Source organism: Lutra lutra, chromosome 4 (assembly GCF_902655055.1).
Source record: "Lutra lutra chromosome 4, mLutLut1.2, whole genome shotgun sequence".
In the NCBI taxonomy this organism is placed as follows: Eukaryota; Metazoa; Chordata; class Mammalia; order Carnivora; family Mustelidae; genus Lutra; species Lutra lutra.
The window spans coordinates 57,316,277-57,388,365 of NC_062281.1; the positions used below are offsets into that span (position 1 = coordinate 57,316,277).

General features: G+C 33.9%; 1 long non-coding RNA gene across 1 annotated transcript; it reads right to left on the minus strand.

Annotated features, from left to right (window-relative positions):
* Window positions 1–14,966: 14,966 nt before the first annotated feature.
* Window positions 14,967–42,982, minus strand: LOC125098426 (uncharacterized). Its single transcript, XR_007126824.1, has 2 exons — window positions 42,908–42,982; window positions 14,967–15,060 (listed from the first exon to the last, which is right to left on the minus strand). It is a non-coding gene; the product is annotated as an uncharacterized LOC125098426 (long non-coding RNA).
* Window positions 42,983–72,089: the final 29,107 nt, after the last annotated feature.

Below are 72,089 nucleotides of genomic sequence, written 5' to 3' on the forward strand. Positions count from 1 at the left end.
ATTTAATCATTACTACAAATTACATATCAGTGAAAAATTCACTAAACATTCAGAACACTGCTAAGTAGAGTAGCCACTATATTTATTTTAAGGGTTTTGAAAGTATCTACAAATAAAGTAATACTATTTAGATAGAAAATCACTTAATTCTGATCTTAAAAACTCACGAAATCTCAATACATTTGAACCACAATTTCAAATTTTCAAGTTGTTAATAACTTCATGCCTTAGGCATCAGTTTCCATTACTATGGTATTATTATGAAACTATAACTAGTCAATACCTAATTTTAAGATTTTTTGAGATACTGCTTCTAATAAATAACCTTATCATAGTTCATCACAAACTTATCTAATCCAAACAAAGACATTTTCCTTCTTCCACAATTTTCCCATATGAACAGCAATTCTGACTCAATGTAAATGTAAAGGCACATATTGCTTTCTATGGAAAGAATTACAGAAGTTTTTTAGTCTTAAAATGATAATTAAGGCAATACATTGGAACAGCTAATGAACTGCTCTGTTTGTAAAATACCATCTTCCCTATGGGTAAAAATAGACTGCTCAAAATGACTTTTTGCCACTTCTCTGTCAAAAAGGACATTTACATTGGGGTGCCTGGGTAGTTCTGTTGGTTAGGCAGCTGCCTTTGCTTCAGGTCTTGATCCCAGGGTCCTCAGATGGAGCCCTGCATCAGGCTTCCTGCTCAGTGGGGAGTCTGCTTCTCCCTCCCTCTGCCTCTTTCTTGGCTTTGCATACACACACACTCTCTCTCTCTCAAATAAATAAATAAATTTTTTTAAAAAAAGGAATTTACATAGGCAAATATTTCTGATAGTAGTTGCATTTTTTTAATTTAAAAAGTATTGAAATGAAAAGATATTCTTTAAGTTTACCATTCTCAGAGAGTACTATGCTCACTGTTTTGTAACAATTTTATTCAGTAGAATGCATTCTTTTTTTTTTTTTCCCAATAAGCAAATGCTTTTTTTCCTAAAGAACTTCCAGGAATACCTAAAAAATATAATTCTAATTCTGCTATCAGAGATTAATTTTCATTATTTCAAAATAACAATTACAGTTCCAATAATGTTTCTGTTTTAATACATGTTTTCTTTGTAATGCATTAGTGCAATTGGCTAGCAACTTTTTCCTGGACTTGGAATTTGTAATTTTAAAAAAGGCAAATATGGCAATTAAGAGCCCAGAAGAAATCCCTTATCAAATTAGAATCAGAGGGCAAATTTGGATCTTAGCTAATTAACTGTGCTCTTAAAAATTTTTTCTGAGAAATGAACTCAATTTAAACTAAAATTAATTAAATTAAAATATATTTGAAAATCGGATAGAACAAAACTCATTAATTTCAGTTTAGCCAGTTCAATCCAGCCAACCTTTGTATTCCGAGCTGATGCACTTCTCACTCCAAGCAGTTATGCAGTTAACATTCCAGACTATGAGGATTATGCTCTAAAAAGTGTCAGATACCATTAACTTGGCCTAATAAAATTATATGTAGTGCTGTTATAACTCAAACGTAAATAAAAGTGAAAAAACAAAGCAGTCCTTTTCTTACTAAAGCAGTGGCATTAAATTGACACAGGGGAAAATGCTTTACTTTCTCAAAATGAGAATTGTTTCCCATACAAGTCTTCACTAAACTGGTTTCTAGCAATTTTATTGCAGTGTATACAACAAAGGACAAAAAAATGTTTTTTTTTTTTTTCATTTATGTTACATACTTCCTCTCTGCACACACACACTTTTTTGTCTGGCACTTTCCTTCCCAGATACACTTTAGTCTTGCCACCATCAAAAAAAGAGGAAAAAGAAAAACAAACAAACAAACCCAACAACCTATTTTATTCCTTTTTTTCTTCCCCAAAATCTTTATTATAAGAAAGATTTTAAAAGTTCAAAAGGAAGAAAATATTTATAAATTCAAAAGTCAAAATGCATATATTATTTAGATTTATTCATCTATTTTAGAGAGAGAGAGATCACAGTGGGGAGGAGCAGAGGGAGAGGGAGAGAAAAACTCAAGCAGACTCCATGCTCAGCACTAAGACTAATGTGGGGCTCAATCTCATGACCCTGAGATCAGATACTGAGATCACAACCTGAGCTGAAACCAAGAATCAGAGGCTTAATTGGTTGTACCACCCAGGTGCCCCAAAAGCAAAATATTTTTTTAAAGATTTTGTTTATTGGGGCGCCTGGGTGGCTCAGTGGGTTAAAGCCTCTGCTTTCGGCTCAGGTCATGATCCCAGGGTCCTGGAATCGAGCCCTGCATCGGGCTCTCTGCTCAGCGGGGAGCCTGCTTCCTCCTCTCTCTCTGCCTGCCTCTCTGCCTACTTGTGATCTCTGTCTGTCAAATAAATAAAATCTTTAAAAAAAAAGATTTTGTTTATTTATTCAAGAGAAAGTGTGTGTATATGTGCAAGTAGGGGGAGGGGCAGATGAAGAGGGAGAGGAAGAATCTCAAGCCGACTGGCTAAGCATGGAGCCCAACCAGGGGCTCGATCTCATGGCCCTGAGATCATGACCTGAGTCAAAACAATCAGATACTTAACTTACTGAGCCACCCAGTTACCCTCCAAAGTCAAAATTTTTTTAATGAGAAATTTAGAGAGAGCTAAAAGGCAAGGCTAGCCTAATTTGTAAGAACTTTAAACAATTATATACAGGTAACTTTCACATAAACCAATGGCTTCAGGTGAGCTTTAATGAGAGAAAGGTTACTTTACCTATACCTCATAATAATCACTACTGGTTGGGGAAAAAAGGGCGCTATTTTCCTGGACAACATTATGTGTGTTATCCTGGTGAACTCAATAATTATTACCAGTGCCTTAGTTTGTACATAAATTATATAATTACTTAAGTATTGGATTCCTTTCATGTGATAAAGGTACCAATATTTAAAGAATTCTGTTAAGTTGCATGAAAGTCATATATTGTGAGTTTGAAGAAAATTGGAGTAGTCAGAAGATGTCCAGAAATATAGAAATAAAATAAGAATAGGCTAGGGTAGACTTGACTAGGCTAGAATAAATATCTCTTGGAGAGCAAAGGAAATTGCACTTATTTACAGTTTTTTAAAAAGTCTTTCATGGGCTAAGTGTCAGTTTGGGTAACGCTGCTGGATAAAACCAGCAGGCTTCGGTAATCTCGTATATTGGTCTACAAAGCAAAGGAAGAGAAATCTAGCTCTATGAATGTTCAATTTTATCTCACTTTTTCCATTCCTCTTTTTGTATGTGTTTCACAGTGTATACAATAGTTCAATGGTATTCAGTAGGTTTTAAACAAACAACTAAACATATTGGAGGTATGATCAGAAACTCTATACTGATGGGCAAAGCAAACAAATTGGTTTTGACAATGCTCATCTAAAATATGCTGAACTTTTTTAGGCACTGGATATATTATGAGTACTAAGACAGCATTATCTCCCCATCGTTCACAATTTAAGGAGCCCTGAACAGTACCTAGAACATTTTGACTATGCTATGTTATCATTACTAGCATTATGTAAAAATGAAAATAGTGACAAACAGTGTTTTTTTTTTTTCATTGTTTGTGTTTGGTATTACACCTAATGTTCTGAGTTAAGAAGTCACCTAAATAAGATTTCCTATGCAACAAAAGTCAATCTTTGTTCCCATGATCTAGCAAAAGGTTAAAATGGGAACATTTAAAAGGGTAATCATTGTTTAGAATATTAAATTAAGTGCTTACAAAGTCATTAGGACAATAACTAAATTTGTGCAAAAGATCATTAATATGTAACATTGTATCAGCACATGCAACAATGTATGTGTTCTGTGTTAAGGCTTTAGCATACTGGATTTTTTTTTAATTCATGATATGGAAAGCATTACATCTTTAATATTAAAACATTCCAGATTCCTGACCATCTTGAATTTAAAATCACCTTATATAAGACATATGGTGCATTTACTAACATATCTTTCAGGATAATTGTTCTTCAATCTTTGAAATAGATGTTGAGGCTACAGTGTTCATGTATGTTGAATTTCTGGCACTCTTCACAGAGAAACTACAAATTTGCTATCTTTGATGTATGACAGCTTTTCATGTAAAGTTTCTATTTTTACTTATAAAGAAATATAAATTATAATATCAACACTTTAGCTACAAACATGGTTTTCACTGCCAATTTATCAGACTAAATTTCTTTTAACATCAGCAGAAAACTCACCCATAGAAAGGAAACCATAAGTGCATAATAACTCATTCTCTATTGCCAATTTCATACCAAATACTGAAAACAAAGCAAACAAAATCACATGAAACCAAAGTTAAGAACACATAATTTAGTATCTACCACCACAGGATGGGGTCATATAATTTCAAAAGTAAGCCCAAGTATAATTTTCATAGTCTGTGTAAGAATTCTTTCTGTAAGAGTGGCAAAACTCTGAGATAAGGACTTCTGTATGGAGACCGGGGTAAAATAAGTTAAATTCCTTGAAATGATATGTTTCTGATCCACTGATCATAGGAGCTCAAGTCTCTGTTTTAAAGGCTAAAGAAAGGGGCACCTAGGTGGCTCAGGTAGTTAAACATCTGCCTTCAGCTCAGGTCATAATCTCAGGGTACTGGGCTCCAGCCCAGAGTTGGGTTCCCTGCTTAGTGAGGAATTTGCTTCTTCCTCTCCCTCTGCCCCTCTCCCTGCTCATGCGCTCTCTCTTTCTCTCTCTCAAATAAGTAAAATCTTAAAAAGAAAAGGCTGAAGAAAAATATCTTCGATTATTTTCTTTAATGGAAAATTGAATAAAAGTATTAAGAATAATTTATACCATTTTAAACCTGTTTTACCTTTTTTACAATGGTCTAAAGAGATAAAAAGATCATCAGTACTTTGTCCCCCAAAATAAAAATGCATACAAAATTGTTTGAATGATAGCAATGAAATATACCATTTTTTGCTCAAAATTCAATGATTATAATTAGTTACAGTAGAAAAACTATTAAACAATTAAAATTATGTGGTGCTACTGTAAATAAGGCATTTCAAAAACAAAGATATTTAGTCTGAAAGAAAAAAAAGAAGAATGGTTGTTATTTTCCATAATTTATTTGTGTTTTTCTACACTAAAGCCTATCATTATGAAATAGTTCATATACTAAAAGCATAATGAGGATACTGAGTCTGAAATCTATGTCTACACTGAGAGAAAAATCCAGAGACAAATCAATAAGCATAAATTTCCAGGTTTCTAAGACACACTGTTAATTAAAACTTTTTTCCAGGAAAAACAAATAAACAAAAATGTGCTGTAATTGTACATATATTTACAATAGTAAGCTTCAAAAATGTTAAAATCTAAAAAAAAAAGTCATCTTTGAATTGTGGAAATATGGTATATCTTTATATGTTTACTTGGATCTCTGCTCTCATATATATATATATGCTGGCGATTTGCATAAATAAGTAAGACTATCCTTATCCATAAATAAAACAACACTTCTTTTCTGGTATGTACAGTATATTTCATGATTTATTATTATTCTATTCAAGTTGAACCAAGAGATACAGGCTCTGATTCTGGGATGCCACTGTCTGAGTGACCTTACATGGTAGGTCATTTTCCTCTACTGAGTTGCAGTCTCCAGTCTGTACTGAATGAGCTGTAAAATTCCAGCCTTATCTTCAAATCAGACAAAGAGCAGAGGCAACAGAATTTAGGACTAGATTTGCTCCTCTGGGGAAGGACTCAATGTAATTTTTTTGAGGGAGTCATGGCAGGCAAAGCACTATATTGGGCAATAAAGGAACTTATGGTCAAGGTAAGCAGTGGCAGATGAGAGTTTGTGGCTGTGGCTGTCAGAGTATAGAGAAGGAACACAGCACAGAAGAGAGTAAAAGGGATGGAGGTGTATGCTCTACATCAAGCAAGCATTCAGGCACCATAAGGGATGGGAACTGACACATACTAGCTTTTGCAAACAAGAACAGTAAATGTTATTATTATATCCCATATGATTAAAAGTTAAATAGAGATAAATACAGAATTAAAAAGTTTTAAAAAATTAAATCAAGTCCCCAGAAATGATAACTGGAGTGTCTGAGATTAAAAATATACTAAATTCCTATATTAAATTACTATTCTAGATAAATGCATTAAATACCTGTATTAAATAATTTACCTCAGCTTCTATCTTAAGGGATTAGAAAAAGAGGAGCAAATGTAACTATAATTAATCAGAAGTGAGGCAATAATAAAATCAGAAAAGATATCAGTGAAATATCAGCAAAACAAAAAAATCAGTAAAACCAAAATATAGTTCTTTGTGATCAATGAAATTGATAGTTCCTAGCTAGACCAATAAGAACAAAAAGAGAGAAGACAGAAATTACCGATATTATAAATGGCAAAGTGACATTTATAGATTCTTCAGATAATAAAAGGAAAATAAAGAAATTTAAAAAAATTATGTTGATAAATTTAAAAACTTAAAAGGGAAAATTAATTGAAAATTCATTGAAAGGTATAAACTCTCAAAGTTCATTTAAGAAGAAATAAATACTTACTTGTGGAGCATAAGGAATAACACTAGGACATTGGGAAATGGAGAGGAGAAGTGAGTTGGGGGAAATCGGAGGGGGAGACAAACCCTGAGAGACTGTGGAGTCTGAGAAACTAGCTGAGGGTTTTGGAGAGGAGGCGGGGGGCGGGGGGGGTTGGGTGAGCCTGGTGGTGGGTATTATGGAGGGCATGTATTGCATGGAGCACTGGGTGTGGTGCATAAACAATGAATTTTGGAACACTGAAAAGAAATAAATTAAATAAAATGAAAAAAAAGAAGAAGAAATAGATATTCAGTATAGCCTTTTATCTATTAAACTAAATTAAATCTTAACAGCTTTGTCAAACAAACCAACAAAACAACTGTAGATCCAGGTGAATTCCCTAATGAAACATACTTAAAAATCAAGGATGAAATAACACTACTTCTACAAAAAACACAATAGGTGCAGGAAAGTGATTTGACTAAGCTAACATCTATTCCTTTAGAAATGTCACAAATTAGGAATGGAAATCAACTTCCTCAAACTGAGTAAGGTTATCTAAAAAATGTACAGCTGACTTCATATTTAATTGTAAAAGACTGAATGTTTTCCCCATAAGATCAAGAACTAGGCAAGGATTTCATTATCATCACCATTTCTTTTTTCTTTTACATTTAAATTCAATTAGCCAATGTATAGTAGGACACTAGTTTTTGATACAATGTTCAATGACTCATTAGTTGCATATAACACCTGCTCATCACATCACCTGCCTTCCTTAATGCCCACCACCCAGTTACCCCATCCCCCACTCACCTCCCCTTTCAACACCCTCAGTTTGTTTCCCCAGAGTCAAGCGCATCATGGTTTGTTTCCCTCTCTGATTTCTTCCCCTTCAGTTTTCCTTCCCTTCCCCTCTTGTCCTCTGCACTATTCTTTATGTTCCACATATGAGTGAATTGTCTATCACCATTTCCGTTTAACATTGTACTAGAAGTCCTTGAGAGTACAGTAAGCAGAGAAAAAAATGTATTCACATTTCGAAAGGAAGAAGCAAAATTGTCTTTATTCAAAGAAACATGATCATCTGTGTAGAGCATAATATGGAAATCTACAAAAAAAATCTGCTAGAACATATATGCATACTTTTATATATTAATAACAATCCAAAATATTTTAAAATATTATTTACAATGCCACAAAATATTAAATATTTAGATACTTAGAGATAAATCTGAAAAAGATTTAGCACAATGTAATGAAAATTACTGAAAACTTCTTTAGTTGATAATGACAAGTTATTTCTAAAATTCATAGAGGATTGAAAAGAAGTAAGATAGGTAAAACAAACTTTTTGAAAGGTGAATGAAGTTACAATCCTAGTTACATTTGATGTCAAAACTTCAGAATACAAGACTTTGTGACAATAAAGACAAACCAGTAGACCAATGGAAGCACACACACAGACACGCATGCGCACACACACACACACACACACACACACATACACAATTAACTGATTTTCTGACAGGATTGCAAAGCCAATTCAGTGAAGGAAGGATCTTTTCCATAACATGGTGCTAGAACACATGGTTGTCAATTAGAAAACAAAAAACTTCCACATTAAAAATTGACTAACATATCAATAGATATAGAAGTAAAGCCTAAAATTGTAAGACTTCTAGATGAAAACATAGTCTCAACATTTCTATGATCTTGGTTTTGGCAAATATTTCTTAGATAAAATACCAAGAGCATAATGCATAAAATTGTTTAAAAATACACTGGACTTCATCAAAATTATGGATTTCTGCCCTTCAAAAGACTCTGTTATGAGAATCCAAAAGACTCTGTTATGAGAATGAAAAGATAAAACACAGACAAGGAGGAAATATTTGTATATTATTTATCATATAAAGGACTTATATCTAGAGCATATAAATTCTTAATATTTAGTAATAAATAAACCCAATAAAAACTAGGTATCATATTTCAATAGATCCTTAGCCATAGAAAAGATATAGGTGATTAGCGAAGATACACAAAAATTATCAACATCAACAGTAATAGGGAATTGCAAATGAAAACCACAATTATATATCCTTACACCTGTGAAATTGAGAAGATAGCCCATGCCAGTGTTATACAGATATGAAAAAAAGGGAACACTCATACACTGATGATGTGAATGTAAAAATAGTGCAACCACTCTGTGAAAGACTTCAGCAGGTTTTATTTTTAAGTTTAACATACATCTGTCATATGACCCAGCTTTTTTGTGACTAAGTATTTGCCCAAGATAAATGAAAGTATCATCCACACAAGGACTTGTGCACAAATGTTCAGAGTACCTTTATTTATAATAGCCCCAAATTATAGTAAATAAAAGAAGCCATTTGAAAAAGTATATACTATATGATTTTATTTGTATAAATTTCCAGGGAATTCACATTAATCTATAGTAACACAAAGCAGATCAGTGGTTGTCTGAGCACAGGGAAAGGCATGGGAAAGATCAGCACATAGGAATTACAAGGGAAGTCTTGGAGGACATGATGGTTTCACAAGAGTATACATAGGTTACAACTTCCCAAATGGAACAATTAAAACATATGTTCTTCATTCTATGTAACTTATACTTTAATAAAACTGTTTCTTAAAGAGAGATATTTGAGGAAGTTAAGCCAATAGAGAAAAGTGAGAGAGAAAAACTGAGTATGAGTCCAGAAAGCAAAGATTTCAAAGATGAAGTTTTTAATTTTTGAGCACTACATAAAAAACAAAGCAAAAGGAATCTGTAAAACTTGTAACACTATAGTGGATGCTGTCAATTTTTAAATGTTAAGAAAACTAAATAAATCCATCAAGTTCAAATCCTATACAAGTTATAATAAGATATTCAAGTCATTATAAGATAAAAGAGAATAAGAACTAAAATGACATCTATAGATAACAAAAGCACACCAGAAGAAGATTCCTTAAAAACAGACTTAAAAACTATGAAAAATTTTTCCCCCAGAAAAGCTAACTGCATAAGGGAGTATTATAAGAATGAAATAATAACAGAGTCGCCTGGATGGTTCAGTCTAGTAAATGTCTGACTCCTGAATCTGGCACAGGCCATGATATCAAAATTGTGAGATCAAGCCCAGCCCTGCATTGAGACACACTGGGTGTGGAGCCTGCTTGAGATTCTCCCTCTCTCTCCCTATCCACCCTCTCCCTCTCTAAAAACCAAAAACAAAACAATACAAAAAAATACAAAAATACAAACAATACAGAAGAAGAAGAAGAAGAAGAGGGAGAAGAAGAAGAAGAAGAAGAAGAAGAAGAAGAAGAAGAAGAAGAAGAAGAAGAAGAAGAAGAAGAAGAAGAAGAAGAAGGAGAAGAAGAAGAAGGAGAAGAAGAAGAATGAAAGAAATAATAATATAAATCTATAAATCTGAGTTTTAATTCAGTTTCTGTTCTCAGGGTCATGAAATCAAGCCCTGCATCAGACTCCGCACTGGCCATGCAGTCCACTTAGGATTCTCTCTGCCCCTCCCACCCTGCTCACACTAACTCTGTCGATACATAGAAAAAAAATTATAAGAAATAAAGAAAAAACATGAACTATTTGAGGAAAATTAGCAAATATGGATGATGGATGAAGAGGATATAATTACAGATAACAAAATTACCTAAACCAGAAAATCAAAGCAAGAGAACAGAGCAAGAGAACAAAATAATACAATTATATTTTATTAAAAGTTTTCTAAAATAAAAACATGAACACATACTGAAATAACTTATAACTAAGAAAAAATGTTACAGAAAGACCAATACCAAAATCTTGTAAAATTGCTACACTTTAGAGAAAAACAAAATATATTTTTGAATTAATTTTAAAAATCAAATGTTTTATAAGCAAAAAATAGATTAAGATCAGTCATTTGTCAACATCTTTTGTCAGAAGAAAATGGAATAACATTTAAGACATATGAAGAATTTGGGGTGCCTGGGTGGCTCAGTGGGTTAAGCTGCTGCCTTCGGCTCAGGTCATGATCTCGGGGTCCTGGGATCGAGTCCCGCATCGGGCTCTCTGCTCAGCAAGAAGCCTGCTTCCCTCTCTCTCTCTCTCTCTGCCTGCCTCTCCGTCTACTTGTGATCTCTCTCTCTGTCAAATAAATAAATAAAATCTTTAAAAAAAAAAGACATAAGAAGAATTAAAATGTGAACTAAAGATTTTATTTCTAGTTAAACAGACTCAAATATGAATAAAATAACCTTATCAACAAAAACAAATGTAAGGGATATTCTCACTGTATGCTTTTCCTGATGATTCATCTATTAGAGAGTAAATGTCAGACATTTAAAATTACTAAACTGAAACACTAATTGTGAAGAGCAAGTATATAATCACTTGTATAATTAAAAAAGAATTAGGACTAAAGATGAAATTATTGTATATAATAGCTATGTTTTATGACAACATAGATACAGTACACCAATAAAAAGTAGGAGAAAAATTGGAGAGCATGTGAAAATAATATATATTCAGTAACCTTATTGGTGTTAGCATAATATTATTGGTCTTAGACCAATGCTGTGGAAAATAAGTAACTAGTAATAGGATATCCTGATTCTATTCTCTTTACCTGTAAGAACCAAGATCACAGTGTGAAAGGATAGAAATACCGATAAAATACAGATGTTATGTTCAGTTTTTAATCTTGAATTGGAATATCTCTATGAATTAATGATCTCTCTTTCTCTCCCTCCCTCTCCTTCTCTTTCTCTCTCTCTTTCATACACACACACACACACACACACATTCACACATATACATACTCACACACACATTTAAATATAATTTTATATATAAATATATATGATTCTGGTAGTAATCTCTTCCTTGTTCTTTGGTATAAAAAGATATTATATTCCCATTTTGACATTTTCTGGCTGAACCTAGACTTAGTCATTTCTCCAAAGGACAATTCCTCTGTTTTTTTATGTATTAACAATGATATTTTAAGAGAATATTCAAGGTACTGTGAGCATGGTCATTGCTACTCAACTGCCTACGGTCTCTACATCTTTTTAGTGGATGGAACACATACACATGCACACACACAAACACAAACACACATATGTGTGTATATACACACACACACACACATTTTAGGAAGGTATATATGTAATGTGTATATATGTTATAAAAATATAGAATACATAAATATATATGGAAAGGATACATATACACACATATGTAGAAATCTGACTTATAAGAAAGCCACCTTCACAATTCAGCAGGGAAAATGGTTGTCTTTTCAATAAATGTTGATGGGTCAATTGAATATCCATATGGAAAAAATAGACCCTGACTTTACACAAACCATACCAAAAAATTAATTCCAGATAGATCACAGAAATAAATACAACATCTAAATCAATAAAACTTAAAGAAGAAAACATAGAATGTTATAATGAACTTAGAATTAGTATTAAACAGTATATTATCATAGCACTAACAATGAAATAAATATTGATTAAAATATACTTCATGAAAATTTAGATTGTGCTTTTGTTAAATATACATTAAAAGGGGAACATTGAACCACAGAGTTAGTAAAGATATTTGAAATACATATATTCAACAAGGGACCCATTCCAACTATGCAAAAATGTCTTACAAATCAAAAATAAAAAGGCAAAAAAATAATAAAATGATGGGTAAAAGCCTTGAAAAATCACTTTCTAAAGAACATATCCAAATTCTGATAATCACATGAAAAGACTCTTTAAAACACTATCAGTGAAATAGAAGCACAACCATAAAGTGATATTATGGCAACCCTGAGATAATGGCAACCAAACTTGAAACTACTGAGGATACGGAGCAACTGAAACTCTCAGAAATTTTTGATAAAGAGTATATGTTGGTAGTCCACTTTGAAAAATGGTATGGAGAGTACCTACTATAGCTAAAAATGTATTTACCCTATGACCTAGTTATTTCATTCTTAGAAATAACCAGAAGAGAAATGAGTGCATGTGTATATTCCATGGAAGTTTTACTCTTAATGTCAAGAAACTGGAAATAATTCAAATGTACATCAGGTGTACAATGACTAAATAAATTGTGGATATAATAATGATGGATAATGGATAATATAATAATGGATACTCAGGAACAATGGCAGCAGGGGGGTGGTAACTATAGCTACATGCAAAAAAATCAATGAATCTTATAGACATAATAGTTAGGAAAAGAGGTGAGACATGAAAGAATGCATATATATATATGAAGTTCCAGAACACGAAGACAGAGTACTAGAACTCAGAATTGTGTTCCTGGAGGATGGGAGGTAATAGTGGACATCTGGGATGTTGGAATTATTCTATTCCTTGATTTAGGTGGTGGTTACAAAAGTGTATACATATGTAAAATTTAGTGGGCTTCAGTCTTTGTATTCATTCACCTTATTTCATGTAATAGATATATATCCTAGAAACATTTTTGCATGCATTTATAAGAAAAACTATATATACTAGACATTCAAAGCAACCTTAAATATTTATCAACAGGAAAAATGAATTGTTGCTTATTTTTTAAATGGGCTATAAATACAAAAGTACATAAATGAGAATTATGTGTCATTAGAAACATAAATTGTGAACCCCCAAAATGAAAGTTTGAAAGTGGCAGAATACGTCTATCACACACTTGTGATATCACTTACTTTATAAAAGTTACAACCAATATTGAATTACATACTTGTTTAATAAAATTATAAAGCAATAAATAGTGAAAGGATCAGACTTATGTTTTAGAAAACTATTTTGTAGAAATTCAGAGGATGGATTGGATAAGAAACATTAGTAAAAGAGAACTGGGAAAAGGTATTGATTAAGAGGCTATTATACTAGAAAAATTTGATGAGAAGGAGATTAATAAGAACATATTCAATGGGAATGGAAAAAGAGAAAAGCCTCATAAAATATTTCAGCAGTAGATCAATAGTATCTGTTAATCCATTTGAAATGGGAGGCAAGAAAAGAGGTAATGTATATTTATGAAATATATGCGCTTTATATGCTCAGACACTATACCAGGTGTTTTACATATGCTATGCCATTTAATCCTGATAATAGCCTTGTGTGATACACATATTTTTTTCTATTGTACAAATGAAAAAAAAATGAGACTCTTGCAGGTTATTTAATTTGCCTAAGGTCAAATGGCAAGGAAATGGAGATGCCCTATTCGAAGCCAGGTGTGTTTGATTCAAAGGTCATGCTCTTTTCATTTCGGAATGAATCCTAATACATCACATAGCATTTGAACATTGTTGCTTTGGTGAATGGTGATGCCATGAGCTGAAATAGGAAATTCAAAAAAGTAGCATGATCCAAAATATATAGGAGAGGAAGTGGATGGTTTGACATCTTTTAACTTTTCAAACTTAATGTCTTGAAAGAAGCTAAAAATAAAGGTCTAGAGTGGTGCTGTCCAATATAGTAGGCTCTGGTCATTCGTAGTTATTTAAATTTATATTAGTCCCTATTAAGTGAAATTTAAAACTCAGTTCCCCCTTCACAGTAGACACATGTCAAATACTTCAAAAGTCTCATGTGGATAATGGCTGCCATATTGGAAAAGTATACTAGATAATGCTGGTCTAGAGCCTGGATTCAAAAGTCACCAGTATGTTAAGCTAGTATATACCATTATGAACTAAAGTAATTATAATAATACCTCCCATTTAATAATTAAAGTTCCTAGTACTATGTCAATAAATGTATAGATATGATCTTATTTGACCCTCATTAAACACTATGAAGCCAACACAATTATTATATTTATTTAACATTTGAGTCTCAAGGGGTCGGAAAACAATTTGCTTGGAGTTACACAGCAGTAAATGACAGCCCCAGAATCTAAGCACAAAGTGTCTGGTACTAAGATTTAACCACTTTAAGATGGTGAGTACAGGGGCACCTGAGTGGCTCAGTGGGTTAAAGCCTCAGCTCAGGTCATGATCTCAGGGTCCTAGGATGGAGCCCCACATCAGGCTCTCTGCTCAGCAGGGAAACTGCTTCCCTTCTTCTCTCTCTGCCTGCCTCTCTGCCTACTTGTGATCTCTGTCTGTCAAATAAATAAATAAAATCTTAAAAAAAAAAAAGATGGTGAGTACAATAAAGAAATGTGAAGAATATGAAAGAAACATAAGGTCACACAAATTTTCAGAAATGAATATAGGAAGAAGAGACTATATGATGAATTTAAACAAATCACCAAAAGACAATATTACAGATGAAGCTAAAGGAAAATGAGGGGTAGTCCTCAGAGTCAAATGTTGTACAGATATTAAGTATTCAAGTAGGTTCTGAATAGAGAAGGAGCTGTTAAATTTAGCATTGAGGAGATCTCTGCTGACCTTTGAGAGGGTCTTGCAGTAGAGGCCTGCTGAAGCCAATGGGAAGAGGTTACATCTTTAACAAGTTTGCCTATGAACGAGAAAGAAGTTGTACCTAAAGTAAATAAGAGGTTAGAAGACAGGCTTTTTTTTTTTTTAATGTGTGGAAATAACTGAAAATGTTAATAATTGAGAGGATAAAAAGTGAAAATGAGAAAATTACTCAAGAAGTGGTAACTAATGGTACAGGTTTTGGAGGAGTAAAAGCTACAAGAGAACACCTATTTCCCTGTGTGAAAGGAGGAAAATGATAGGTGAAAATATGAATACTTGGAGGACAAGAAGGTTTTGCTTTCTATAAATGTTATTTTCACAAGTCTCTTCATTGGAAGTTTACCAACTGTCTATCGATTATATGATCTTGTTAAGAAATCTTCCCTACTGTCTCCCAAAGTTACATTCACACCCCTCCTGGTTGCTTCTATGGCACTCAGTTCCCTCCAGTAGTAGTGTGATTAGGATCCCAATTACTCTCATGATGCCCAGCACTAAATGTTATTTTAATGAAAAAATAAATGAGTTTTCATGGGCATAAACTGAATTTTATTATTCTTGTCACTGCCATGAGGTACAGCAGATAATGAAATCCATCATCTCCCAAACATCCCAAGAAGTACAACAGAATGAGAAAGGGCATGGTTTGAGTGGAATACTATTCATTTGGCCAAAGAAAAATTCTCCTAAGTTTTTATCTTAGGCTGTGTTAACATCACCCAGGTTCAAACCAAATAATATTTTTTTAAAAAATACAAAAAAAAACCAAAAACAGAAACGAAAGATGCCTAATATTTGGGTGGCTTTTTTTTTATTATACTGACTTCAACTTTTTTTCCCCAGTAAATGTATTTTTTCATTTCTTGCCCTCTTCTCTCCCTTGCAAAGAAGCATGAAAAGCAATAAAACATAATTCTTCCTCTATAGACTCCAAATAAAACAGGATCTAAATGTCTAAAATCTTGACTTCTTTTTCACATTTTAAAGCCACATTTCACTAACACACCAGTGTTTTAAAAATAAATGTACTTGCTTTCTAAAAAACCAAATAATTATGTCTTTATTGTTCTATACATTTCATGTTCAAAAAACCATGTATTATATCTAAGATAAAGTGAGACATGGCTTTTTATTACATTGCCCCCCCCCTGTATGAAATGGCTTACTCAAAATAATCCCTTTTGTTTAATGTTATTATGTTATTTCACATATATTTAGTTCTTAAATTAGAACTTTGCTTGAAATTCATATTTTCATCATCTCATCTCTATCCAATTGTATATTGAACCATTTTATTTCAATAAATATATATTTACTTTTGGTGCGACCACTCTGGAAAACAGTATGGAGGTTCCTCAAAAAGTTGAAAATAGAGCTACCCTATGACCCAGCAATCACACTACTGGGTATTTACCCTAAAGATACAAATATAGTGATCTGAAGGGGCACGTGCACCTGAATGTTTATAGCAACAATGTCCACAATAGCCAAACTATGAAAAGAACCTAGATGTCCATCAACAGATGAATGGATAAAGAAGATGTGGTGTATATATAGACAATAGAATACTATGCAGCCATCAAAAGAAATGAAATCTTGCTTTTTGCAACGACGTGGATGGAACTAGAGGGCATTATGTTGAGTGAAATAAGTCAATCAGAGAAAGACAATTATCATATGATCTCCCTGATATTAGGAATTTGAGAGACAACATGGGGGATTTGGAGGTAGGGAAGGAAAAAATGAAACAAGATGGGATCAGGAGGGAGACCAACCATAAGAGACTCTTAATCTCACAAAACAAACTGAGGGTTGCTGGGGGGAGGCGGGTAGAGAGAGGGTGGTTGGGTTACGGACATTGGGGAGGGTATGTGCTATGGTGAGTGCTGTGAAGTGTGTAAGCCTGACGATTCACAGACCTGTACCCCTGGGGCTAATAATACATCATATGATAATAAAAAATAAATATATATTTATCGTTTTTTGTTCCACTCTAAAAAATATTAGCACTGATATATTGGTATGATATGAAATAAAATAATACCACCTAGCCTACCCACCCACTTGTCATTGTCCTTAATATCCACTGCTATCAATTTTAGGAAGTATGATGTCTGCTTTTTGAAAATTATTTAATATTTTTGAATATAAAGTTGAATTCACTGCAATGAACAGGAGAATGCAAATATCTCTTCAAGATCTGTTTTTCAAATCTTTTGGATAAATACCCAGATATAGGGTTGCTGGATCATGTGGCAGTTTCTTTCTTCCTTTTTTTTTCCAAGGAACCCTCATAATTTTCCATTGTCCATTAGCAATGAACAAGGTTTCCAATTTTTCCTTGTGAACTGTTATTTTCTGGGTTTTGTTGTTGTTGTTGTTAATAGTCATCCCAACCATCTTGCTGTGACTTTGGTTTGCCTTTTCCTAAAGATTAATGATGTTCAGCATATCTTTGTACTCCTGTTTTCATTGCAGCATTATTTATAATAGCTAATAGATGGAAAAACTCTAAATGTTGATTGATGGCTGCATAAGTAAAGAATATGTAACATATATACAATGAAATATTATTCAGGTTTAAAAAAGGGGGAAATCCTGCCATAAGCTACTACATGGATGAAACTTGATGACATTATGCTAAATGAAATAAGCCAGTCACATGATTTTATGTATATGAGATATCTAAAGTATTCAAACTCATAGAAACAGAAAGTAAGATGGTGGTTGTCAGAAGATGGGGGAAAAGGAAAATTGGGAGTTGCTGTTCAATGGATATAGAGTTTCAGTATAGAGTTTCACTAAAATGCAAGATGAAGAGTTCTAGAACTCTGCTGTACAACATCGTGTGTAAGTTAACAATACTGTATTATACACTTACAAATTTAAGAGGCTAGGGTCCATGCTATGTGAATTTTACCACAATTTTTAAAAATCCATCTTTTTCACCTCAAAGATAAATCCCCCTTTGCTTATTTCTAAAACAAATCAATATTCACTCATTTTTGCCAGGACAAAAATAGCCAAGTTTTTCAATGAAATCCTAAATTATTCTTAACATTTTAGAAACAAGTTTCAAAGTTAATTACATGCCCTTTACCATTTTCATATCCAAGTAATATAAACCTCTCCAAATGCTCAAGTCTGTCTTAATTTGCTAATAAATCTATTCATGATTTTCTATTATATTTATGAATGGAGTTATATTTCTAATGTACTAGGAAAATTGTTATTTAAAAGTAGCTGAGGCAAATCCTATTCAGCACCTCAGTCTTTAAGTAAGTTAATACAATATACATACATACATCACCTGCCTTTAACAAAGCAATAAAAAATTACTGGGGACATTTTAACTTTAAAGTATAAATCAATATTCTTCACCACCAGGGTACGTGTAATATTTCTCATCTTCCCCTCTTTTCTTCTTGATTGCCACAAACTCCCCACACCGAAGTCCAGGCATTGATCTGAATCAGGTGGAAGAAATATCACCTTCCAGGATAAAAGGCATTTCTGAATTTGAAGGAAGCTGATCATATTTTGTAGGAGGTGAGTAAGTGAAAAGTCAGTGCAAGGAAGCATGAGCCATCTTTTCCACCTGTCCAGTCAGAATGGTGAGAAGATCCCTGTTTTCATTTGCCAAGGGCAAAACTGTGCCTTCTTGGAACTTCCTCCTTCAACACAACAGTGGATGCAAAGCAACAGTCCTAGCCTGCAAATTCTTGTAGCAGGCTGCTGAGATCTGTTCAGCACAAGGCCTAAGTGCAAATCCTATTTTTGTTCTCTTTTTCTTCCATTTTCTGTGATGCTGGCAGTTCATTCATTTGTTTGTTTTCTCATTGGAGTGGCCAATTCCGGATTCAGGTTTGGTTTAAGAGAAGGATTAGTCTTCTGGCCTTGAAAAAGTGTGTTCTCCTGACCCAAGTTCAACTGAAGTATAAGGTCGAAGGCCAATCTTCTAGACAATTATAAAGGCTTATTTTACTTCTTTTGTATATACATGAAGGGAAGAGTAAAGAGACCAACAGTAGCAATAGGTATTCTAGGGTACTTTGGTAAAGATAAACACATATATTATTCTTTAAAATAACTCCATCATTGTATGAGTGTACAAACTAGGAATCACACCAGATTCAGTTGTGCAACAATTCATATCATATTCACCAAATATGGGCAGGATGTTCTTGACTAAAACCATTTCATAACACACTGGAATTTCCTGTTTTTTAAAGGAAAGCTACAAGTAGGAATTGAATGAGTGTGTGTGTGTTATTGTTACAGGGAATATAAAATGGATGTCAATGTTGAGGGCTAAACAATTGCTCAATTATATTGCCAGGGCACACCATATGGAGCGTCAAGTTAAAAATCACTCTGGAAACTGTTGGTCCTTTAAGAGATATTGTCAAAGACTAATAGTAGTTTCTAGGAAGCCTTATGAGAAATATAAAAGGTATGTGGATAAAGTTCATGGTGTGAATTAGAGATCACTAAATAATAATAAATTAATAATAAATGAAAATAATAAATAACTGCAGTCAGATATTGCTATTCAAAGCAAAAGTAGATGAGTGAGGGAAGTTTGCAATAGATGCAATCCATCTCTATCTCACTTAATCTTTCATGAAGGACATTTACATGGTTTTGTGTTTTGGCTCATGCACATACTAGCACACACACACACACACACACACACAGACACGCATGTTATCATTTCCAAATGAAAGTTTGGGTTTGGACTGAATGACATTGAATCAGATTATCTTGTGGATAAATTATAGCAAGACAGTGTGAACATATGCAATTAATACAGGAAAAACATTTCCCAAATGGACAAAGAGCCAAATAATATATCAGGGATAAAATGTTTAGAAATTACCTATTTGCACCCTTTTATTCCATATGTGAGGCATAAGATTTAGAGAAGTATGTAACCTGTTAAAAAATAATATGGATAGTAGTTGTTCTTTAAGCCTCCATCATTGTGTGATACATTTAAGTGGATCTCCATGTCAACACTAAAAAAACAAAAATACTGATGAGAGTTTTGTTCTAGAAAAGGAATTTGCTGAACTATTTAGTATGTGGTTTTTGGTAATAATTTTTTTTTATTCTTTTACAGTGAAAATGATGCACTAACAAAGGTGCCATGATTTTTTTCCCAAAATATTTCTTAGTTTAATTGAAAATGATTTTTTCCTTTAGAAATATGACATTGTTAGTGTAATTCCCCAGATCTCTCCAAAATAGTCTTGCTATACTAATCACTTTTCCTATATTTTTAAGGTAAGAAAAAGTCACTACTTTTACATAGGAATACTTTAAATATACTTCTGCTATACTTATACTTATGTAGGAATTACCAACAAAAGAAAAATAAAAACCAAAGTAAAATAATTTTTCACTTCATTAGATACCTGTGTTAGAAGAAGATATTGGCATAACTTTTTGGTTTGCATAATCTTCAGATACTCTTTTTTTTTTTAAGAGTTTATTTGTTTGGCACAGAAGCAGGTGGCATAGCAGTCAGAGGGCAAGGGAGAAGCAGCCTCTCCACCAAGCAAAGAGCCCGATACAGGACTTGATCCCAGGATCCTGGATCATGACCTGAGCTGAAGGCAGATGCTTAACTGACTGAACCACCCAGGCAACCCAGATACTCTTTAATCATGGTAAATAATGCATGGTTTCCTAAGTTATGACTATATCTGACTCAGAAATACTCTAGGGGATTTCCAGTAATTTCAAAGATGTAAAAAAAAAAAAAGAAGAAGAAATAAAAAAATTGTTCTATTGATAGCAATTTAGATTTTTTTTTACTTCTACATTAAAGTTGTTCCCAATTAAAAATAAATGTGTATAATTCATCATTACTGCATAAAGATTTTACCTCTTTCTTAAATATTGATAAACCAATGTTGTTGCAAATTCTATAAGACATGCCATTGCAAGCCTGATGACATGCCTTATTCAAAACAATCTCAATTCTTTGTACTTCATGAATGTTGGAAAGTTTGTCACCACCCTCTCATCTTTTCAATGATAATAAAGCCCAAGAAATACCTTTAATCAATAGATTGAGATTTACACATTGAAATTATACAACTTAACAACAGCTATATATTTTCCATCAATATTTCATCTTTTATTAATGAATCTTTGGAGGAGACCCTCACCTCATTTATTTAATATGTTGAAACATGTTCATCTTTACAATTCCACATTTTGAAATTGCAAAGTCATGGTAATCAACTCATAAACTTCCAAAATGAGATCATTTTTATTCTTCCTTTTTGGACTGAAATGTGGAAAAGTTAGCTGCCTAGAGGTTGAAACTACAAGAGTTTCCCCTATAAGCAAGAAAATAGGAATCCAAGTTGAGGGCTTCTGCTGGTGGGGACAGAGAAAATAGTAACATTTTTGGCAGTTTCACAATTGAAAAAGAAAACAAACAAACTTCAAGACTTGAGGGGTTTAAGTTTATAGCTTGATTCCCTATCAAACAGTTGTCCAAATTCTGAAGGTGTATGGGGTAGAAAGTTAAAAATTTGAGCCAAAACCTGACATCCTCAGTGTTAAGAAATAAGCATTAAGTTCAAGTCATGCTATCAGAAGGGCTGTAGTGAAAACGATCAGGTTCTCATCTGAGCTCTGGAGAGCTATGCCTGAAGAATGGGACAAATCTAAAGTAGACAGAGCCATACCAATACTGCGCTCTGGATTTGAATCAGCATAATCCCTGATTTGATCAAGTTGATAGCTACCACAACTATCGTTAGGTAGAGAAAAGAATGGCCCTTCTCTGGAGCAAGTTAACACTATTTGGAGCCTATCCACTTTTTAAACAAACTATGTGTTATATGATGTCATTACAAGTCATTTACCAGTCTAATCATTCAATAGGAATGATAAGAAATGACATCAAATAACCCAAGACCAAGAGAAATAATAAGAGATTAAGATATTGGGATTAGTGAAAAGAATTTTAAAATACCAATTCATTTATTTGCAAAATAGAAGAGACAGAAAAAATTAAAAGATGAAGAATTTCACCAAATAACTGTAATCTATAAAAGTAACCAAAAGGAATTCTAGACTAAAAATTAAATGAAATTGAGACCTCAACATACATATTTAACAGCAATTAAGAGAAAATAGAGGATAGGGTTTTTCGGTTTGAAGATGAGTCAACAAAAATATGTAAATTAAAAACAGACAGAAAAAAATGAAAGTATAGTAGAGAGGATAAAACCTGTAAATGACCCAGTCAATTAGTCTAATATACATGCAGATGATGTCTAGAAAAAGAGGGAAGAGAGGGAGAATAAGTCAGAATCAGTATTTGAAAAGTTTACCAAAGATTTTCCAAAATTTAAAAGATTGTATACCCAAAATAAGCAAGATAAACACAAAGAACATCAAACCCATCCTTTCCCTATCCTGCCTTCCTATGTCTTTCAAGAGGATCCCCTGTAGATCTCCTACCCAGAACTCTCCACCTCAGAATCTGTTTCCAGGGAATCCAATTTAAGACAGCTATTTTTGTAAAGATATCATTAAGAGTAATTTGACTTAAATTAGTAGAAACACATTATTCTTTTGTGATTTTAAAAAAGAAAAATGAATAAAATGTTTTCCTACATATTTATCACATGCAAATTTTGATAGTGTCTCTTTTGTGTATTGATTATGTGTTAGGCTATATATATAGTCTTTCCTGTTTTTCTATACAGAGTATTGTTGACTTGTGTTGCTAATATATTGGTTTAGATTTCCATGTGCTCCATGTGCTCCATTTGTTCAAAACATGAGGAGACCCATATTACCAAGATTCTAAATGAACATTCATAAGCTTTTCTTGATATTTCACATTTAGAAATACTCTCTGGTTTACACTTGCAAATCTGTGCACAATCAACTTATTGAGGCTTTATTTTCTATTAAAAGGGAGGGATTGGAAAATCATTTTTATAATTTCTAAGCTGTGATAGTACGGGCTTTATTTTTAAAAAAATGAACGTCCAAAAAAAAATCCAAAACTTTCTCAGAGATGTGAGACAATTGTCCCAAAAAAATCCCCGCATAAAAAGGAAATGTGTGTCACAGCAGTGTACAAAATAACCACCTGAAGCCCATGACACTTCTTGGCTTGCAAACCAAACCATTATTGAATATTTTTTTTGTAATTAAAGGAGACACTTTGGTTGGGGTTTAAGTTATTTTTACATACACTCTTATTGCACAATGTGTTTTTCCCTTGCAAAACTCATCACAAGTGGAAATATATAATTTTATTTTATGTGTATCTCTTCCGTTTGATGTAAGCTCCATTAGGAAAAAGATTTTTTGTCTGTTTTCTGCTATATCCTTCTATGGTATTAAAAGGTACCTAGCACATAGCAAATGACAATAAATATTGGTTGGTCAAATAAGATGAGTAAATGAATAACTGAATACTTTTTATACAAAATTTTTCTTTGGATATATTATATAAATATGAATATATATTTATGAAAGTTATGGGACAATGTCATACTAAAAACGAAAATAAACACATGAGGAAAGTAACAGATTCAGAAATATTGGAAGTTCTAAAGGAATGTTAAGTATTCCACCTAGTTTCTTAGAAATAGAATACAAAGTCCATAGAAACAGAGTATGAAAAAGAGACCATGACAGGACCATGAAGGTATTATCGAGGGAGCCTAACTATGGTCAATATATATATTTCTTTCCTTTATTTGAATAGGTGTTACTGTTTCTTTGATGATTTCATCAACTTAGCATAGGCACATACGTGTGTGTGTGTACAGATAAACAGGTAAAACTGTATTTATATAGATATCATCAATGACAAGAAAGTATTGTGAATGAACTACTTTTAAGAATCTACCTAGTTCATCTGGATTTATAGAAAAAAATTCAATCTCCACACATTCAAACAAAGTGGAATGCACTGCTGCTTAGTGGTTCATAAATGAACTGGGTTCTTTTTTTTTTTTTTTAAGATTTTATTTATTTATTTGAGACCTAGAGCTTGAGAGAGAGAGCACAAGCAGTGGGAGTGGGAGAGGGAGAAGCAGGCTTCACACCTAGCAGGAAGCCCCAGGCAGGGCTCGATCCTAGGACCCTGGGATCATGACGTGAGCCAAAGGCAGCCGCTTAACAGACTGAGCCACCCAGGCACCCCTGGTTTGTTTGTTTGTTTTTATAATTATCAAGAACTATGTTATCTTTAGGTAAACAGTAGAGTGAGCTGTGTTAAAAACTTCTTAGTGATTTATTAGTATTAAGCCAAAATAATACTACAGAAGACTTACATGAATATTTTCTGTAAAAATAAAGACTACCTTGTCAGTTGTTTCCTTTAGATTTTTCTCTATAAAAGTTACTGTGAGTTTTATTTTTCTAGTTTTCCTTTTGTAGACTCTAGTGCATAGAATACTATACTATATAGAATATAGTGCACATAATAAACATTCTTTATTACTTATCATACAGCTACAAGTCTTACTGTAGCTTTATTAATATTTTCTTAATTCAATCCCCAAATGTAAAGGGAAAAATATGAAATTGTAACTCACAGACAAAACTCCATGGCTAGAGGGACTCCAATGTATTTTGTCAAAGAATTTCCTTGTGTGATAATCACAAAGAAAAAAGAACCTGATACATTAAAATGAAACAGAAACAGAAAACCTTGCGGTAGAACGAATGAACATTTCTACTTCTGGGAAAATTAGACGTGCCAGATAGGGACAGACATCTGAGGTTTGGCATATATTTGGTTTAAAGAACGAATTCTGCCCATCTGAGTCAACAGTGACTGGACACCCACTCGTGCAGAACACTGTTCTAAATCCCGAGAAAATAAAAAGAGGCAAAAGCATGACCCCTGCTCATGAAAGTCTTATTAAATAAGTGGATCATTGGTTGTAACTACTGGTGGAGGAAAACCAAGACTAATGAGGAAACACATTTTATTCAAATTCTATTAAGCCCTAATAGTGTTATAAGAATTGAGTAGAACATAGTTGAATAAATGCTGGCCTTGAAGTTTGAAATCCTGGATTGAACACTCAACCCTGACGCTGATCAGCCATGTGACATCACCTCTGAACCTTTTTGTTCCATTGTAAAATGATGGCTATGCATATCTGATGTATGAAAGTTTCCAGTAGCATTCTTTCAGGGAATGTTAGGAACGATAAGTTCAGTGTTGCATGTTCTGTGTTAATACACTAAAGAAATATTAAAATATATATATATATGTATATATATATATTTTAATATCTTTAATTTTTAATACACTAAAGAGATATTTATATATATAATATTATATATATAAATATCTCTTTAGTGTATTAATATTGAACACTGAACATAGACATATATGTGTATATATATGTATATATATATCTCCAATGTTTAGTATATTCAGCATATTAGTATATATTAGTATATAATTGTATACATATTGTAGTATATAATATAATTAGTATATATTAGTTTATAATTTATTCAGTATATTTAGTGTTGCATGCTTATTACTAGAAATATAACGGATTGAATCAGTATTCAGAAGAGACCATTTAACAAGTAAGTGAATGATTTCACCCTTTGTAATCCTTAGGTTGATCATTCTGTTGTGAGGTAGGATTCATCTCTTGTACTAACATTTGCAGTATGGTTTTCTCATGCTAAGAAGAAATGATTAGGTTACTTTCTAATTAAAGATTTGATGTGTAGAGAGAAAAAACAACAACAACAACAACAAAAACTCAGAAACTCAAGACTTCAGCCACATGTACCAAGCTCAAACATAAACCTGTTTCCAAGAGTTCAATCTCCTCAAACCTTCTAACTCCAGTTTATGACGGTATATTACCGTTAAATTCGGGGTGAATACTACCACGATAGTTTTCTAGGGAATGGGACAGCAACAAAACTTAACTTCACCAAGTTAATATGGAAAGAAGGAGATCTTAATTTGAATTAAGCTTTTACATATGTGATCTATAAATTATATCTCATTTATTATAGTGCTCCACAGATACTAATTTAATTACTACTCACAGTGATATTTTAGGAGTTAAGCTTAATAAAACCTGAACGATTTTTTTTCTTCAAAGTTTCCATTTATACATCTGGACAAAATATTCTAACTATCGAGCCTAAGACCCAGTGAGAGGAGCAAAGAAAGTACGAAGCTCAAGTAAGTGCTTAAATCATTCAACCATTTATCATTAGATGACAAATATCACACCTCATATGGAGACAATAATTTTGACCTATCTCAGGAAATTGTGAGGACAAGCCTAAAGCATAGAACTGCATGCTTCTACAATCTGAAGCAGCTCTACTGATACAGGTAACGAGATGAGTATGTATATGTGTAGCCTTCAATTTCCAAGTCTTCTCTTCCTGTGCTCTTCAATGATTGGCCTAAAATGTAGGCTCAGACTCAGAAAATAATAGGACAGTGTAGGGTAGCGCAATTAGATTGTAAGTAGAACCATGTTCAGAATAGGAAGCAGATGCATCCTCTGAGAAAAACAAAAAGAATGTGAACTCTTGTCAGCAGCAAATTAATCAATCTCCTTCTTCTTACAAAGGTTATGTTAAAACTATATCTAACATAGTTTGCAAAATACTGAATTTGAAGAGACTGAAAGTTTAAAGGGAATGCTTCTAGACAATCCTAAGAGAACCAGGTTTTTCTTTTTCTCTAAAGAGAGTAATAATATTTCATATATGATGCTGCTAGGCTTTGGAGGAAAATCCTTTGTTTTCTTGAGTCTCATGCCAGGCAATAACCCACATGCAGTTGAAACTCACCAAAAAGATCTTCATCGGGGGTTGCCAGGGACTACTTTATATCCATTTATCGGGATATAAATAAGGGCAATATCCTCTAACTACATTAATCTGCTTAATCTTGTATCCATTATGTCCCAATGGTGGAGTTTTTGTTATTAGAAAAATTGTAGCATCTTGTATCTGATGAAACAAACCTTCATTTCTAATTTGACAATGTCTACCAATTATTGAGAACCATGACTGTGTCAGGCCAGTGCATGACCTCTACAAAATTGTCTGCCTTCTCATAACATGCCTATGAGAAAGATATTATTATCTACAAATTAGAGATGAAAATACTGAGTCTTAGAAGTAAAGTAATTTGCTCAAAGTGGCAATAGCTTATAAGGATTCCAACTCAAGTGTATCTGACTCTCTCATCCGTTATGAGATGCTCTATTATTTGAGGTTTCCACTGTTTTTAAAGAAAAACAAGTAATTCATCCAACATGTTAACTTTAAATCATTCTTATAAGCCGAACAACTTTATGTGGGGTTAACCATACATATTGTTTATAATTATATCCAGTAAAAATCCTTTAAGAATAGTTCCTGTATTACTATTGGTGGGGGGAGAGGGGGGAAGCAACAACACATTTGTTCATCTTTTGTCTATTCCTGTAGGAGCAGTTGAGTGTTCCTTTATCTGCTGCTGTGAAAGCCAACTAAACATTTGAGCTTAGACATCTAAAACCTTCTCTTGTGCAAAGCCAACATTTCTCCTGAGCCCAGTCAAGCTCAGCCCTGAGTGTTACTGTGGAACTGAGTACATGATACAATTTAGCTGAAGAGATTTTCATTTCCGGAAAAAAACAAATATTTCTTTGGATAAATGCATCTCCATTAGCAAGTGCTTTATCATACCACTCAGCGATTTTGATTCCTCAAGGCCACTTATTAATTATAAGAGGGAAAATAATATGCTACATTTTACCTAAGCAGAATTTATTTCTTGCATGAGCAAAAATTTCGTTTAACCTCAAGCATAGAATAACACATTTGAAATGTTCACCTAAGGGTAAGAATTGGTTTGCACTATACATTCTTGCTGCTTATCTACTGAACCTCAACCCTCAGATTCATACTAAGCCAAGTGCAGTGGAAATACAAAATCCTTTGGTAAAGGCAGTTTTGTAAAATTTGGACTTCATTTTAAAATCGTTGAGATTCATCAGAGAATCAGTTTCCTGTTTCAGATCCACCACCAGACGTGAGATAGTTCACAGAATTTCTCTATTTTGATTACTTCATAATTTAAAAAAAAATGGATGGAAGCTCCTGCAAGTCTAAATCATTGATACATAGTAATTTTCTGTAAGAATACTACAAATTAAAATTTCTATAAGAATACTAGAGATTAAAATTTTTATAAAAATATTACAAATACCATAAAATAAAAGTGTATATGTGAAGTTAAAATGCAAAAAAAAAAAATGTAAGTTGACATCCTCATTGCATTTTTTTAGCCTTATTCCCTCCTTTTCTTCTTTTTGTACCTATTTATTTCTTAAATGTTAGTTTATGTTCCCTTTAACTCTGGGCATTGCACTGTTGTTCCTTTTTTCCTTGTCTAAACATAGATAGTTGAATTTAACAGTGGAGTTATAATTCCAGATCCATCAGGGGAAAAAAAAATAAAAGCAGTCCCAGAGAAAGTACTGCTCTCCCAAAATGTCTTGTCTCTGCCACAGCAGGCTAACATGCTTGTCTTTCTCAGCATAAAGCATCCTGAAGGTCGGAGCAGGGGAGCTGTCATGAATAACAACTAATCCATTCATTCCTACAGAGGGATTTCACAAATTTCTTTTTGTTTCTCAATAAAATGCTATTCACAGTAAGACATCAGACAAGAAATCCTGGATAATTTGTTAGAAGGAAAATATATCTGGGCAAAGCAATGTATGTTTATTCAAGTGCATAGCCTGGGAGTAAAAGCTAGTTTTCCTGAAGATTCTTTTAGACAAGCAAATTAACCCAACCTTGTAAAGGCATAAAGGTAGCATGGTTCTCTGACAAGCATCATGAAAATAAACCCCTGCATACTTGTTGTCTCCAAAATAATAAAGGTTGATCATCTAGCACAATTATTCCCAACGTTCACATCCTGTTTCTGTTCCCTTTGGTCAGTGGTAGTATGTTCCTTTCCCCAAACAAGGTGTGTCCCCCAGGAACTTCACCCCTTTTTGCCAGCATAGTGGAATGGAATGAATTTCTCTTCTTTCTGTCCTTGTCATCTGGATATTCCAGTTTTATCTTGGGTCCCTTCTCACAAGTGAAATTCTAGCATCCTTAATTCAATCATCAGGCACATTGCATTTTGGCCTCAGTGCTAATTTGCTGATGTTAGGTGCACAATTGCAATGATTTCCACAGCTAGACTCACTCCTGAAACCACTGTGCTTCTTCCCACTTTAGCCTTATTTTTGTTTGGTTGGGTTTTTTGTCATTTATTTCTATTGAAAAAAAGCGTGTTGTAATTTTAAGTCTTCCCAAACCCTTTTTGGATTTAGGACACCAATGCATCAATGTATATTTTATGTTTTGCAAATATATTTGTGAGTACCTTAAGAAAATCAGATAAACCTTGAGAGAGTAAATCTTCAGAATTTTTCTCAAAGTATCAGAGAGTCTAAGTTCTGTTAAACACCAAGTAAATACATAATAGAACCATTTCCAGTGTCAAGGTGAAATTCATATTTCTTGGGTTCTATAATTAAAATTACATTGTGGGGCGCCTGGGTGGCTCAGTGGGTTAAGCCGCTGCCTTCAGCTCAGGTCATGATCTCAGGGTCCTGGGATCGAGTCCCGGATCGGGCTCTCTGCTCAGCAGGGAGCCTGCTTCCCTCTCTCTCTCTCTCTCTCTCTGCCTGCCTCTCTGTCTACTTGTGATCTCTCTCTGTCAAATAAATAAAAAATAAAATCTTTAAAAAAAATAAAATAAAATTACATTGTGTTATATATAGTATATATGTATGTGTGTAATAATAGTTATTGTTTGAAAATATCCTGAGCAAGTGGGACTACTCCAGCATTATGGTTCAAAACATTTTAAACTGAATCATATTCTGGTCCAGGAAAGAATTGGTTAATCTGTTGTTAAGGCTTTTTTTTTTTTTTTCCCTACAGTATCTTATAGTAGACATGCTAGAATTTCTATTTGTGTTTAAAGCTTACTTTTATAGTATTTCATTGTTTGTTTTTCTTTACATTTATAAAGTATAATTGCAGCAATATCATGTGCTTATTGGTATAGCCCACAGTTGCTGAAACGAAGTCTTTGACTCTGGAAGCTCCTATTTAAATAAATATTCTACATCTTCTCCACCTACCAACTAAGTTGCAACTAAACTGCATATTTGTAGTTTCAAATTAATATAGTTTATTTAATGGTTGAAAATATAAATTTCAAGGTATAATTACATAGGAGGTTAAGTCTCAGGTATGGATATACCAACAAATTCTTTAATCTTTAAGCCTTGAGTTTCCTTACCTGAAATTAATAGCAATAATATTAATTTTAATCAACTGAGATGAAGACTAAATACAATAATGGATGTAAGACAATAAATATAGATGTTAGTATATACTCAGTGCTCAAAAAAATGGCAAGTATTTTCATTAACTATAATGGCATTTTGAATTCCCATTAAGTAATTTTGAATAATTTTACCTTAGTTCAGGCTTAAATTAGATACAACTGCAGCCAAAAAAAATGTGGTTATCCAAGAGTTTTCATTATATTTCTTATTTCCATATTTGGATCCACTCTAGGGCACCCCAAAATTTTCTCCTAATTAAAGTTCACATTTTCAACTTTACATGGTACACATTTTCCTCGCTCATTCTTGAGGGCTCCAGCCTCTATTTTAAAGAAGCAAGACTTTTTGGATGCTCTTTATGAAGGTATTCAGTTATGATTGAGTTTGACTTTCACTTCCATTTGAAGGATTTGAATGGTTACAGAGACTTATTGGACAAAATGGGAAAGTCTCTGAGACCATAAAAAAAAAAAAATCAGGTTTTAGTGTGAGTGGAATAAAGCAAACACAAAACAAACAATCAAAACCAAATTATTCCCCATTAGCAATAGGTATATTAGCAACTAATTAGATATGTTGGCTAGGCACCATGCTATAGAAACATTTACTGTTAATAAGTAAGTCCAAAGATTTTTCTAAGATTTGTATTTGCCATTTTATTCTTTGAAAATAATTATTTGAAATCTTAAGTGGTTTCTGAATGGATTCTTCTGAGCTCCTTTGAGATTTCTAATTAATGGTGGTAGACCGACCTTGGCTTATCTGTTGCCTTGATTCAAATCAAGAATAATCCAGAAACAGGCCAGTCACTGATGGTTTGATTCTACCCCTGGTTGAGTGTTATATAAACGAAGCATAAGGAAGGTGGTTCAGGCCTTCAGGAAAACAGAGAGAGTCAGTGGCAATAATGATAAAATTTAGAATAATCTTAATGGAAAAATTAGGTTAACTTTACCAGGAGCAAAAGAAGTATGAGGAAAAAGGGATACTTGGCATGTATTTAAGATAGCCCCCAGAGTCTAAAACTTTGGATCTGTCTCTGTAAGTGAAGCCATGAGAACAAGGATAAAGAGAAAAATGAAAAGAAGAAAGATCTGGACCTGATTTTAAAAGTTGCGCCTAATTTAAAAGAAGAGAAAAACTAAAGATGTCTGCAAATACAAGTGAAAATGTGATTTGGGCATGTATTTTAATAATTTGTCAGTCATTGCTATAAAGTTTTCAAGGCTTTTAGTACAAGCAAGCCTTAAAATATCACCTTTTCCAGTCTTCAGAAAGCAGGTAAATCAAAAACCCAAAGGGATACATGCCTGGGCAGAGGATATTTCCAGAACTGGAGGAAGCTGTGCCATTCAAGTATTTCCACATCCCTAATATTCAAGTCTCCTTTAATGTGATGAAGAAAACTAAAAAATCCATGAAGGATACAAACTACACTGTATAATCTTGAGATAGATAGATATAAATATAGATATAGATATAGATATAGTATAGATATAGATCTCTCTCTCTCTCTCTCTCTATATATATATATATATATATATTTATTTATTTATATATCAGCCTTTTTGTCATCTAACTTCCCACTAGAATATAACCTCCTTGAGCACAGGGACTTATTTTATTCACTGTTTATACCTAAGGTGTTGATTAGTGCTAGGCATGCCATAGGACCTAAGGAAATAGCCATTCATTAAATGGCTATTAAATAGTCATTCATTAAATGAATGAACTGGCGTTTCAGGATTCACTTAAACCCAGTAATCCTTGCCCCATAAAATCTTTGTATCTTGTGTGTCTAAATTTCCTTAAGTAAACATTAATATATACTCCCTTAAATTCTACTCAGTGCTCAATGATTTCAACAGTTTTTGACAGTCCTGCTCATCGTTCTCTAAACCTCCATCATACTCATTCCATCAGATGATTGTGTCTCAAAAACTGTTCTCATTTTCTAAACATGCCCTCACATTTTCTCTACATCTTTATGTATCACTCACCCACATTCTATAGTGGTCTATATTTGCAAGTCATAAGCATCTGTATATCATCTGATTTTTTGCCCTATCAATTATCTACTTTCTTTCTTGTATCTTCCATGTCCACTAGCTCTTCATCTTCTGTCCATCCTCAATTCATGTCTATATGGCAGAAGGACCTAGTCCTTCATCACTTCTTTTAATTTACTATTCTTTTTTCCTTCTGTTTTCCCGCGTCTCAGTCCATTTGGCCTGCTATAACAAAATACCATAAACTGGGTGGTTTATAAATGACAACAATTTATTTCTCACCATTCTATAGGCTGAGAAATGAAAGATCAAGGAACAGATTGTGTGTCTGGTGAAAGACTCACTTCCTGGAGTATACACAGTTTTTATCTATGTCCTCACATAGTTGAAGAGACAAGGAAGCTTCCTCAGCTCCTTGTACAAAGGCACTAATCCCATTCATGAAAGTTCCACCTTTTGTGACCTAATCATCTCCCAAAGACCCCACATATTAATATCATCACTTTGGGGGTTAATATTTCAACATATGAATTTGAGGGGGACACAAATATCCAGGCCACACCACCATACATTGAAAGTAAAACTGAGTATCCTTTCCTTACTACTCACATATTATTTCTTATTTTTTTATTATGTAGCAACCCCGTCTCATCTATTTCAAGAAAGCTTCCATTTTATCCCTTTTTCCCCCTCAGTCTTGGATGGGTTGTCTGAAACAATACACAAGCTAAGGGTTAAAGTTTGGTGCTACATTTGGATAAAGGTCCATTTTGATATTCTCACCTGATGGTAGGGGTCAGCCCAGCAACTGACCATGTTTCGCAAGATGATGGATAATATATTGGACCAGACACAGAGCTAAATTCATTCTCTTTATCTATTCCTAATTTAATCAAAATTAGTTAAAATATGGTAGTGCCTACAGTGATCCAGGAAGGTTATTGAACACAAAGCCACCCAGTGGGGGAAATGGGCCTTTATTCATATAGCGATATAAGAATTCATATAGCAAAATAAGAAAAACACACCATAACAGAGTAAGTATTACTCTGAGTAAATATTACCCGTGTGGGCACAGAGTATATAACATAATTGAGTCTGAATTGAGTGGGGAGGCAGCCACAGGGAGGCTAAGACATCAATATTTGAGAATGATTAAGAATAGTCATATGAATTGTTAAAATAAAAGAGTGAGAGATTTGGGTATTGCTTCTCTCGGCTTCTCATAATCTCCCCATTTATTTCTAAACAAATTATAAATTCCCAAAACTAGGCATTGAGACCCCCACCCTGCTCTTCTATACACCTAAATATACTCCACAACATAAAAGACACCCTTTTCTAGACGAAAAATATGCTTTCTCAATGTTCTCTCTTCTTAGTCTTTTTGCCCATAAAATACCTTCTCAAATATTTACACATTTTGAAAATACAGTTACCCATTAGTGTCCCTTTAATTATCCCTTAAGGGGTAATTGTTTCTATAATATGCTAATTTTCCATTACATTTAATGGACACATCACATATAACCTAGTTTTGTCAACATCTCTTTCCAGGAACTTTTCCCCTGCTAGCTGATGAGTGCTTCAGAGTAAAGAACCACATCTTAGCTATTTCTTGTGTCCCCCACCATCTAAAGAAACAGTGCCTTTAAAACATTAGCTTTTCAATACAATGTGGACCAGTATATAGCTCGATCAATAAGTTTTCCTAAGCAATACAGTTCTATATTTCGTTTTACTTAAGAAAGTCATTCAAAAATTTAGACTAGACCTCCATGACTTTTAATACAATTCTTAGTTAGTTGCCTCATTATTAACATCACACAGCATTATTCTAAAAACAAACTGGACAAGCTAGATGCACCACAAAAGCCAAGGGCTTGCAATGAATCTCACTATAATTACCTCATATAATTTTTACAACAGAATACAAAATGTGCCAAGATGGAAAATATTGCTTATCACTCTGAAAAGGCAAAATTCCATATTAGTCAAGATAAAACTTCTTTCTCTTAAAGGGTCCCCCAAGTATTCAAAGCAGACAAGCAGAGGACAAAATGTTTACCCAAATTATATTCTACTCCATACATTACGGAATAGATTCTTTTTTTTTTTTAAAGATTTTATTTATTTATTTGACAGAGAGAGATCACAAGTAGATGGAGAGGCAGGCAGAGAGAGAGAGAGAGGGAAGCAGGCTCCCTGCTGAGCAGAGAGCCCAATGCAGGCCTCGATCCCAGGACCCTGAGATCATGACCTGAGCCGAAGGCAGTGGCTTAACCCACTGAGCCACCCAGGCGCCCCGGAATAGATTCTTATTGTCATAGGTAACATAGTTGAAAGTTTTGGAGAAGGAAGTAATGTAATTTTAATCCTAGTCATTATTTTTTAGATAATATTTTTGATAAAATGTACAGAAGCAGCCTATATTTATATTCAGTTTCACTGTTGACCTTTCCATAAACTCCTTTAATAAAGCCTAAAAATTTCCAATACTGCAAATGGATTTTAACACTTTAGTTTCAGATTTTATAGGAGCATCAAAAGAGCCCTCTATGATTTTGTTTTTCTCTAAATACTGATTCTATACATCCACCACATGCCAGGCAGTGGGTTTCTTAAAATGCTACATATCTGAAAGACAATAGGGGAGTTAATAAAATTTCAAGTTAGGAATGTCACAATAGGCATGTGTTTCCATTCATAAAGTATGTCTTGAACACACACAAACTATCCTTTGTCATCTGTTTCTGCCCCATTTCGAAATTATTTTCTGCTATTAATTAGAAGTGACTACAATTTGATTAATCTCAAACATGTGTCACATATAAACAACGTGGAGAACTGAATTCAATATTTTTTCACTTAGAGTATGCATGGTGTTCATAGAAAAAAACCCAAATATATATATTTTAAAACAATTTGAAATCCAGTACTATCACACAAAGGGAGAATATTGTCAATGTCACATTTTAGTTTATTTGAAGTATTAAATTTACAAAAGAACCTAATTAGAGAAGAACCCATAGTTTCTTAGGCTGAGAATATAAAAAAATAAGTGAACTTTTTTCTCTCTTGTTTTACTACTAAAACTTTCATTTCTGGAATCTATTCCTTCACCTTGACAATCTACCTGATTTTGGTCCCTGTTTGGTGTTTAATTGAACTCTTTGGAAAAGATTGTCAATACCTGCAAACTACAGTGGACAAATACACATTGCCTTAGCTTAGAGAAAAGAAAGTTTCAATTAACAAGGGAAAAATGTCTTTTTTGCTTAATTTAGATGATCGTTATTAATATAGGATATGTCCTAAAACACTCGTTTTTCAAAGTGCTAATTCAATTTCCATAAATGCACTAAGCCTTTAACCGGATTATAGAGGAAAAATTATATGATAAAGTAGTTGTGATTTAAGAAACAATTATTCTATTTAGGTTTTTCTGTTCAACTTTCTAACAAAAAATGTTTTTCTTTCTTATTACACAGCCCGCAGTAATAAGTGAAATATAATCCTAATTAATTTTTCCTACAGCTGTGTATAAATCAATAGCTATAACATCCCAAAGGAAACACACACTGCACGGTCCTCCAGGTTCCTAATGAATGCAAATAGAATGACCTTTTTCTGACAACTATGAATATTATTTCACAATTTCACCATTGAAATCGCTGCCATCAGCAATTCATGCAGCAAACATGGAGACTACAATAGTTGTAAATAACTATTCATTATGGAAAGAAGGGAGTGGAAAAAACTAAGCTTGAGTTATGCAACTTTTAAGCCTCGAGCTTCATTCTATGTTTCATTTTGATATGGAAAACTGTCTTAAATGTAACCAATCTTCATTTGGGTTCTTTCTTTTCTGTGTTAGGAAAAAAAACAAGATTTAAATGAGTCAATGTTTTATGTCATTTAATGGAGAAGTTCAATATTGAAATGTCTTTGTAAACGAAATAAAATCAACCAGTAATATTGTAAAGTTCTAAATACTACTGTCAAAGTATTAGGAGGTTATGGTTATCTTCCCTCAGAAATACCTGACGGAGGGGTGCCTGGGTGGCTCAGTCAATTAAGCAACTGCCTTTGGCTCAGGTCATCCCAGGATCCTGGAATGGAGCCTTACATCAGGCTCCCGACTCAGTGGGGAGTCTGCTTCTCCTTCTCCCTCTCCCTGTGTGTGTGTGCGTATGTGTGTGTGTGTGTGTGTGTGTGTGTGTGTGTGTGCTCTCTCTCTCTCTCTCTCATGTGTGCTCTCATAGAAACAAATAAATCTTTTAAAAAATTAAATAGATAAATAAGGGAGTTTAAAAAATACCTGGTGAAAAAATATGAGCAGAAAACTCCACTGATGTACTTATCAAGACATCACTATTCACGCAGTGAACATGCAGATGGGTTTAGAAGCTATGAAAACGTAATGACATCAAGATGACACCTATGGGAACCTGAGAAAAGGTGTGAGTAAATAAATCACATTATTGTCCATTTTGACTGAAGAACCACTTTATTCCAAAATACAGTAAAACTGCATGTACTTATGCTAAATTATATTCAGGTTGCCACAAAACTTCATTATAGCCATGAAGATATCTCACTAAGTAGAAGTTAAACTCAAATTTTACAGGAAAAGTAATTAAATATGTTAAACCTAATTCTGTTGGCCATGCATCTATATACTGAAAACTCCTATTGGAGTTCACTAGAGCCAAGAAGATAATTAGCCAGTGGAGCTCAAACACTCATTAAAAAGAGGACTCCTCAAATTGCAACAAGTTTCAAAAATGGACTCACAACAAGAATACTCCACTCCCCTACAACTCCAAAAATGTCTCTTCCGCACCCGTTCTATAATTAATTTTCATACCTCCACACAGGACGCAGACTACAAGCCCATAATTATTTGATATCCCAAATACGGATTAGTGACATACATAGAATATATTTACAGAGAGACAGTAACTTACTTTGGTGAGTAGTTGCCTTGCTATTTTAGCATAGAGTCAGCTTTCTATACTTTCAAACCCGAGAAACAGTTTTAAACTCTGTTCAAACAATTTCTTGAAACAGCTAAGAAAGCATTTCTGTGACCGTTGTTTGGCACTATCAGACATAGATGGCATTTTTTAAGTGTATTAAACAATCTCCACTTGATGACATGTCCTAAAGATGTCTATACTCTCACACCTGTAATGCTTTCATGTTCAAAATGAATCCCTGCTACATCTCACTCAATATTGATCTTTAAGGCATTTCTCCCAATCCTTTTCCCAGTGTGGTCACTGAACGGCATCAGAGTTCAATAGGAAGATCAGCTGCTCATCCACTTTTTGCTAAAGCAATTTGTATTATGGATTTATTTTAGCAGTCTACAGTGGCAGTTGCTGTTTTTACTATTTAAATGCTTTGATTATCTGACCTTGCTTACTTTATCTTTCTAAGTGCTATGCATGGGCTTTAAAATGATCAATAAGTGGGGATTCCTCTACAGGATTATGTTGAAATCAATCTCAATTCAGACTTTTTTGTATTTTATGTTTATGACTTGATCTGTCTTAATTGCATTCCTTATTTTGGTAAAGAAGTTTAAAACACATGTTTGATTACGCAGGTAAGAGTCTTCTAAGAGTCACGTGTGTTATAAAAATAATGTGTATTCTTTATACATTATTTTATTCATTCTTTTAGTGTGAAGAAGGAAAGAATTAATCCCTAGATATTTTATTCAAACACCTTTTCATTATAAATAAAGACCTACTCCATTAGAAGAAAAACATAGTTATTTACATGCAAATAATTAAAAAATCTTAAAACATGTTAATGTGCTATAATAATTGTGTAACCATGGAACTTCAAGAAGCACTGTTTTTACATATATATTGCACATAAACATATTTATAAAACTTGCTACAGAAGATATTAAAGCATCATAGAAGAAAAACCAAAGCTAATTCTCAATAATCTTTGAAATCAATAGGAAAAAAAACTATAAACTTGTTGAATATCATTTAAATATTTAATATTCAGTGTAATAAGAAAAGCATCAGTTTCATACTCTCACTACTGGTTACACAACTTTTAATTTTGGACTAAAAGTGCAGTAATTGGAAGATTAATGGGCTTTGCATACTTTTTAAAATCAAATCTATAAAGTTTAGAACCAAAATTCCATAGTAATTATCAATAACATTAAATAAAAATAAACTCTTAAACTTAACTACATAAGGCATCAGTGTCACAGAATATGAATTATCACACACAACTATTAGAACTTGCTAAATTTTGGGTCTAATTTAGTTACATTTTATATCTTCTGGGCTGAGGTAGTCATATGAACCTCTTGAATTTTATCTTTGGATCAACTTATTCTAACATGATTTTTCAACATCATAAATACAAGAAATGCAGATGTGAGCTAAAAAAGGATTTGATGCAAACTTCTTTTTAAAAATGCCTTTTCCAAATCCAATCTAATATCTAAATATCTCTGTCACCATCTCTTACATAAAATTACACTGGAATATTTTTCCACCTATGTAAAGTATAAAATCTGCAGTTTGCTCCAATGATCAAAAATTCAAGCAGTGAAGAACCTGAAGTAAATAAACATATGATTATATACAGAATATCTGCCCTATGTTCACCTGTGCAAACACAGCATTTTTTTACTTAAATGATTTTTAAAAACTCTCACAGGGCTAGGGAATATCACATATGTTCAATAGGTATATGTCCACATATTCATACTTTGAAATTGCTGGCCAAAATGATTTAGTATTTAATAATTTTCATTTCAGACTAAATTATAGACTATTGGTACAATTATTTTTCTTCTGCTACTCACATTAAAAAAGATAGAAAGTGATAATAATAAAATAAAAACAACACCATCACAAGATAATCCATTTTAATACTTATATGCAGGAAGTTAGGGCAGGAAAATTAGGATGCCTAAACATGAAAAGAATGAGGAAAGAAGTTTAATTACCCAATAGTTGCTATAATGATTTTCCCCAAAACTCTGATAACCAACTAGGTCCTTTCTACTGTTTGCAGCAGAATAGCACTTAAGAGAAATCATTTTCCGGAAACTTTTGCATCTCTGTAGATCACAACCCTGGCAAGACATGTCCATACTTTTTTCCTCAAGTGGGTAAATGTTAAGAGAGAAGAATCCAAGTTTCATGATGCAACAACACAAAGCTGGGAAGTGAAAATTATGTTGCAGCGGAGTCTTGAAAATATGACTGTAAAAGTTAATCAATAAAATGTCTATTCCTGTCTATTCACCGGAGGCCTCAGCTGCATAGCTTCACTCAATCGATACTACAAATTATTACGATTTCCAGGTTCCCACTGGACATTCAGAACAAATCTTTCAAGTGTAAACAGGCTTATACTGAGTATATGGTGTGTGTTCTTCACATTTGGCTCAAAAGAGAGGAGAAAAATAAAGTCTAAATCCTATATGTTCTTTAAAAAGAACACTCAGCTTTATGGAACTGAGAACTTACAAGGCATATTTTAAAGTTAAAAACACTCTTCCCTTTGATTGCCAAATGTTTTACTACTTTTTTTAACTGTTTCATATTTAGTTAAGAAATGACTTAACTTAGTAATAGATCTTGGTGGGATTGGGACCTGGTGAATCCTGAATGACTGTTCCGAAGTAAATGGATGGAGGAAATCATTTTGAGATAATTACTTATCAAAAAGTCACTCGGATGCATTATCGCTATTAGAAAGATGAACGTAGAAACCTGACATACATTTCAAATTGTAACAGGTCTCTTAAAATATACATTCTAGTTATTGTTTTTATGACTTATATCAGCACATTTCAACAATTGTTTCAAGTTTTAATTTTTTTCTATTTTTATGAGATTCAAAAATCATGATTTCAGAATTGAGTTTGTCTTTTTGAAGAAAAAAAAAAAAGGTCCCAGTATGTTTTGCTCTAGTGAGATCCTCTGCTCCCTATAGCAAAATTCAACAACAATTACAAACTCTAGAAACTACTCAAGCCATTGACCTTAACTTTCTATGCATTTCACCCTGCATCACTTAGTCAAAATCCAAAGACTTTTCCAAAAAAAGGAATGACTGGGTAAGAGAACTCACTATAATGTTCTCATGCCATATGATATCTGATGTGGTTTTCTTTCTTCTTACTGGTGAATACCATGCTGCCTGACACTGCCCAATACCAAATCAATTGGTAAATCTGACCAATTCGTGCCACCTGTCGATTGAGTGGAGAAAACAATAAAAACAAATAAACTAAATTAGGACTTTTTATTTTGACTATGCTAAAAAGGCTTTGATTTCATTTTACATTTAAATAGTCTGTTTTTTCATGTTTAGACACATCTAGGATGTAGGCATACCCTGTGACAATGTGTATTGAGGCTATATATTTTTTTAAAGGGGAACTTACTTCTCTTAAGAAACAATCATTTTTTTGATTATGATCATGTATCAGTTTCTTTAAATTCAATAACATATTCTTGTAACATGTCACAATAATATTTATAGCTTTTTGATGTCTAAGATATTTAATTATTAAAAATATTGCAGATAGGCAAAAAAAATAGTTACAATTTTAACTATTCTCTTAGATGATATTTTTCAATCTACCAGCAATTTGATATTGGGAGAAAATACTGTACTTTATTCTATGATCAAGCTTTATAGTTAAATAAGATAAATATAGATCAAGTATATAGAACTTAAGTTTAGCCTTTCATTGTTATTTAACTGGACGAATCACTGTCTGGTGTATTTGCTTATAAAAATCAAAGATTGGAAGCAGATCTTTGCATGCCGGTTTTCAGATCAAAAACGGTATTTTTTGCAAGCGCACTAAATAATATGCCTTTATGTGGTATTTAACTGTAGAAAAAAATGTTGGCATTATTTTAATATTATTAAGTTCACATGGACCACTATCATTAGCTTTATATTAGTGTTCAAAAACATTTTTATAGATTTGTTATCTAAATATATCTTAAGTATATTATTCCCTTAGTACAATTCAGCTTTTTAAAAGACCATAATATTTACAACAATAGTACATTGCTGCACCCATTCCCAAAGAAACTTTGCCCAATATGCTTTTAATTCTTGGTACCAATTTCTACCTTTAATATTTGTTAAATGTGGCTTTTTTGTTGTCTGAGTTCTGGCAGCTGACTGAAGGTACATTAACAGCAAACAGGATTTATCTGAGTGTTTAGTTTTATTTAGAAGCCTATAAAATGTCATCCTACATTGTAAAATTATTTCTAGTGCCTTCTGATACTAAACCATAGGATTAAAACACAGAAATAAATTCCTTATGAATAAATTTCAAAAATTTTACTTTTATATTTTAGCATTATTAGTTAGCTTTATAAACTATAAATCAAAAAAATTTCATTTGTCATATGCAATATTTTCAAATCCTATTGATAGATATATCAAGATATGCAATAAGTAATGAAAGTTCAGAATCTGGCCTCCAAAGATGAATTAATATCAAATGCCTTTTTAGCTCTGGCCTCAGGATTGTGTTCAAAGGTGTGAGTGACAGGAGAAGAAAAAAAAAAAGTTTAGGTATGTGTGCTTTATCTAACTGTGATTACTCAATTTAACCAGTGCTCGGTGAGTAAAGTATAATTCTTGACAAACAGAGAGAGAAAGAGAAAGGGGGATGGGAGAGAGGAAGAGAGGGAGAGAGGAGTTCATCTGGGCTATGCTACTTTTAAAAAATTATTTTTAAGAAAACACTAAGAAAATCAAGCAAAAGGCACAGAGGATAGAAGACCTAATTGTCAGAACACTCAAAAAAGAACTAACATTTGTTTGAAAAGTAAATGATAAAATCTGAAAACATAGTAGTAAGCATAATAATTACATAAAGATTTAGATGATGAAAACAGAAATTAACTACTGGAAGGTGTTTCACTGAAACAATTCTCATGAATGTTTCAAAACAGCAGAGATCATTGTTACTTTTCTTCATAGTTCCTTACATGCCTCAATGGTCTGACCAAAAAATTCTCCTCTAAAGGTCTCTCAATTTAATAGTGTCTTGCTTAGAGCTGCTACTTTAACAAAAAAGAAAGGCAACAAGAGCCATATGTAACCTTTGGACTCCAAAAGGAGAAAGATGAGAATGCCATTGGCAGATAGGTGCTACAGAAATACAGTGTATTCTTTTTCCTTCCGTCTTACCTTGAACATTTCTTGATAGTTAACAAGAAAGTTGATGGCCACATCATTATTTAGAATCACAATAAGACAGTTATAATGTTCAGCATGTGCCATTTCAGTTAGGAAATGATGCAAATTTAAAGTTTATATATTTTGGAACCAACAATTTATTGAACAAGCTAGCAATTTACACAGAACCTTTTGCAAGACAGAGAGAGTTAAATATTTAGCAACGAAAGTCAAAGGATTGACTTGATTTTAGTATGTAAAGTAAAACTTTCTGAAATACTAAAAAGCAACTCACTTGTAATCATTTTTTTCTTCTTCAGAAGCAATAATCCCTTCTGTCACTGTCTTCAGCTCTGCCTGGGGTTTTCTACTGTTCTGTTCTTGGCGAACTGTTTCTGCTATTTGCTCAGTTAGCTGCTCTTGAGTAGCTTTCAAGCTGGATTCCATTAGAAGAAGTTTTTCATCTTGACTGGCAAGTTCTTGGGCTGAAAGATAAAACAAGAACTTTGCCTTTTAAAAAACCAGGCTAATGTGTGTTTTTTTTTTCTTTTGTTTTTGGTTTAAATTTTATGCAATGCAACTTTGAGGAAGATTTAAACAGATCCCCCTTGTCAAAATACAAGCTCATGCATTCAGTTTTCAGATTCCTTTATTTAAAGCATGAGTAAACAAAGGTATGTATGAAGGAATATAAGATGCATCGCCGTCATCTCAAGTTTATAAAACATTTGAATTAAAAAATTAGGTGCCTTAATCATACAACAATTTGCTGCCTTTAATTGTGAGATTTCTGTTGCTACATAAGTGTGCTATAACAGAATAACATTAATACGAAGTATTTTTTTTCTTTAACATAGGCCTCAGGTATATTTATACATATTAATGTAGACAAAGACTGATATGTTATGAATGAATTATGCCAAAATGATGGCTCTTCACTGATTTATTTTCATGTATAGTATTTATGAAATTTAAGCACTTTTCCAAGGTCATCCAATAGATGGCACTCTTTCATTAGACCAAAGCAGACTTGGGCAGTATGCTTCAAGCTCTCAAAAAATAAGTGATTTAAGACAAAGACATTTTTCCTTTGTTCTTTGTTGACCGTATTCCTAGAGATATATATCTGTACATTGTGTTAGAATATTTCCCCTTTATAAAAGTATTTATCTGTTTTTTTTTTTCCTATTTGCCTCAAATACATGCCATCAAATGTAAATGTGGTCTTTAAAAATTTTATTTCTTTAATCATATGTTTGGATATATATTCATATGCATTATGTTATCTAGGGCATTTTTGGATCTTTTTAAATTTCACTGGATATATAATCTATTGTACTAAAGATCGTGATATTTTATAGTAATCAGTCATTTCAATCTTGCAGTCCAAAATGAAGAAAAAAAGAAATATTTTTAAGATCTCCAAATCAATATAAACAGAAATGGAGAAGGCTATATTTTTATTTAAAAAAAAGAGCATCTTCCCTTTTAGTGATTCTCATTTTATGTCCAAAAAATGGTGTTTATACTAAGCTTCAATAAAGTTAGAAACCAAGGTATTACGGTCTTACATCAGAGGTATCTTTTACAGGCAACCTCATAAAGAAGAGACTCTATATAAGTATTCTGTATTTATCATTCATCTTTGAAGTTGAATGATGTCTCCCTTATAAATTAGATCTAAGAATATCTGATTCTCAGTTTCTCTTTATAGATTTTGAGCAACTGTTTATATTTTAATAAATATGTGCATGCATGTTCACTTTGTTTTCTTGCAAGTGTTCAAAATGACCAGTTTTGCCCCAGAAGAAATTACAGCATCTACTATTTTTATAGCTTAAACCTGCTATATATTAACAGTTTAAATTTGTGCCTCAGGAAACCACAGAGCTAACGCAAACAGCTAAATATTTAACAAGGAAGAATGCATCACCCAGAGCTCATCTTTATTAAATTCCAAATACATCGAAATCTCTCTGAACAAATGAGTTAAATGTTTAATAATTTCAACACATGTTAAGTGTGGGGGGAAAGATCCAATAAAGGACTTACAATGAGTTTGCTTTCAAAATTTAAAAAAAAAAAATCCTTCAAGCTTAAAAAATATGTAAGGGCTTTCAAGCCTTCCCTGTTCTTGACCAATAAAAAATGTACTCAAATAAAAACAATTGATATTTTTGTAGTGATATGTTTTTAGCATTGTTGATACAGTTGCAAAACTAATTTGAGTGAAGTATTTCATTTTCTATGCTTTTTCAGCTTTAAAATATGCATTTCTTATGAAAAAAGGAAACCATACCAAAACTTTTAGATGAGTTTTGAGGAGAATTTTCAGACATTGAAATTGAGAGGTTAATGGTCTTGAAGTTAAAAGGACTTCGAGCGATCGGGCCACATACAAATGGCTGTGGATATAAGAACACTTCAGGAAGTTTCTTTTTTGAAGAATCTACTTGTACCAATAGATTGACTTCAAGACCGCTTGAGTCACCTTGTGGCACATACACAAAAAAGACCTTTTGTCAACTATGCATGATGTGAATTTTCTATGAAGTTTGCCGATTTTGAAATGACTAAGAGATTTATGCCTCACGGTTCTCCTAAGAGTCTACTCTAATTCATTACGTGCTGGTTAAAGGGGGTAAATTATTTTAAGTTTACCTATGCCTTGGACTGGAGCCCGAGTTGATCCCAAGCCAGAGGCGCTCGCAGCGGCATGCTTTATTTACAATCCCTTTGTCAGACTTACAGCTGCCCCAGGCTATAACATAGTGTACCTAATGTTCAAACTGGCAGGTAATCTTATGTCAAACATACTTCTTTGATTTAAAGTGATCAATAGATTCTTGTAAAGAGGTAATTTCTCTGATGTTTCCACCTTGCCTTTTTTACAGGTGATTCACACAAAAGCCTGCTTATATGATGTAGGAACAATAAACAGAAAGCTATAATCATGTTTTTTCAGATGTTTCCGGTGCACAACGATTTTGGATCGATACACTGTGTAATACAATTATCTGCAATGATCTGGTTGTATTGAAAAAGAATTTGCAGGAGACCTCTAGGGGGTTTTATCCAGAAACACGTATCTGGCAATGTTGTGAATAGTGGAAGGAAAAATTAAGGGGTTGACAAACGCTGTCTATTATGTACCCAGTAAATTCATTAATATTCTATCCATAAAAGTATTACAGTACAAACTTTAGACAAACAAGCTCAAAAGTAATAATGATAATGCTCACAGCTTCATACTATTTGTTTATATGGAACAACAAAAAAAATCCTTAACGAACATGTGGACTTCAGAGAGATTCAATGTTGTACGAATATTATATATCACAGATTATAAGCAATATTGATTATTTATGCTATGAAATAAATTCTTGTACTTATATCTTAACTAAGTTATATAAATACCAGTGGATGTAAAATACTTTGATGCCTCTGCAACTACGTTTTTTTTTTTTCTTTTTTTACTAGAATGGTAAAATTGTAGACCGAGGATCAACTTGAATTGTTCATGAGCACTGTATATTAAACCCTTTATATGAAGCCATTTTTTCCCCCAAATGAAGATTTGCAACGTCAGGAAAAGAGCTAAGATATACACTCTGTATCCAAAAGACATTACACATTTTCTGCAAAGATCTCTGTGTGTAGAAACAACTCAGTTTTGTTTTTATGGTTCTCTTGAAGATGCTGACTCTTTGCAGCATCTACCTCAAAGCCCAAAATGATCCACATTTCCTATTTGGAGCTTCTAATCACATACCTGTGATGTGAAATTCTCTTTGATCAGGCTAGAACAGATTATATTCTGGTGAAGCTCACAATTTGGGGGACACTGGACTCTCTCACAAAGCCCTGCTCTATGCAGATTCTGCAGGTCCCCATCTGGCTGCTGCAGACCTGATCTAATGACAGAGATTGCTCTTTCCGATGCTTTCCTCCCGGTGTATCCTGGATGCTTGCTTTCAGTCTCCTGACCACACTGTCGAGGCTCATCACCTTACCCACTTTGACTTTGATGGCTTCCTGTGCCTGCAGGAGACCAGCTTCTGACTTTCTTAGAAAGTCCTATCTTTTGCGTATTGCCTGTGAAGACAAAAAGCATTCCAATAGTGCCTCTTATGATGTACTTTTTATATTGCATCCTGCTATTTTGAGCTATAGGATACTGGAGATTATACAGCCCCTCATTAGCAACTGGGTCAAGTATCCACATCTCTTTTAGGATCAAAACCTTAAAGGGACTCTCTTTAAAAAAAAAAAAAAAAAAAAAGTCAGTTGGAAGGAAGAGTCACCATTAGCTTAAATGCAGTGTTAATCAATACGTAAAGGTTCAAAAGCTGAAGAAAATATTTCCCATAATTCTTAGGGAATTAAAAAGGAGACTAGTTGGATCAAAATGAATTCTTTCTCTTTAAAATATGAAGAAAAATTTAATGAATACAAAAAGTGCATTTGATCTCTTTGAGTTAACACCTATGTAGCTCTTTCATTTAGCTCTAAAGCAAACTAATGTGACACAGGGAAATCCCTTCACTATAAAGATAATTATGATAGCTTCCTAATGACTTCTCCACACCACTTAAACTAATTAGCTTTATAAGAACACAATGTTTGTCACTTTCTTTTTCAATTCTATTATCTTTTTAACACACCACCTCTCAGCTTTAAATCTGAGCGGGAAAAGACTTTAAATATAATCAAAGAACAAAATGATAAACGAATGTGCTTCTTTAAAGCAAAATGCACTAAACTTTACTGGTGCTGATTTTGTATCCATCAATATGGTATTCCTAGCTGTGTTTTTTTATTGGCTTCCTGCCACACCTTGACTCTCTATCATGCTCCATCATGCTTCTTTTAATCTGAATATTTAGTGTTCTTTCATGTCTTAATTACAGCAAATTGCGGCACAGTTGGCACCATTTCTTGAAATTAATCCCAGAGTACTTTGTTTCTGTCAAGCAGTCAAAGCCTTGGAGAATAATAGTAAATGTTATTGCAGATCTAAATTTAAATGACTGTCTATGTATTTAACTTAAGCCTTTAATTATTCGTGCCGAACTGTTTTTGGTTCAAATGTTAAACATTATTCATTGAGAATGTAGAATTACTTTAGACAGCTTAAAACCTGCAGATATGTTTGGCTATAATTTGAACACAACAATTATTTATATTAACATATTTTCTCAGGTGTCCAAAACTTAGCAAATGGCATGTGATATCTTCTTATAGATGTATAATTCAACATTCCATCACTTCTGTCATTATTAATGGAAGGTATGGATTTAGGTCCACTCAATTTTAAATGGCTTTTCCCCAGTGAATTGTTAAACTGGACTCAAAAAGGAAAAAAAAAAGGGGGGGGGAAAGGACTCAGTATTATTATTGTTGATGTCTTTAAATAATTCTAGATAATGAAGTACTTCAAAAGTTCTTACAAACCTAAAACTTACATTGTTTTGTTTGTTGGTTTTCCTATGGAAAACTTAAAGGTCCTCGAACTCTCAATGGCTAATTCTTTCATTCCTCAATTCTGAGCAGGTTCTACAAATATCTGGATTCAAAAAGAAAGCTCTATTTTATAAAATAATATGAGTTTAAAAAGTTATTGACAAGATGGGACACCTGTCACATCTTTAACTGTGTCTCCTTCAGAATTTTGTTGCTTCTGGTACATTAAGGTGTGGAAGAACACTAAGTGTACATGTATGCTGGGGCCTGGGAGAACTTCCTAATTTCCTAGAGCAGTTTGTTGATTGTATGTGGAATGGGGAGCAGGGATAATGGATGACACCCATGGGAAGCCACCACCTCACGATGCTTGGAAGTGATTGTCTTTAACATCACAGGCATAACACTTTGAAAAATATAGAGATGCACACAGTTGAACTTAGAAGTAGCAGTATTGGTTTTATGTAATAAAGGAAGCATTTTTAACTTAAGAAAAAAGAATTCACTGCTCATGTTTTAGAAATATATGTTGAAACAATTAGAAAATGGAAAATTCTGGGACATAGAGAATACATACTTGTTGATTCGATTTCAAGTAGTTGACGTTCATGTGAACATTTTAAAAATGAAAACTTAATGAATGCTACTAATTATAGGTCTTGTAAAAGGACTATACTTTCCAGTGAACCACATAGTAGAAACCTGTGAATCCACTGGTCCACTCTGTGAACTCCCACCAGGATATAAGCTCCATGTAGATACTTATCCATCTATATGTTGCCAGCATTTAACACAGTCTTATATGCCATTTGCTATAATAAGCACCTATTGAACTGAATTGGATACATGGTGTTAATTTCACCTGTCAAACATGTGTCATTTTTCTCACTGGGAAAAATGTGTCCTTTGCATTTCCTCTGAAACACAAAGTGAATATGGAAGGATTTACATTTATAATTTTGGCAGATTTATCTTCCAGCCATCTACAGGCATAAGCTAATAAATACTAGTCTTACTCAGTTTTAATTTCTATCTTAATGAAACTTGATGGCATTTCTGTCACCAACACTTAAGGTGTGCATTGGATTTAGAGACAAACGATGAAAAAATATGAATTCACAAAACTCAAGGTAAAACATATTTTAAAATAGATATTTCTCAATAATTCGGAAAAAAAATCTACGAAGCAGTATGTTTCCAGTTCTCTCTCCTTATCAAAAGCAATGTGATTGTTGAACAGGTATCTCTTTCCCTGTTCTCACAATTTCAAGGGTGTAGCTGATCTTCTAAATACAAAGTTTCCTGGTGGCTGCAAAGTCGCTTTCAAGCTGTGTTATCTGCTGTTCTAGCTGAGCAAGTTCCACTTTGTGTTTCTGTTGGGTAGCTATTACATCCAAATGCAATTACTTCAAGCTCTTTTCTAGCATTTCAATTGCAAGAACAGCTTTCTCCCCTACGTATCGGTCAAATATATTAGTTATTGCTGCTTTTTGTTCCTCTGTGATCCACACATATTCTTAAACTTCCATCAATGTTTGCATTGCATTTAAGATCATGGTTAAAATGAGAAATTAATGTTCATGGTACCAGATATATTCTGTCCATTATATTCTCTAAATATTATTATAGATCTACTTAGAAAAAAAATAAACAAGCATGTCACTCTGGTAGTACAGTTAATGTAAATGTAGAAACTGAGGAATAGCAAAGTGGAACCAATTATCTCAGCCCTGGGGTAGTTTCACAAATACTGTTGAGACATCTTAAGGAATCAAGAGGCTATAATATTTTTGTAACAAGTCTAAAAGCAGGACTTCTACATACCTGTTTTATGTAATCACAGTACTTCTCCTAAGATTTATTCTGATATGCTTAGTCAATTTGATTTCTTAGTCAATTTGATTTTTATAATTAATTACCAGGTACTTAATTACTTTAAAATTTTTATTGCATTTTACAAAAAAATTTCATATAAATTTTCTCATTTCATCCTTATTACAAATGTAAAGCATTTCCAAATTTTTTGCTCTTTCTACTATACCATTATTTTTGAGAGATTTGAGCTTTATGATACACAATGAGTTAATAAACTTGATTTTTTATAAAGATTTGTTTATTTATTTTAGAGAGAGAGAGAGAGAGAGAGACAGGATGCAAGTGGGGGAAGGGGCAGAGGGAGAGAGTCTCAAGCAGATTCCCTGATGAGCATGGAGCACAATACAGTGGGATGCCATGACTGCGACATCATGACCTGAGCTGAAATCAAGAGTCACCTTTAATGAACTGAGTCACCCAGGCACCCTGTTAATAAACTGACTTTTAAATAAAAAATTGTGTGGGGCGCCTGGATGGCTCAGTCAGTTAAGTGCCTTCAACTCAGGTCATGATCTCAGTGTCCGGAAATTGAGCCCTGCATCAGGCTCTCTGCTCAACAGGGAGTCTGTTTCTCATTCCCCCTTTCCTTCTGCCCCTCCCCCTGCTTGTTCTTTCTCTCTAACAAGTCAATATATATATATATATTTTTAAGTGAGCTTAGTTAAGTGCCTGGTCTTCCATCCTCAAAACTTGCTTTAAAACAGTAAATAACAAATCTGTGGGGGATTTTCTCAGAACCACAAATGCAGTCATGATTAAAACTTGGCCACATTATTCACATTGTGACTGGGTTGTTGATCAGTCCATAAGTAGAGATGAAAATACGCATAATAGCAGAGAATAATTCAAGGGGATCTGAAGAACTGGGAATACTACACTGCAAGCCGTCATTCTGTGTGCCATAAAGTAGGTTCAGGAAAACTGACTATAGGCAGTTAGCAAAAAGCTTATAGGATGGAATCTTAGGATGTTAGACTGTAGGCAGAAAACACCAAAAATATAAGTTAAAATCAAGAAATATTAGATGGTAGGCCGTGAGTACCAAGTGTCATTAAGTACTGACAAAGTAGGGTTTCCTCTGAATCTCATTTCACAAAGAGTCCTAGTTGAAACCTGCTGTTGCTTAGTATGTAATGAAATCAGAAAATTAGAATTTTAACCAGTCCTATCATCAGGAGCTTAGCTGATCATTATTGATTGTTGAGATTCAAAATAACCCCTGTCTGTAGCTGTTAGTCTACACAATGTGCCAGAATTAAGCCATTACTTGATTGAGGCCAGGGACTATATTATTTGTTTTTATTCAGTTGTCCTTGCTCTGCTCTAGCATATAAGGGTTGCTCAAACTGCATGTTGGATTGAACTGATATCTTCAGCAACTATAGTAATAGGGATAATTACACATTAAATACACACCAAATTCCTGTTTTTGGAGAACAATATCCTTAAAGAGACTGTATTGCAAAACCTGATTCACTAATTTGGAATTCATATAGTAAAAAATAAAATTATAAATTACTCATAATTTCCAAAATCTAGAAAATGAGAAGGTTAAAAAGGATAGTTACAGCTATTATATATGGTATTTCTTAAACATATAATGAATATTATGGGAATAAATGACTACTTAATTCTGAGGAACAATCATGATGATTGATCATATTTATGCCAAAGAACATATAAGCCTTTTAAAAGCAAAATGGAAAAATTCATAGCCAGGTATGTTTAGAAGTTTAAAAGTGTTATTCTTTGTATGTTTTCAAATAAAATTCAGGGTGTGTGACTATAATCTTAAACAGTACTAATACTCAATGGAATTTCTGTCAGTGTTTTTTTTTTTTTAATTGTAATATAAAATAGTCAAAGTGTTTTTTATGCCAAAAACCAACATCTCAGCATATTGAACAAGAACTCAGAACTGGGTTTCCAAGGCAGCTTAAGTTTCCATCAAAGCTGCACCACTTATTAAGTACATAAACTTAAACTACTAAACCTCTCTGAGTCTCAGTTTGCTCACTTTAAAATGAGCATGTAACATCTCTTTCCCAGAGATGCTGTTAAGATAAAAAGAAATAATATATTTGGTATATTTCTGACACAGTACAAACTTAAGGAAAGAGCAATTACTATTTTATACTGAGTTATTATTTTTTTACCTTAAAAGTATATTTCAATTTAAGGAATTAGGAAAATTATTATAGAGCCACCACGTATAAAAATTACTGTATATTAAAATCTCATTATTTTTCTGAATCATGTGTTTAAATGTTTCCTTACTATGTTTAAATGTTTCCTTACTATGAAACAACAAGTCCATTAAGGGAAGTCTATGGACTTTTTTAAAGAAACAAACTTGTCAGGGAGAACCTGGGTGGCTCAGTGGGTTAAGCCTCTGCCTTCAGCTCAGGTCATGATCTCAGGGTCCTGGGATCGAGCCCTGCATTGGGCTCTCTGCTCAGCAGGGAGCCTGCCTCCCCCTCTCTTTCTGCCTGCCTCTCTGCCTACTTGTGATCTCTGACTGTCAAATAAATACATTAAAAAAAACAACTTGTCAGATTACCAAGAAATAATCATAATTTAATAAAAAATTACTTTTGATAGAGTGGAAGTGCCATAATTATTTTGTACTTATTTTCAAATGGAAAGTTCTAGAACTTACTCTCCAAATAACTTACAAGTTACTTGGAGGTTTAAGACTGGTAAGTAGATGCTAATACCACACTGATTTAATCTAGTGGTCAGATGTTAAGGGATAGATATAGGCCAATAAAACTATCAGGTCAGAATTTGGTTCTCAAGCCAGATGTAGTAATATAGAGGACAGTATAGTATTTAGAACGGAGAGAGACAGCAATAGATTCTATGTAAGTATGTGAGTACAGTTGTGATGGAGTCCTGCGAAGAAAAGAACATAGGTCAATAAGAATGAGGTTAAGATATGAAAAGGGCAGAATATCGACACATACACAACACACACACACACAAAGGTGTCAACACCTAGCTGATCTTTTTTTTTTTTTTAAGATTTTATTTATTTGTTTGACAAAGAAAGCTCAAGCAGGGGAAGCAGCAGGCAGAGGAAGAGGGAGAAGTAGGCTCCCTCTTGAGCAGTGAGCTGTATGTGGAGCTTGATTCTGGGACCTTGGTCTCATGACCTGCTCCGAAGGACCGACTGAGCCACCCAGGCACCCCTAGCTGCTCCTTCTTAATCGTGGCTAGTAAGTTACACTTGAGTGATCTGCCTGACCTACTTTCCTTATGAGAGGTTCTGAGAACACACTATCAATAAATAAACAAAATAGACATTTTGTTGTTGTACAGGTTGATTCATTTGGCTTCTGTTGGCTTCTGTAGGGTGGAGTCTGCCCATCTGGCATAAGGAACTACATGATATACTCAGAGCTCTTCATAGGGATCAGTTTACGTACATGTCCATGAGCCTTCTACAGATGACAGAGGAAGAGATGGGGCCAGACAATGTACATAGAAATTAAGTTTGGACATATTAAATAAATCCACAAACTACTAGAAGAATTTTCATTAAAAGCCCTTAAGAAGGCTAGCATACAACAATCAGCTTGAGCTGGGAAAGTACACAGATTCCTGCTCCTTCTCTCAGGACAGATGTATCTATGGACATACGGCTGGTGGAAACACTGAAATCTAATCCATAAGTGGTGTTACTCAGTCTTGCTTCCATGGGGCAGTTTCAGTAGGTTTGGGAGACGTTTTGTGTAAGCTGTAAATACTAACTTAAATTGATGTCTGTTCTGCATTTCTGTAACAGGTGCTATTCTAAATGTAATTCCATTAATTTCATTTAACTTAAAAAAAAAAGTTAGAATCCTAAAGAAGTTCTATAGATAAGGTGCTGAAAAAGCAATAAACAATTGAATTATTCTCCAGAAAATGGGCAATAAGTTGATGACGAAGGTGTAAGTCACTAAAAACTCACTAGAAACATTTGGTGCCAGCAGTTGCTACTACCACAAAAAGAAGAAACTCGTGGTAACTGCTCTCAGGGGGAATCCCTATGAACAAGAATCACCACGTTACCCAACTGTGTTTACTGAGACAAAGAAGTGGCTGTAGGAAGCATTAAGAAGAGCCAGCAGTTTGATAATAATACCCTCCCATTTAAAACACTCGAAGCTTCATGTTGTTCATACATAAAGTTCAGTACTTAAAATGGCCACATGGCTTTCAGGCTCTGTCAGTCCCAAAAGTTTCATTTTTCCCTATTACACACTGAATTCCAGTTTTGCTAGTTTTTGTTCAGTTCTTAGAAAGCCCTAACTTCCTTCTTTCCCTTGCCAGGATCAAGTGTATGCTGTCCCTTGATCTTGAAAGCTCTTCCTCCACCCTTCCTTCCTTCCACCACCTCTGATCCCGTTATCTCTTTTCTTTCTCAATATCATCTTCAATATCACGTGTTCTCAGAAAGCCCTCTGCACCTGATCCACTAGAAGAGGGAAGGCTCCTTTGACATATATCCTCATGAGTCCTATACATTTTCACATTTCAGGACATATATTCTCATGAGTCCTATACATTTTCACATTTCAGGATTCATATAAATTTCAGGATTTAAAATAATTGTAAATACACATGCATTTGTCTCCTTACTTGTCTAATGTGAACTTTTCTCACCAAATTGTGTGTGGGCACTTTATCATATTCAGCAATGTATTCTATGTACTTACCTTAGTGTCTGGCAAGGTCTTATAAACCTGTGCCTGATATATGGTAGATAAGTGAATGACTGAATAAATACATAATGAACTCCCATGAATGAACATTAGGACAATGTTAGACTGATAAACCTGTAAGTGATTCAGTGATGATATACAGATAAAAAGTGAAAATTACTATTTTCTTTTCTTTCTGAAGAATTTCTTTAACCATTCTTTAAGGGTAGGAAGGCTGGGGACAAATTCTTAGTTTTTCTGCATCTGAGAGTGAATTCATTACTGAAGATATTTTTGCTGACTATAGACTTCAGAACTAATAGCTCTTTTCTTTGAGCACTTGAAAAATCATGTGTACTTCCATCTGACTCCATAGTTACAGATCAGAAATCTGTTGTTATTCAAACCTTTGTTTTCCTTTGGGGAATCCTAGATTCCTCTAGATATCTAGGATATGCCATTTCTTTCTAGCTGCATTCATTATTTTTCTTTGCTTTTGGTTTCCAGAAGTTTACTTACTTACTATGGATTTTACTTACTTAATATGGATTCCTTTGGGTTCATTCTGCTTGGATTTTACTCAGCATCTTGAATCTAAATCATTTAGGCACTTAACCAAATTTTGAAAATTTCAGCTATTGTTTCTTTGAGTAATTTTTCAGCTCCATGCTCTTTTTTTCCTCTCCTCTGGAATTCTGACAACATGAATGCTAGTTCTTTTGATATTGGTCTATTGGTCACTAAAGCTCTTTACGTGTTTACTGTTCAGACTAAGTAATTTCTTTTTTTTTTTCTTTTTTTTTTAAGATCTATTTATTTATTTGGGAGAGAGAGCAAGTGTGTATATGTGAGTGGGGGAGGGGCAGAGGGAGGGAGAGAGAGAATCCTCAAGCAGACTCCCTGCTGATCATGGAGACTGATGGAGGGCTCAATCCCAGGACCCTGAGATCACAACCTTACTTGAAATCAAGAGTCGCATGCTCAACTGACTCAGACACCCAGATTAGGTAATTTCTATTGTCCTATCATTAAGTTCATGATTCTTTCCTCTGTCATCTCCAATCTGTCATAACCAATCTGGTCCAGTATATTTTATTTCATGTTTACAAAAAAAAAAAAAAAAATTACCTTTCTACAAGTTCCATACTTTCACTTTTTTTTTAAAATACATTCCATTTTTTGCTGAGATTTTTCTATTTTTTTTTCATTTATTATACAAGAGTTCATCATTGCTCCCTGAAGCAAATTTATGATTGCTACTTTCAAAACTTTGCCAAATAACTCCAGTATCTGAATTGGATTATCAGTACTGACATCTACTGATTGTCTTTTCTCATTCAAGCCAAAATTGTTTTGCTTCACGGGATGATTTTTGATTTTTGATTCTGTTCTAGGTATATAGGATATGTTGTAAGATCCTGGGCCTATTTAACCTTCTTTTTCAGCCAACTGTCAGCCTGTTTAGCTGTAGCACACAGGTCTAGGAGTAATGAAACCATATATGGATGTTCATCTTCCTACTGGGCCCTATTGACCCTATTCCTGAAAAAAATAGAGCATGGCATTGCATTACCTTCTTGCTGCTGAATGCGTATAGAAACTCAGCTCCCTTGTGATCCCCACTAAGGAAAGCAGAGTGCCCACTAGCACTACCTCATACCACCTCATGCTGTCTCATCGCTGACGGGGTGGAGGGCAGTGGATGCCTCCCTGGGTCTCGCGGACACTGGGAAAAATGAAGAAGCAGGATACTGATTGGCACCAACTTGACCTGCCATATACTATCTTCTTGCTGCCTTGTTGATGAAAGTTCAGCTCTTTGCTTGGTCCAACTAAGAACAATCTGGTGGGGTAATCAGAGCAGTATCTGTTGCTACCAGGGGTGGGGTGGAAATCTGGCACTGTGTTCAATCCTCCTGATACTAGGGGGCAGAGGGAAGAGTTTTTCCATGGGTATTTAAATGGAATAAAGCAGATATTGTTCACTAATCTACCTGGCTATCCATTTTCTTCTCCTTTGGCTAGATGGAGCAGACTTTTCTTAGATCTTCTTTGTCTGCATCTTTTGGTGGTTCCAGTTTGCAAGTCCTGGTTCTTCGTACTGGCCATATAGCAAGGCAAAACAAACAAACAAAAAGGAATTTTTTCAAGGGAATGTTGCCAAGGGAATTTGTTATATTTTCATTCTTCAATTCCATGGTCCTTAGTCCATCTCTTTCTTTGTATATTTCAGTCTTCCTGTGCTGACTCGTTGTATTATGTTCAAGTTTTTAAGCAATGAGGAGGAAGACTGGAGGAAAGGCTATTTTATTTCAGCCCAAACTGGAGGTCTCTTAAAGTTATTATTTTAAGATATTCTTTGGTTATATTATTATTATATTTTTCCATTAGGACATTTGGTGAAGTTGTAGGATTAAGAACCACAGAAAGCAGTTTTATTGTGATCTAACCCCAGACTTCTGATCATAAATAAGGCCTAGAAAAAAGAGTGATTTCTAAAAAGAAAATAAGTTAAAAAGTTGCCTTGTTTCTAACTTGGTTAATTTCATATTCATTAAGTAATGTACTTTAGTAATTATATATTTTTACTCAACACATATTCAGTCTTACTTTATACATTACACACCAAGCACTGTGTTGTTCCAAAGCCTAAGAAGATAATTAAATAAAAAATTAAAATATAAAAATAAATGAATTAATACATCACAGGAACATTATGCTGGGATGCCTGGGTGACTCAGTTAAGTGTCCAACTCCTGATTTTGGCTCAGGTCATGATCTCAGAGTTAGAGACCGAACCCTGTATCAGGCTCCATGCTGGGTATGGGGCCTACTTAGAAGTCTCTCTCTCCCTTTCCCTCTGCCCTTTTCTCTCTCTCTCTCTCTCTTACAAACAAGCAAAAAACTATGCTAAGATCTCATGTTAAGTGTTCTGAAAATAAAATAAAAATTTTAAAAATGCTTAATAGGAAAAGTAGGTTGCTAAGTAGTTGAGACAAGCATTCAAATTGCTCAACTCTTGGGTAACATGTATAAGGAAACAATTTACCAGTCTTTATTTGTTTATATTATAATAAAATATTTATTATAATAAAATATTCTTTGTCATAAAGGCAGTGTGAACAGTAAAGCTGTCATTTTCTCAACCATCATGCTGAGTAGGGAGATATGGAATATAATCTCATATTATATCTTTGACAGCTTTAGAAATTCCAAATTCTCTGCCCTCTGTGAGAATTCTCACCTCCTATCAAGAATCAAATGGAGGGCTCCTGGGTGGCTCAGTTGGTTAAGCATCTGCCTTCAGCTCAGGTCATGATCCTGGGGTCCTGGGATCAAGACCCACATCAAGCACCCTGCTCAGCAGGGAGCCTTCTTCTCCTTCTCCCTCTACTGCTCCCCCTGCTTGTGCTTTCTTTTACGGTCTCTCCCACTCTGTAGCAAATAAAGAAATAAAATCTTAAAAAAACAAACAAAAAAAACTTTGAGTTAAAAAAATAATCAAATGACATTCCCTTTCTCATGTTCCTAGAAAAGGATTTTTCTATCTTTTCTATCCCTGTCTACACATATATTTCTTTAAAAAGTTGATTTAATAATATGAATGGATTCACCCATAAGCAGGCAAGGAACAAGATTTTCATTGTAGATAAGAAAGATACCCTGAGACTTTTAGATTTGAAAAATTTACATCGAGCAGTGTTTGATGTTACTTCCAGTATAATATGATTTTTTTTAAGATTTTATTTATTTATTTGACAGACAGAGATCACAAGTAGGCAGAGAGGCAGGGGGAAGCAGGCTCCCTGCTAAGTAGAGAGCCCGATGCAGGGCCCGATTCCAGGACCCTGAGATCATGACCTGAGCCTAAGGCAGAGGCTCAACCCACTGAGCCACCCAGGTGTCCCCGTGCATGATATGATCTTTCTGTATGGGTTTGGAAGCACTATCTGTATGGGTTTGGAACTGCTTAGCCAGTAGGTAAAGGTAGCTATAGCTGAGCAGCTCCAAAGAAATCGGGCTTATTATATAATCACAAATTATATGTTCAAGGAGAGCTATATACTAACTCCATATGTATATTTATATGTATGTATGCATATATTCCCTACACACATTTGCTTACATATAAAGCTACATATATCCATCTCTATCTGTACATCTTTCTATCCATTTATCTATCTAGGTAGACATAGATCCCTAAATATGCAATGCAATATGGTGGCATTATATATATTTTATATAATCACATAAAAGCTGTCAGTATCGATGATCTATATCCATAAGCAGCTTTTTCTTTTTTTCTTTAAAGAATGTATGCTCTTGCCAGGTTAAATTAGCAAACCATTAGTTGTTAAGGTTTTAAAAAACAGAAATAAACTTGAAATTTTATTTAGCATATTAACTCTTTATTAGCAGAAGTATTCTATATTGCATAAAAATGAAACTAAGCTTGTGCTAGGAATCAGCAATGTGAGTATTAATTCTTTCATTACCACTCATAACTGTAGGCAAGTTAGAAAATCTCCCAGAGTGTCACATTTCTCATTTGGAAATGGTTTTTGTGGGTATGTAACAGAATATATTATCTCTACAATCCTTTCTAGCTCTCAAGTTTTTCAAAATATAAACTTTAAAATTTGCATACTAATTCTTTAGAGACACTAGAAATGAAATATTGCTCAAATCCATCAAAAACAAGCAAATCATCTATTTAGGAATAGGGAGAATGAGTGTTTAACATTATCTCACCTAGTATATTTTTTTTGTTGGAATCAATAACATTGACAATAATACTCTTCCTTGGTCCTAGCCTTCTAAGACGGCCGCAGCTGTGCCTTCTCTGAGCCCTCTCCACTGTGGTGGGTGGCCTGCTGTTTTTGTGTTAGGAGACCTCAGAGAGGCACTTGCTAATACTTAAGACTTATCTCTCAAACTTGAGCCTTATCTCTCTAATGAATGCCTGTTCACCCTCGGAGCCAAATGCCCAGGGAGAACCAAACCTCTTGATCCTTGCTTTATGAACATCTACTTATTGGATCTCAGGGTCAGAAGCTCTGTGATATAGTCACTCTCGTCTTGTACTCTCTCCAGGAAATCTAGGTTTCAAACAGCCTCCGCGGCCACTAACTGCTATGGTGATAGATGGCCTCAAGCTGGTTTGACTGTTCCAGAATTCAGGTATGTGAATTCCTCTAAGTCTGGACTTGCAGCTTCACTGCTCTGAAGCCGCTGTGTCCTTCCATCTCTCTAGGCAGCCCATCATTAATGAGCTGCTTTCCCAACACCTTGGCTTCCATGTACTCTAGACCTCTTTCTGCTAGTCCAGGCAAGGCCCAGAGAGAACTACCGTGTTTTTAGTGCCTTTCCATAGCACCGATTCTAGTTTCACTTCTTTCAATAAGAACAGAAAATGCATCTAAAAGCCATGTATTATACTCTTCTTACTACCATGATATACTCACTTACCATGATATACTGGTCCAATGCTGTGGTACTTTTCTACTGAGCAGGACAGGCATTTACCTCCATTCATGAGATAATCAGATACTGTCCATTGTCCTCTGAAAGGAATCTGAACGTATAACTTACCAGAACCACTTTTTAACTCTTATATGAGAGTAGGATTTTAAAAAAATTCAAGGAAATAGTTAGATAATAGCCCTATAGAAAGGGAGATATATAAGTGTTAGATATGGGTTAAGGTAAGAGAGATGAAGATTGGCAGTTTTCTCCTCTAAATGTACTAGCTTTAATATATCCTATTCTGGAGATGACCACTCATTGAATGAGGTTTTGGGTTTTTCTGGGTTTTTTGTTTTTTGTTTTTTTTTTTGTCTGTTTACTCTTAAAATTTGAAAAAAAAAGGTTACATTTAATATTATATTGATTTTTTGAGTTTATGTTTAATGCAAAACTACCACTTTATATCTAATTGGTTAAATAAATTATATACAAAAATAAATAGTGTAGAACTGAAGGACATAACAATTATTTCTGTTCCAGGGAAATGTCCATTGCTTCTGACAAACACAAAACAAAGCTGAGGTGAACTGTAATATAAAATGCAAAGGAGAATATAGCACTGGACAGTCCTGAGACTTCTCAAAAGAATCAGAGAGTCAGCCATTTACTATGAAGTCATTTACTGAAGACAGACAATGATTCAAGACACCAATGAGTTACCTGGGTAGTTTAGGGTACTTTAAACACTCATGACTAGCAGTGAATAAACATCAAGTATCAACAAATAGTATTTAAATGCCAAAATGTTGTGAATGTTGGGACTAGAGCAGTCATGGTCGGGGATAGCAGGACAGGTGCATATGTGGAATAAAACCCTGTCTTGATTGCTATGTTTCTGAATAATGTTTGCTAAATTTCATTTAATGTTTTTCTAAATTAATATTTATGGGTAAGATTGGTCTGGATTTCTCTTTATCTTTATTTGTTTGTTTGTTTGTTTGTTTTTGGGGGGCTGGCAGGGGGCTATGTAGCAGATGGAATGTGTGTTTTATCACTGTTTGTCACCTTCACAAAAAAGTTGGAAGCTCTCTTCTTTTTTTCTGTGCTCTTGAGGATTTTAAATAGCTTTGAAATTAGTCTTTTCTTAATAAATTACTCTGGGAAATAGTCTATTTTTTGAGCATAGCTCTTTGATCCATCTGTTACTCTGATGGCTTAGATTATCTGCTCAGATTATCTATCTGTTCTGTCATTGGTGGTGGCAGTTTATATTTTCCTAAAAAAGAAAAAAAATTACATATTACCCAGGTTTTCAAATGCATTGACACAGAATGGAGAAAATTAGTCTCACACGATTTAGTTAACATCCTTATTTCTGTGATTATTGCTGTTATCAGTGTGTATGCCATGTATTTGCATGCTATTGATTTTTACCTTTTTAATTTTACCTTTTTAGTAAAAAAATTTATAAATTTTATCATCTTGTTTTTTTCTCCGAAAATGGATCATCGATTTATTAGGTCTACTAATTTATTTACTATAACTTATTTATTTCTGTCTACATGTATTGCTTCTTTTCAGCTTTTCTTATGTTAATTTTGTAATTTCTAATTTATTGAGTTGGATAATTACCTCATCTGTTTTCACTCTTTTCTTTCCATTAATATGAGTATCTTAGACCATGAGTTTTCTTCCTAAAAAGCTTTGACTTTATTCTGTAAGTTTAGAGGAGATTTTAATTATTTTCCATGTGTTACTTACACATCCACATGCAAATAACTGGTATACATACTATTTGTATATATGATATAGTGTATATAACATATGATATATTTTATAATATATAAAACATAATTATATATATATTTAAAATTTCAAAATGGGCAAAAAATATTCACAAACATTTAATCAAAGATACATTATTAGGTGATGTAATATTGTGATTTATAATAAGAAATACTTATTTGTTCTGACTCCCTGTTCCTGGCACAGAGCTCTTAAAATCCTTGGAATTTCCTAATTGAAGAGAGCAATAAAAGTATCTTTTATTATGTTAATGAAGTGACTTTTGGAAGCTCCAGGTAATCTAAGGATGGAGACTGGTTGTCAGGGGAACCAACCATGTGATTAGTGGGTTGGACTTTCAGGCTTGTTCCCCACCTTCACCTCCAGAGAGGGGAGAGAGGGGCTGGATGTTGAGTTCTACAACCAAGGGTCAATGATTTAATCAGCCATGCCTATATAATGAAGCTGCTATAAAACCCCAATCGAATGGGGTTTTCAGAGAGTCTAGGTTGAACGCATAGAGCTATGAGAGAGTGCGGCACCCAGAGAACCCTGCCAGGGCGCAGGGTTGCAATGGCACCTGGTTCCAGGTGTACTAAAAAGACAAGATCTGGGTCCTCGCACTGATGAAATACAATGGTAGAGAAATGAGTGGTGTTGAAGCAAGAAAGGAATTTATTTCCGTGAGGTCAATGCTGGGAAAATAGCAGACTGCCATCTCAAAGGCTGTCTCCAAATGCTGACCAAACTTCCAGTTTTATATAATGAAAATGTGGGGAACAGATGGAAGTGTCTGTGCAGATAGACAGGAAAGGTCAGCTTGATCACTGTCATGGAGTCAGTTAGGGGTAAAACTTGCTGGCTCGGGGCAGTCCTTATTGATTGAGGGGGTAGTTTTGGTTCCCATCCGGGTATGCTTTGCCCTCAGGGACTTCCGCCTAAGCCAAGAGACCAGCTGAAAAGAAGAACGCAACTAGAAAGTTGGACATCAAAATGGAAGCAACAGAAGTCCTCTCTTTCAACCCTTTTACTGTAATTTGCCTTATGCATCTTTTTCATCTAGATGTTCCTAAATTATATCTCTTTACAAAACAGTAATCTAGTAAGTAAAATGTTTCTCTGAGTTCTGAGAGCTGTTCTAGCAAATTAGAACCAGAGGAGGGGATCGTGGGAACATCCTATCTACAGCTAGTTTGTCAGGAGCACAGGTGACAACCTGACCTTGCATTTGACCTCTGAAGTGGGGGCAGGGGGAAGACTTACAGGACTGAGACCTTAACCTGTGGCACCTGATGCTATCTCCAGGTAGATAATGTCAGGATGAAAGGCTTGGTCCTGTTGAACAAAAACGCACATCAGAACTAATAAGCACGTGACAAGATGTTAAGCAAAGAAAGGTAAATGAAACTACAAGATACCATTTCTTACTAACTAGTTGAGATTTCTGAATTAGGACTAATAATAGCAAACACTGGTGACAATGTGGAGAGAGAAAACATTTCGTACATTTCTGGGAGAATGTAAAATAGTATGGCCACTTTGGAAATAGTTTGGCAGTTTCTCAAAAAGTTAAATAAATAACCATAGGACCTGGCACTCCCAGGACACATGAATAAGTCCACACAAAGACTTGTGTTCACTGCAGTGTTATTCCTAACAGTCAAAAAGTGAAAACAACCTAAATGCCCATCAATTGATAAACAGACAAAATGTGGTATATCTGTATTAACAGAATACCATCAGCAATAAAAAGGAAGGAATTCTAAGCCATTAATACTACATAAACTACATAAACTAACACATAAACTACGTTATGGGTTAACTTCAGAAAACATTATTCTTTTTTTTTTTTAAAGATTTTATTTATTTGACAGAGAGAGATCACAAGTAGAGAGAGAGAGAGAGAGAGGAGGAAGCAGGCTCCCTGTCTAGCAGAGAGGCCAATGTGGGACTCGATCCCAGGACCCCGAGATCATGACCTGAGCTGAAGGCAGAGGCTTAACCCACTGAGCCACCCAGGCAGCCCAGAAAACATTATTCTAAGTCTAAGAAATTAGACACAAGGGACTACATATTGTATGGTCCCATTTATATAAAATGTCCTCCAACAAAGATAATTTCATAGAGACAAAAAGTAGATTAGTGGATACTGGGGCTGGTGATGGTCATGGGGGTGGAAATGAGGATGGATTATAAGTGAGCATAAATCTGTTTTGGGGATATATAAAAGTATTCTGAAACTAATTTATAGTGATTATTACATCAGTCGATAAAGTTACTAAAAAGCATTGAAGCTGTATACTTGAAATGGTTTAATTCTATGATATTTACATCTCAATAAAATAGCTAAATATGTATACACTGTATATATAGCTTTTTAGTTTACACATTATTACTTTTCATATCTTCCTTTGTAATTTGTATTTTCTTAAGTTAAATCAAAGGGTGTAGGCTTCATTAGTTTGACTTTTCGAAGCTGATTTAAATGTTTTATAATATTATGTGTGGCCAAATCTTGGCATTTTTCAGTGTGCAAAAACTTAAAAAAATTATACTATTTATTTTTAATATTATTTAGATTATTTGTATATTTATTTTGTTTTATAAATTAAATATAAAAGAAAAGGAAATTTTTAACTTTCTTTTTACAAGTGTGTTTATATTTCTCCTTGGGTTTCCTGATGATGCTATGGCTCTATGGCTATATCATTTTGTGAATGAACATTCTCTTTAATCTTCATTATAATCTTCATTATAAATTATATTATTTGTTATTTTTTCATTTAATTATTTTTGCCCTAAATTTAAGCCCTTGTGATTTAAAACTAACCTGACCATTTGGTTTTTGTTCATTTACATATTCCTGGAATGACTATATCTTTTTTATATTTGGCTTTTCTGGGTTATTTTGTAATGTGTATATTTTGTATACAATACATTATTAGATTTTGTTCTTTCTTCTAATAGAGGGTCTTTTATTTTTAATGGTTGAGTAAGCCCATATACATTTATTTAAATGATATATATGCTTGGTTAAATATGTCTTTTATTTTTTCCCACTGCTTCTTTTTAATCTTTCACTATAGAAGCAATACTTGTTTACTTTTATGGAAGTTTGTGTTGTTTTCCTGATTATATGGAAGGTTAATTACATATTCTAGTGGTTTTCTTTATGACTCTTCCTTCTATATACTTAACTATCTAAATCTTCAGACAGGCTCAATAGAGTTCTTCATCTACTTAGGCCCTCACCGTTGCTTATTTTGTGTCAGTCAGGAGAGATTAGATTATACTGCAGTATAAAAGAACACAAACTTGCAGTGACTCATCACGACAAAGTTCATTTCTTGTTCAAAGTGCCCTACGGTTTGGGCATCTCTCCAAAGCAGCTGTTCACTATAGGCAGCTCAGAAACCCAGGCTGCTTCAGTCTCATGGCACCTACCTCTCAACCCAATGCTCCCTGGTTCATTCTGCAGGAAATGAGAGCATGGAAGAGCCTGCATCAGTATGTCAGCCCGGAAGTGACAGCAGTCATTTCTGTTGACATCCCTTTGGCAATAAACTTGGTCTGCGGAAAGAGAGAGTTTTCCTTGTAAGTATCAAGAAGGAGAAGTAAGCAAAATACCTACTTGGTGATTTCAACTCTATTTTTTTATTTAGTGTCTATCTTTAAATCTTTAAATAATCATTCTCGTATGTATACTTTCATCACTTTGATACTTGATCATAAAATGAGTACTGATATAAACTATAAGAAAACTAGACTATTTATTTTATCTCCCACTTTCTGTCCCCTTCCAGTCTTATCTTTATGATTTATATGATTTCTACATAGTCAGAGATTATAAATTCCTCACTGTCTTTTGAAATGCAAGGTCTAAGTTTAAATCCCACAACTTCTTCACAGACATATTTAATACTTATAATATATGACTTGGTATTACTATTTTGCTCTTCCAATATAGAAGTACAATTAAAACACAATGAAACTGATTAGATTCTAATCCTATTGGAATTAGTTTTTTGACTTTATTGTCACTCTCAGTCTTATTTCCATAATCATATTGTAAGCTCTTTGCAGTGGGAAGAGAAGCAACTTATTTTTCTATAGCATCTAAGAAATAGAGAGGCACAAAAAATTATTTTTAGAATTGTTTTATTTTATTTATTTATTTTTTTAATTAACAACATGTTTGGTTCTGAATCTCTTTTCAGAGGGAATTCCTAAAGTTTTGGAGCAATACAGACTAAATACATCAGACTAATAATTGCAACAATTACACAAATATGGTAAATGAAGGAGAATATGATTTCAAATTTAATTAGATTTTATCTTACAATCACTATATAGAATTGGAATGGGAATTAGAATATAAAATAACACATTTTGTTTTAAATCAATGCTTGCTAAACTTTCTCTTCTTCATATTTTGGCTTTTCAAACATACTATTCAAATTAAAAACTTGTTAAAATAAATACTTACAATAAAATGGTAGAAAGTATGAGATTGGATCAGAGCAATAGTGCATAAGTCACATGATAGCAAATTCTCCTTACTAAGTTATCCCATTGCTCCCACTAGCTATTACTATTATATAGCTTCATTTTGTAGATATCATTATATATGCATGCATATATGCACATATATATGTGTATGTACAGATCCTAAAAGTAAATAAGACATATCCATTCAAATTATTATTTAAAAATATGAAATGTTGCTTACCATTATTAAGCTTCCCAATTTAATACACAAAATAGTACTTTTCAATATTATGCTATCAGATAACATTAAACTTTACTAAGAACATTTAACATATCAGGTACCAAACATCCAAAACAGAATACAAAGGATGTGAAATTTTATTCAACAATGTCCAATGTAACTTTGCAGGTTAAAAATAAAACTTCTGACTATTGAAATAGTGACAATGGAAAGTTTAGAAATGCTAATGAGTTGCAGAAAAGCTGTCTATATTATTACAACAAAATTCACCAAATCACCTATGAAAACAAAATTTCAAAGCCTTATACTGCCATTTATTTCAGTGATGAATGAAATTTTTTTCATAAGGAAATGAGATATCACAGGGCTTAAGTTTTAATATGACTTTTTATTGAAGTAAAATTTACATAAAGAGAACAGGATCTGTTTTGTCAGTGAACAGAGATTTCAACAAGTTTTTAGATGCTGAAAGGAGCATCACAGTCAATTCTATAGATAGCCTTTATTTTTTTTTAAGATTTTATTTATTATTTATTTGACAGAGAGAGATCACAAGTAGACAGAGAGGCAGGCAGGCGGAGAGAGAGAGAGAGAGAGAGGGAAGCAGGCTCCCTGTCAAGCAGAGAGCCCGATGCGGGACTCGATCCCAGGACCCTGAGATCATGACCTGAGCCGAAGGCAGCGGCTTAACCCACTGAGCCACCCAGGCGCCCTATAGATAGCCTTTAAAACATATCAAACACAGTTGAAGAAAATATTAGTGGACTAGAAAATAATGGACAGAAGCACAGAGAAGCAAAATAAATGGAAAATAGGCAACCCTCCCCCAATATAATATATGGCTTAGTATTGTGAACCTGTCTAACATGCATGTATTAGGAATCTTGGAATGAAAAGAGAGAAAAGACAGAAATTTTATGGAAATAAATAATGTCAAAAAATGTTCAATACTATTTATGATGTCAATATATATAATCAAGAATCTCTATAATATTAAAACAAGATCAATAACACCATATTAACCTTTAACAAATTCAACATTCTATAAATAAGTCAAATAGAAAATAATAAAAACAACTAAAAGGGGGAAAATTAAAAGAGAAAAATAAGACTAAATGCTGATGGGGGTGCCTGGGTGGCTCAGTGGGTTGAGCTGCTGCCTTCGGCTCAGGTCATGATCCCAGGTCCTGGGTTCGAGCCCCACATCGGGCTCTCTGCTCAGCAGGGAGCCTGCTTCCTCCTCTCTCTCTGCCTGCCTCTCTGCCTGCTTGTGATCTCTCTGTCAAATAAATAAATAAAATCTTTAAAAAAAAAAAAAAAGACTAAATGCTGATATCTTAACAAAATTGATAAAAGACCAAAAACCTGTAGAACAACATCAATAAAGTGTTTGCCCATTTTCTTCACAATGAACCAGCTTTCTATAGTGTCTAAAATGTCAGCTCATAAATTTGGACAGATTAGCCCTTCAAATTAAACACATTTTTTTGTTTAATTAAATTTAGGATCATGATTCAGGCATTCTCACAACAGCAATTTTTAAACTATTTTTATCTCCCTTGAGATATTTTAATCTTTTTGGTTTATAAACCTATTTTATTTCTGCTTCTCATATTCGAGAGTATAAACCCACATAATTAAACTAACTTTTAAGTTGACATTTTAAATTTTATACTGTATCGTGTCTTCCCTATACTATTTTTCTGAGCTCTTCTTATCCGGGTCAGAGGTATTTTCTAATTTAGGTATCCATCCCTACAGTGCAGTATTTCTGTTTTAATGCTGACTTCATTATTCTGAAACTTTTTAATCATGATTTTTCTAATAAACTGCAAACTCTTTGAGAGAACAAATACTTCTGTTCATCATCTACCAAAATGCCCGGCACCGAGTCAGTGCCAGACAGCAAGAGGACAGTGTCCCTGGGGTCTTAGGGCGAGGTCAGAGACCAGCCCTACCCACCACAGTTCTGCCCTAAAGCGCTTGCTGAAGCACAAAAAGCACATAGCAGGGAGTAGACCTAGATAAATAGATTTACCCTTAAGGTAGTTGCAGAAAGTTCTGATCTGATGCAATGTAGTGTAACTACACAAATGAGGAAACTGATATTCACTGGTAGATTGTCCCATTGATTGTTCTATTGAATTATCTATGCAATGATCAAGGTGACTCCCACCTGATTGTATTGTGCTTGAATCATATAAAACTGCTGTAAACAAATAAATGTAGCATTAGCATTAGCTGCAACCCTCCCAATCCCATTCTTTGTGTCTCTTCCTTTCTCATTCTCACTGCCTAACTCAGGTCGTTCAGTCAAGGCTGGTTCTTGGCATAAGTGCTCAATAAATCTATGATTTATAAACAAATGAATAAAGAAGTGTTAACCCAATCCCTACTTATTTTACACTTTTTAAATATTCAAATGACTGTGACTAATTGCCAATCCATATGCAGTGAAAGAATCAATCTTCTTCCCAATGTATCTGATCAGGATTCCATGGAAGGGAATGCTATTCATTACCTAGCAGATTAAAGTTCATCTAATGAAGTAATGCAAGAAGAATGTTATGTACAATTAGTAAATAAAAGGACATGAATATTCTGAAAGAGAAGTTCTATTATCTTTTCAAAACTGCTGCTGATCTATTTTAACACCATGAAGATCAACACCATATCAATTTAGAAGGAAGAGAAATTAGTTGTAGGGTTGTTCTCACTTTGGGGCAAAACAATTTCAAAAAAACAGACTTCCCAATTTGCTGATTTGCCACCTGCATTTTTCTATTCATCCAGAATGTCCCCACCCCCACCCCACATACAGCATCATGAAGAAAAATCACTTAAATGAGAAAAAAATGAAAAGCAAAATTTATTAAAACTAAAATCTCAGCATCTGACATCAGATCCCTTCCTGAAAGTTTCCTGGCTTTGGGGCCCCAGGTCCTAGGTATAACTTGTGGCCACCAGTTCAGTCCTTGTCCCCAACCAGTGCTAGGTGGCCATCTTCAGGAAGAACTCAGGAAGTTGGCAGAGTGTCCCCTACTTCTCCTGGTCCCAAGACAGTTGGGAATATGGGAAATTCCCTCTTTTAATATTTTCTTCTTGTAATTGGGAATATGAGAAATACCCTTTTGTAATTTTTCAAACTAGTGTCCCCTAAAGTCAACCTCTGGACTATGATTGCTGTGGGTTTGCTTGAACCTTTTATAAGGTTACCCATTCGTTCATGCACACAAAGAAAAGAAACATCTCCTATGTCCAGCTTACCCTTCTAGAAGTAGTTCATTACCAATTACTTGGTCTGAAAACAGTTGATCATGGACTGCATGGGGCAGGATAGGTAATCCATTCTGATCCATGGAGAGACTAATGAACATGTCTAAATCTGCCAAGATAGGGCGCCTGGGTGGCTCAGTGGGTTAAGCCGCTGCCTTCGGCTCAGGTCATGATCTCAGGGTCCTGGGATCGAGTCCCGCATCGGGCTCTCTGCTCAGCAAGAAGCCTGCTTCCCTCTCTCTCTCTGCCTGCCTCTCCGTCTACTTGTGATCTCTCTCTGTCAAATAAATAAATTAAAAAAAAAAAATCTAAAAAAAATAAATCTGCCAAGATAGGACATGATAGAGCCTAGATGTGAAACAGACCATGTCAGTGGAAAGTTAGTACTCTAAGGGTTTATACTGTTTTGCTTCTCTCAGGAGATGAAGCTTAACCATATAGCCATAACATATTAAAGGGATGGTAGAAACAAAATGATTTGTAAACAAAAGGCTGTAGAGATCTCCATTCTTAGGGAGAACAGTATCTATAAATAAAAATTTGTGAAAGTCTAATTTCAAAATAGTGCTTTTTAGATCTTCCTTTTAAGGGTGAATTATTTCTAAGTTTCAAGATAGGAATACTTTTCTACTCCATTTGTAATCTGCTTCTATTTTGTGTGTTTACTCAAAATGTATTATCACTTATACAAAATTATCAAACAATTTTCCATCTGGTATTTGTGATAAAAAGCTGTTGATCTCTTCACCTTCATAAAATGTATTATCTATTTCCTGTCATATAAATTTGGGATCTTGACTTAGTTTACCAACTGACAACTGTCAACTGAATGCAGTCATCCTGACAAATGGGGTCATCTTTGAGACTGGGTCACTAGGTCAGATCATTCAGGTTCTATATTCTGAGGGAAATAGGGAATTTAACTATACTGAACAGTGATCATATATCTGGATCTCTACTTTCACATAATTTATCTCTAATTTCTGAAATATATTGCAGAAGAATGACTTACCACAATGTAAGAAAGGACACTGACATATTCCCATTCTTCAGTATTATGAATGCAAAGCTTTTTGGGCTGTTGTTATTTTTGTTCCACAGTGACCTCAAAAGCCATGTGTTGAAGATGGCAGCCTCATGAGAATAAATGGACCTGGATCTACAAATCTGTGTGTGTGTTTGGAGGAAAGTCCTAGGCCACCTAAATTGGACTTTCTAAGAAAGAAAAAAAAAATTATGTAAATGCTAAACTACTGAGGTTTTCAGGGTTTGTTTATTGCCCCATTTCACAGTCCCAAATATTTTTTATTGAAATGTACTTGATATAAACCTATTAGTTTCAGATATACAATACAATGATTTGGTATTTGTACATATTGTGAAATAATCACCCAGTGAGTCTTGTTAAAATCCACCATCACATGAAGTTGAAAATTTTTTTCTTATGTTGAGAAATTTTAAGATCTATTTCTCTCAGTAGCTTTCAAATATATAGTAGAGTATTATTAACTACAGTCACAGTATTGTACATTACATCCATAGACTTACTGATTTTATAACTGGAAAGCTATACCTTTTGACCACCTTCTCTCATTTTGCCCACCTTCCCCTCCTGCCTCTGGCAATCATGAATCTATTCTTTATATTTGTAATTTTTTTCTAATTTGTTTGTTTTAGATTACACATATATGGGAAACATATGGTATTTGTCTTTCTCTTAGTTATTTCACTTGGCATAATGCCCTCAAGTGCCATCTATGTTGTCCCAAATGACAAGACTTCCTTCTTTATATGACTGAATAATATTAATTATATATAGACACACATGCACACACACACATATCTCATATTGTTTTTATCCATTCATCCATTGGTAAGACATTTAGGTTGCTTCCATACCTTGGCTATTGTAAATGATGCTGAAATGAACATGGGGTACATATATCTTTTTTAATTACGTTTTCATTCCTTTTAGATAAAAAAACAGCAGCAGAATTGCTGAGTCATATGATAGTTCTAATTTTTTGAGGAATCTCCATAATGTTTTCCATAAGTGGTTGCACCAATTTACATTCTGACCAACAATGCACAAGAGTTCCCTATTTTCTACATTCTCACTAACACTTGTTATTTCTTGCCCTTTTGATAATCCTAACACGTGTGAGACGGCATCTCACTGTACTTTTGATTTACAT